Source organism: Somniosus microcephalus, chromosome 12 (assembly GCF_052327205.1).
Source record: "Somniosus microcephalus isolate GS21.2 chromosome 12, FLI_Smic_1.0, whole genome shotgun sequence".
NCBI lineage: Eukaryota > Metazoa > Chordata > Chondrichthyes > Squaliformes > Somniosidae > Somniosus > Somniosus microcephalus.
In genome coordinates, this window is record NC_140998.1 from 123,017,494 (window position 1) to 123,089,582 (window position 72,089).

Sequence of the window (72,089 nt, forward strand, 5' to 3'; positions counted from 1 at the left end):
CAATTTATAATTAATTATTTACAACTAAAACTATGCACAACAAGAATAAAACTGTTCACATGACACAATACTAAGTGAACAACAACAAATAGTAACATTGCACATAAGTATTAAGTATCTCTCAACTAAAACAATATACTATAATATTTCAACAATTTAAAAACATTACTATCAATTTAAAAGTCCATTTTCAATCGGTCGACCGGATATCTTGTTCGTGTCGACCTTCTTAACCTTGGTGAAATTCCTTGCCCTCCCACACCAGAAGGCACAGAAGTATCTTCAGCAGGAAGGCTATCCATATCCCGATTTTCAACGGTTTCCGGATTAGAAATCCCATCAGAAGGTAAACTGGGACGGTCATAAACATCTATCAAGGGCTGACTAATAGAAGTATAATTATCTGCAATCGGATTGGAAATATTCATAGTATCTGTAACAGCATCCACATTATCTGAATCATGACTATTGTTAATATCCTCAGAAGAGGGCTGGCCCCCACAAGGAGCCAAGTCTTTAATTGAAACAGTACTTTCTTTCCCATCTTGGAATCGAATATGAGCATATTGGGAATTTGCCTCCAACAGCTCCACCTCCTCCACCAAAGGATCATATTTTGACAATCTAACATGGCGTCGAAGCAGCACAGGTCCCTGCATAGTAAGCCATGAAGGTACCGAATATCCCGTAGTAGATCTCCGCGGATAGTTAAAGAGCCTTTCATGGGGGGTCACATTAGTAGCCGTTGAAAGCAATGATCTAATGGAATGCAGGGCATCAGGCAGTACCATTTCCCACTGTGTATTCTTAAGGTTCCGGGATGTCAAAGCCAACATAACTGCCTTCCAGATCACCCCATTGTATCATTCGCACTGTCCATTACCCTGGGGATTATACGGGGTAGTTCTACTAGTAGAAATTCCCCGACTCTGAAGGTATTCCTTCAACTGGGAAGACATAAAAGAACTTCCCTGATCCGAATGGATATACGCAGGCATCCCAAAGATGACAAAAAGTTGAGTCAGACGTTTAATAACTGTAGCAGCTGATACATCTGCACAAGGAAAAGCAAAAGGGAACCTTGAAAACTCATCCACAACAGTAAATATATATCGGTTTTGAGTAGTTGAAGGAAGAGGCCCCTTAAAATCGACGCTCAAACGTTCAAAAGGAGAAGTAGCCTTTATAAGATGAGCTCGTTGAGGCTTAAAGAAATTCGGTTTACACCAAGCACAGATAGAACATGATGAAGTCATCCGCTTAACGTGTTCAACAGAAAAAGGCAAGTTCTTACTGCGTACAAAGTGTATCATCCTCGTAACCCCAGGATGACATAAGGCATTGTGAAGATTAATAAGCGTATCTCCGTGAATCACAGAACAATAAACCCTCAACAGTGCATCAGCAGCAAAATTATCCTTCCCCGGACAATAGGAATCTGATGATAAGCACTCTTTAGGTCAATAGTGTTAAGGCTCTTAACAAGCACTAAATCGCCCCTATATACGGTGGCATAGTGGTTAGCACTGTTGCCTCACAGCGCCAGGGACCCGGGTTCGAATCCGGCCTCGGGTGACTGTCTGTGTGGAGTTTGCACATTCTCCCTGTGTTTGCGTGGGTTTCCTCCGGGTGCTCCGGTTTCCTCCCACAGTCCAAAGATGTGCAGGTTAGGTTGATTGGCTATGATAAATTGACCCTTAGTGTTAGGGGGATTAAATACGTTGGTTTACGGGGATAGGGTGGGATATGTGTTGGCGTAGGGGTTACGGGGATCGGGCGGGATATGTGTCGGTGCAGGCTCGATGGGCCGAAATGGCCTCTATCTGCACTGTGGGGTTTCTGTGATTCTGTGATTCTGTGAAACCTTATACTGAGATATTTTGTTGATAAGCTCATCAATCTTAGGCAAAGGGTACGCATCTAATTGAGTATACCTATTAATAGTTTGGGAATAGTCTATCACCATTCGTTTCTTGTGTCTCTCGTTAGTCGTGACAACTACCTGTGCTCGTCAAGGCGAACAACTAGGTTCAATGATTCCTTCCAATAAGAGACGTTGAACTTCAGAATTAATAAATTCTCTATCCTGACTACTATATCTTCTTGACTTGGTAGCAATTGGCTTACAATCTGACATCAAATTGGAAAAAAGTGATAATGGAGAAATAGATAAAGAGGTTAATCCACAAATAGATAAAGGTGGCTTAGTCCCTCCAAATGAAAGACTAAGAGACTCGTGTAACTGAAGCACATCATGTCCAATCAAAATATCCGCACAGAGATTAGGCAAAACAGATAGGCGTATATCAGTATACGTATTACCTAGAAGAATCATTTTCACAAAGCAACAACCAGCTATTTGTGAAGTAAGGGTCGGCTGAGCCATACACACCTGATAAGTAACAGGCGAAATTTTCAAATGCTTCTCCTTCGCAAACTGAAGACTTATAAAACTCTCAGTACTGCCCATATCTATAAGGGCCTTCACTTCCAACCCATTAACTTGAGCCGTAACTATAGCTTTGTTTAGGCCATGAGCAAATGCAGCAGAAATTGATGCAATAAACGCCCTATCTAAAGGCTGAATAGTCACAGAGGAGGTAGTGGAGGAGGGCCCTCCCACACCAGGAGAGGAGAAGGTAATTGAACCTGATGATTTGCACACGCGTGCATAATGACCTCTCTTGCCGCATTTACTACACACAGCCTCCCGAGCAGGACACTTCAGACGAGGGTGCCGGATATTCCCACTAAAATAACACTTCTGAATCCTAGAGGCAACAGCCGCCGAAGTAGAAACTGTTTCAGAATCTAGTAAACCACTCCCATTAAGTCCACATAATTCCTTTTCATCCGAAACTGCCGAAACCATAGTCGCAGGCCGATTAAAAAGAGCATAAGAATCCGAACTTCTCTGAGCCACATCCAATGTAGAAGCTTGCTCAAAAGCACTTTTAAGATCCAAAGTCTTATTTTCTAACAACCGCTGACGAATTGATCTAGACAGTAATCCATTAATAAAAGCATCCCGTACCGATTCTTCCTTATATTCTTCAGCCGTCACGGCCTTATAATTACAGTTAACACTAAGGCACCAAAGTGCTTGTAAATAAGTATCCAAAGATTCTCCCACCTGCTGCCTACGGGCAGATAGAAGGTGACGTGCAAATACCTCATTCTTTGGTTTAACAAAAATCTTTTCCAATGCAGAAATAGCCACTTCATAAGTTTTACAGTCCAAAATATATTTATATACATCCGGAGCAATGTAGTTGATCAGCATATTCAGCTTATTTAGAGACTCTTGATCCAACACGCCCAAAAAGTTTTAAAATGTACAATACCAATGTTTCCATTTATCATCCACTCCAGCAGAATTGGGGTCAGCCTTGAATCGTTCTGGTTGAAGATATCGCTCCATTCTAACATAAAGTTAATAAATTGAAATAAAGAATAGATTTGCCTTCCAAAGCTAGGCTTTATTAACTTTAAAATCTGCAGCACATCTTCCCACATCCAGTCCCAACCAAAGCTGGAAAAGAACTGAATTTAAGGTGGCCACAACACATCATGTGATCATCAACTACCAATGAGATTACAACATATATCCCAAGGCAGTTAACAAACAACCAATCACAATACTTTTACTAAACAAGGAATAATCACCACACTCCCCCACAGGACCATCGAGAGCCCCCGTCCCCACTGTCCAGGAAGAAGAGCCTGAGCTTCCAGACACCTCCGAGGAATCTGCAACCTCTGAGGGCGCAACATCATCAGCAATAAGCGCACCCAGCACCAGCACAGACACTCACACCTCGGTGGGACCTTCGGGACATAGAGTAGAGTTGTCACCTGGTGTATCACAGCTCACAAGTGAACATCAGCAGATTGTGGCGACAGGGACAGCAGTGGAGAGTCCTCGTTGGAGGGTGCAGGACTTTGCCAGCTCGGCTCAGCTGCATGTCGAACCTCTGCCTCTGGGTCCATCCATAAGATCAGAAGTGATGGAACTCCATGCACAGATGCAGGAGTCTCTGGCAGGTTTTGTCTCTAGGGTCGCTGCGAGTGTGGAGCGAATGGAGGAGTCCAAAGCGAACATGAGCAGAGCCTTTGTGGAGTCATTGGTGCATGAACGCAGCACCATGGAAAGGATGGCTACCTACGTGGAAATGATTGCTGCCTCCATGGTAAGGCTGGCTACGGTAGAGGAGAGGATGGCTACGGCCATGAAGGAGCCATGGAGGAGGTTAGTCGCCAGGGTATGGAAAACATGGTGAGTGTTCAGAATAGAATGACATCTCTTGAGGAGCGATGGGCATCTATTGAACATAGAAACCAGACCTTCATGGAAGTCCTTCGGAGTAGGACGGCCATTGCAGATACGGGTCCCCATGGCACCCCTGATGTGCAGCAAAGTGCTCTCCAGCCACTTGCAGGCGCAGAGGGGGAGCTGACCCATGAGAGGGAGGTTGGTGGCAGACCTCAAGGAAGTGGGGGTTCCTCTCCAGGTGCTCACACTTCCATGCCACTGCAGAGCTCTCGGTCAGAGCCCCACCGGAGTCCACACCCAAGTGAGATAGACACCTCAACCCCTGCACAGCCGCAGGAGCAGCAGACTGTTGACAAGCCCTCACAGGCTCGCCACCCCAGAGGACGCCCGCCAAAGGTGTCGAGACAGGAGCAGCAGGAAAGTGAGCAAGAGGCCTCCACATCTGCTGAAGCCACAGGGGAACCACGACGTAGGAGCACGCGTAAGAGGAAAATAAAGCACAAGTAGTCACAAGGGTACTCACTTGGGTGAAATTTTATGTATTGTTAAAAAAAAGCCATCAGATGAATTCTGTCAATAAAAAGTCTGATGGCTACTGCTGTATTTGTGGCGTGTGTCATTTGCGAATGGGATTTTCACATTGATGGCTTAGGATTATTTGCAATTGTCAGTATGCTGGACAAATAACTAGGAATCCGCAGTGTCTTGGCCATTGTCGATGCTCAGGTAAGAAGCTGCGAGGCAAAAGTGCTTGATTGGCTAGGCTAAGCAAATCTGGCCAGGATGAGTGCGCTCCTTGCATCCCGGGCAGCAATGTTCTGGTGTAATGCTGCCGCTGGTTGTTGGTCCTCTGCAGGATGGTCGTTTTCGCCCTCCTCCTCATCATCATCATCTGAGGAGGGTATCTGAGGAGCCACTTGGTCCTCAGGAATCTGCAAGCCACGATGCTGTGCCATGTTGTGAAGTGCACAGCAAACCATGACGATTCTGGATACCCTGGCTGCTGAGTACTGTAGGGCTCCACCTGATCTATCCAGGCATCTGAAGCGTATCTTCAGCAAACCGATGTTTTGCTCGATAATGGATCTGGTGGAAATGTGGCTGGAGTTGTAGTGCTCCTCAGCTTCGTTGGCTGGCCTCCTCAACGGCGTCATTAGCCAAGTCCTCAGGGGATAGCCCTTGTCTCCAAGTAGCCATCCGTGAAGTTAGTCTGGCGGACTTAATAGCGGAGGCACACTAGACTGGCGCAGTATGAAGGAGTCATGGCAACTGCCAGGGTACATGGCACAAACATGCAAAATCTCCTTCTTGTGGTCACAGACCAGCTGAACGTTAAGGGAATGGAAGCCCTTGCGGTTGACAAAAATACCTGGATTGCGATGGGGTGCCTTAAGGGCCACATGTGTGCAGTCAACGATGCCCTGCACCCTTGGAAAGTCTGCCAGATGAGCTAATCCAACTGCTCGCGCCGTCACACTTGTGCGATCCTTGGTGAAATGGATGTGATTGTGCGCGAGGGCAAAGAGGGCATCGGTTACCTGCGTGATGCAAGTGTGTGCGGCCACCTGAGAAATGCCACTGATGTCTGCTGATGATCCCTGGAATGAGCCTGAGGCAAAAAAGTTGATTGCGGTGGTGGCTTTGATGGCCACTGGTAAGGAGTGTCCACCTGGTCCTCTGGGCAGCAGGTCTTGCTGTAGCATTGCGCAGATGTCAGTCATTACCTCTCGCGAAAGTCGGAGCTGCCTTTGGCACTGCTGCTCAGTCATGTTGAGGTAGTTGACCCTGTGTCTGTAGACCCTGTTTGGGGGCTATCTCCTGCGCTGACGGGCTTCCAGGCGCTGGCCCCTTCTGGCCTGTGCTGTCTCAGGTGGGTGAGCAGCAGCCTGTTGCTCCTGCTGCTGCTGCTGTTGCTGGTGCTGCTGTTGTTCCTGGTTCTGCTGCTGCCGTGCCTGTTGCTCGAGCTTCTCTAATTCCCAGATGGGAAGGGAAAAAATGGCTCCCATGCTTCTGGCATATGCCTCCGTTGAGGAAGCGCTGAGTGAAGGTGGCGAGAGGTGTTTCCCAGGAGTTCACACTGGAGATGTGTGTGAGGCTCCAACCTTCCACAGGTGTGGTTAAGCCTGGTAAAAGTTGCCCCAGGCCTGAGACAAAAAATCCTACCACCTGCAAATGATGGCTGATCAAATCTCCTCTTTAATGGTTGACCTGCAGCTGATAGTCAGCAAGCCAATAGTGCTCCCGCCAGGTTTCACAGTCGTGATTCCCACCAGGCGTGTTTTATGTGGGAAAAGGGTTAAAAGTGCAAGGGACTGTTAAAATGGCATTATAGAGGCCATTTAGTGGTGATTAAGTGCCTTAAAGACCAGTCCCGCCTGTTGGATGCGGGACGGATTCGGGACCATCAGACACGCCTGAGTAAAAATGGCTCGGAGTCGGGAACCAGGCGGGGGGGTCCCGACCGCCAGTTTTTGCGATTTTTAACCCCCCGCACGCCTCCAAGCCCGCCTCCATGGCTCAGTTAAAATCGAGGCCTATGCCTCTTAGTTCTAGACTCTCCAGCCAGGGAAAACAACCTCTCAGCATCTACCCTGTCAACCCTCTCAGAATCTTGTATGTTTCAATGAGATCACCTCTCATTCTTCTAAACTCCAGAGAGTATAGGCCCAATCTATTCAATCTCTCCTCATAGGACAACCCACTCATCCCAGAGATCAATCTAGTAAACCATTGTTGCACCGCCTCTAAGGCAAGTATGTCCTTCCTCAGTTAAGGAGACGAAAACTGTGCACAGTTCTCCAAGTGTGGTCTCACCAAAGCTCTGTACAATTGTAGCAAGACTTCCTTACTCTTGTACTCCAATCCCCTTACAATAAAGGCCAACATGCCATTTGTATTCCTAATGCTTGCTGTACCTGCATGCTAACTCCCTATGTTTCCTGTATGGGGACACCTAAATCTCTCTGAACACCAACATTTAATAGTTTCTTACCATTTAAAAAAAATAAATCTATTTTTTTATTTTTCCAACCAAAGTGAATAACCTCACATTTCCCAACATTGTACTCCATCTGCCATCTTACTGCCCACTCACTTAACCTGTCTATATCCCTTTGCAGGCTCTTTGTGTCCTCCTCACAGCTTACTTTCCCACCTGGCTTTGCATTGTTAGCAAACTTGGATAATTGCACTGGATCTTGCAGCACCCTAGTTACAGCCTGCCAACCTGAAAATAACCCGTTTATCCCTACTCTCTATTTTCTGTCCGTTAATCAATCCTCTATCCATGCTAATATATTACCCCCAACCCCATGAGTCCTTATCTTGCATAGCAACCTTTTATGCGGCAGCTGACTGAATGCCTTTTGGAAATCCAAATATACTACATTCCCTGGTTCCTCTTTATCTACAACAACAACAGCAACTTGTATTTATATAGCACCTTTAACATAGTAAAATGTCCCAAGGTGCTTCACAGGAGCTTTAGAAAACTATCCTGTTAGTTACATCCTCAAAAAACACTAATAAAGTTGTCAAACATGATTTCCCTTTCATAAAACCATGTTGAGTCTACCTAATCATATTATGATTTTCTAACTGCCCTGTTACCACTTTCTTAATAATGGATCCCAGCATTTTACCCACGAATGATGTCCGGCTAACTGGCCTATAGTTCGCTGTTTTCTCTCTCCCTCCTTTGTTGAATAGCAGGGTTACATTTGCTACCTTCCAATCTGCTGGGACTGTTCTAGAATCTAGGGAATTTTGGAAGATCACAAGCAATGCATCCACTATCTCTGCAGCGACCTTTTTTAGAACCCTAGGATGTAGGCCATCGGGTCCAAGGGATTTTTCACTTTTTAGTCCCATTAGTTTCTCAAGTACTTTTTCTCTACTGATATTAATTACTTTAAGTTCCTCACTCTCATTAGCCCCTTGGTTCCCCACTATTTTTGGCATATTTTCTGTGTCTTCTACTGTGAAGACAGATACAAGATATTTGTTTAAAGTCTCTGCCGTTTCCTTACTCCCCATTATAATTTCTCCTGTCTCAGCCTCTAAGGGACTAACACTTACTTTTACTACTTTTTTCCTTTTTAGATACTTGTAGAAGCTCTTACAATCTGTTTTCATATTTCTTGCTAGTTTACTCTCATATTCTATTTTCTCCCTTTTTATCAATGTTTTGGTCATCCCTTGCTGGTTTCTAAAGCTCTCCCAGTCATTAGGCTTACTACTATTCTTTGCAACATTATAAGCCTCTTCTTTTAATTTAATACTATCCTTAACTTCTTCAGATAGCCATGGATGGATCACTTTTCCCATGAAGATTTTATTTCTCAATGGAATGTATATTCGTTGAGAATTTTGGAATTTTTCTTTAAATGTTTGCCACTGTTTATCTATCATCATACCTTTTAATCTAATTTCCCAATCTACTTTAGCCAATTCACCCCAGCTTTATTTAAGTTTAAGACGCTAGTTTAGAACTTAAGTATTTCATTCTCAAACTCAATTTGAAATGTTATCATATTATGATCACTCTTCCCCAGAGAATCCTTTACTATGAGATTAATAATTAACCCTGTCTCATTACACAATTTTCTCTGGGAAAGAAAAGACTCAGGGGTGACCTAATAGAGGGTTTCAAAATTATGAAAGGGTTCGATAGGGTAGACATAGAGAAGATGTTTCCCTTGCAGTCAAGACCAGAACTAGGGGCCATAAATATAAGGTAGTCAGTAATAAATCCAATAGGGAAATCAGGAGAAACTTCTTTACCCAGAGAGTGGTTAAAATGTGGAACTCTCTACCACAGGGAGTAGTTGAGGCGAATAGCATAGATTCATTCAAGGGGAAGTTAGATAAGCACATGAGGGAGAAAGGAATAGAGGGATATGTTGATGGGGTTAGATGAAGAAAGGTGGGAGGAGGCTTGTGTGGAGCATAAACATCATCATGGACATGTTGGGCCGAATGGCCTGTTTCTGTGCTGTAAATACTTTGTAGTATTTTGTACTTTGTAATACTTATAATCAAAGTGCCTTTTTTATGAGGAGATTTATGTCTCTACAATGCCAATCAACCTCTCTAGCCTCAAAAAAGAACAATGGCCACGATTTGCCAACACTCAGAGGGCGGGTTTGGAGGCAGGTCAGGTGTTAAATTCAAAATGATTGATAGCGGGTTCTGAACTTGCCTCCATGCCAGTTTCCAAAGTGTCGGGTCTGCACCTTCAGAACAGACCTGACACCAAGCGGCGGGAGAGGCACTTAAGGTCCTTGTTAACTGCTATTTTGCCAGGCTTATTCCATTTTCAGACATTTTCAACATGTTTCACATCGTTCGGCAAACACGCCAGCTGAATGTGTCGGGTCTTCCAACGAGCTGAATAGTTCACAGCTGCAACTGCTGCATAAAACATAACCTCTCACATCAGTTCACTTTCAAATGGCTGAACTTGCTGAATTCATGATTTGGAAGATACCTTTGAGCTGTATTGAGGTTGTAAATGTGTGCTGTGAACTCTATATGCACTGTCACCTCCTCGGAATAAGTTATTTCCCCATTGACTTACTGCTGATAACATCTCATCCTCAACTGTCATATATAACAGCAGAATGGGAACCATTTATATTCTCTCATTCTGATCCTCAGACTCGGAAGAGGATCAGCCGCGGCAGCAGCAGAACCAGGCACACCAGCAGCACCAACAAGAGCACCAACCTTCTCCTCTGCCGCTGGATGTTGCACAGGGCTGCCCTGCGCCACAGGAGATACCCCCAACACATGGTTTACAGGCAGAGGATGAGCTTCCTCAACATGACTGAGCAGCAGTGCCAAAGGAGGCTGAGACATTCGCGAGAGATAGTCGCAGACACCTGCACAATGCTGGACCAAGACTTGTCGCCCAGAGGAGCAGGTGGGCACTCCTTACCAGTGGCTGTCAAAGTCACCACCACCCTCAACCTCTTTGCGTCAGGGTCCTTCCAGGGATCATCAGCAGACATTAGCAGCATCTCTCAGTCGGCTGCCCACAGATGCATCATGCAGGTTACTGATGCCCTCTTTGCCAGGTCCAACAATTACATCCACTTTTCAACTGATGAAGCAAGTTACCACATGGGCGCTAGGCTTTGCCACTCTGGCTGGCTTTGCACGGGTGCAGGGCGTCATCGACTGCACCCATGTGGCCACCAGGGCACCCTATCTCAGCCCAGCAGTATTTGTGAACCGCAAGAGCTTCCACTCCCTTAACGTGCAGCTGGTGTGTAACCACAGGAAGAGCATCATGTATGTGTGCACCAAGTGCCCTGGCAGCTGCCATGACTCTTACATCCTGCGCCAGTTCACTGTGCCTCAGCTCTTCACTCCGCCAAACAAACTTTCCGGCTGGCTCTTTGGAGACAAGGGCTATCCCCTGAAGACGTGGCTAATGACGCTGATGAGGAAGCCATCAGAGGAGCGCTACAATCAGAGCTACATTTCCACCAGAAGTATCATAGAGCAAACAATAGGGTTGCTCAAAATGCGTTTCAGATGCCTGGACAGATCTGGTGGAGCCCTATAGTATGCACCAGCCAGGGTCTCGAGAATCATCGTGTTCTGCTGTGCCTGCACAACATCACACTGTAATGGGGATTAGTGCTGGGGAACAGGTCGCAGAGTGCACAGCCTCTTCAGAGGAGGAGGAGGAAGAGCCGAATGAGGCTGCAGATGAGGAACACCTGGCGGAGGCACTGTCCCAGTGCTACCAGCACGCGACCTAATTGCTGGCCGTCAGGCAAGGGATGGCCTAATCCATGGCAGATTCAACTAACTTTAGGCAGCACAGACATGTGGCTGCCACATGCACATGAAGGTTCACATGACCCCACTTCCACACTATAGAGCATCTCTACAAGGAACTGTGCATTCCGAGCACTTTCATCATCATTGCTACAGATGAAAGGCGTCCTCACCCCTTGCTGTGCCACTTTCAATTGTGAGCACACATAGAACAATGCATTGAAACATTCACATGATATTACTTTAATACAATAAAATAAAAGAACACAAATGTTACATTGATTTATATGAAAGCACCCAAGTGACTACCCTTGTGACTATTTATGTATTAGCTTTCTCTTACGTGTGCTTCTATGTGGTGCTTCCCCTGTGGCTTAAGCAGATGCAGAGGCAGCCTGCTCACTTTCCTGCTGTGCCTGCTTAGATGCCTTTAGCGGTCATCCTCTGGGTCTTGGAGCCTGTGAGGGCCCCACCAAAGTCGGTTCTTCCTACGGCTGTGCAGGGGCAGACTCGGCTATCTCTGTTGGGGGAGGCATCTGGGGCTCTGACCAAGGGGTTGGCAATGGGATGGCAGTGTGTGTGCTTGGAGAGGAGCTCCCACTTCCATGTCCCCTCCCACCACCATTCCTCTTATAGGCCACTCGCACTTCTCTGCTAGCAAGTTGCTGGAGAGCACCTTGCTGCACATCAGTGGGGCCATGAGGACCCATCTCTGTACTGACATTCCTCATAACAAGGACGTCCATGAACCTCTGGTTTCTCTCCTCGATAGATGCCCATCTATCCTGCATAGCTGGCCATCTATTTAGAAGTGTTACCATGTTCTCCTGAGTCTGATGATTTATGTCCTCCATGGAGGTTGCCATCCTTTCCATGGTGGGACCTACATTCGCCATTGCCTGCACCACGGCACTGCTCATATTTGACATGGACTCCTCCATTCTCTGCACACTCACAGTCACCATGGTTGCAAACCCTGTCAGAGCCTTCTGCACTTGTTCCTGAACCTCCAGTACCGCTCTCTTTCTGGCTGTCCCCCGAGGCTCAGCATCTGCATGCATCTCAGCAGAGATAGGAGTGTCCTACGGCCTCCGACGAGGACTCTCCACTGCTGTCCCTGTCTCCACCATCTGCTTTTGCTCACTTGTAAGTTGTCGATCTCGTGTTGGACCCACCGAAGTGTGCGTCTCTGCGCTGGTGCTGGGTGCGCTCATTTCTACTGGCGCTGCTCCCTCAGAGGATGCTGCTTCCTCTGAGGAGTCGTCCTGCTCTTCCTCCTGGACAGTAGGGAGGGGGGCTCTTGATGGTCCTGTGGGAAAGTAAAGACATGATTTAGACATGTGATATGAAGGTTGCAGACACATCCCATTGTGCACATAATTAGCACTCAATTTCTATGAACATCAGATCCCATATGAGTCACTCATGAATGCCAAATCAGATGGTTAGAAAATAATTCTGTCACCAGGTTGTTCAACTGAGCCTGTCTCTCCGTCCCCCACTTCAAGCTCCTCAGCACCTCCAACAATGTCCAGAGCTGCCTCCTCAGCATGGGTAGCTGCACCACGGATGGTGGTCCTCCTCCTGTTCTCTCCCTCTTCCTCTTATTGTGGGATCTCTTTTCCTGCAATGAGTGACAGAAGTGCAGTTTTAGTGAGCCTGGTGGAATGAGTGTAAAGAATGGATAGGATAGATGTTTAGAGGGAGCCTATGATAGAGTGAGGTACCAATACCAATTTCCCTCCTTGTGAGTTGTTAGTTGTTGTCATTGCATAATATTGAGGGTGGGTGTGAGGGGTGCATAATAAGATGGGGAAGTGATTCTATACATAGGGTGAGAGGAATGGGTGACGGTGCAAGGGATATTGGGGTGAGTTAGGATGTGCAGGAGTAGGGCTGGCAATGCAGAGTGATGGGGATGTGAAGACAGGCACAGCAGAATGAAGGTAAGTGTGCTGTTATACTCACTTTTGCTGAACGCAGGAGATCATTGAACCTCTTCCTACACTGGACCCAGGTGTGTGTACAGATAGACCTTGCACTCACCTCCTCAGCTACTTGCAGCCAGGCTGCCTTGGTGTGCTGAGGAGGCTTCCTCCTTCCATCAGAAGGGAACAGTACCTCCTTGCGCCCTCTTACTCCCTCCACAAGAACATGGAGAGAGTCATTGTCAAAATGGGGAGCAGCCTTTGATCTAGGTGCTGTCATATCGGCAACCACCAGCACGCAGGAGCATCAAAATGGAAGTTGAAGCCAAAGGGTACACGGCCCCCTAAATACAGCGGCTTCAAATACATCATCACAGGAGATCAGCAGACCTGCACCCACTGATTGGGCCGGGTAACGCGCACAGCGGGCTTAATAAGCCCAATCTACTCAAAATCATTAGCACAGAGCGACTGTATCCGGGAGCGGGTCTGGAACCCGCCCCAAACCCGCCTCTGGGTGGAAAATCCAGCCCAATTTAAATTGTGGACTGTCAATTGTTGTAAAGAGTTTTCAAATCTTAAATTTAATTTTTTTCTTACTTCTCCTTTCTGTCTCATTATCTCTCTCTCGTAATTCAATCTTGCTTTCATTCTCTTTATTTCTCTTTCTGTATCTGATTTGACTCTAATCCACCCCATTTTTTTCTCTGTTGTTCCTGTTTCTTTGTCAATCCATAAATCTCATTGGTTAAGGAAGATACACTGTCAGTCCCATCATTCAACAAGGTTCCTGATGCCTCGTTGCCCTTGCTGTGCCATTATCAGCTCGCACTTCCAGCAACTTAAAGGGCAAAACATTTTTTGAGCTGAAGCGTGGGGGTAAAAAGTCTAACCATCGCAGCATGCTCCAGCAAAATCTGGGCCAAGGTGTCAGGTCTACTTTACTTTTTTTGTTGTATGACTGGACATGCAATAATTATGTAATACAACAAAACTGTTCCCTAGAAGCAGTATCAGTAACTCAGCCTTTAGGCTTGTATGTTGAAAGATTTCACCTAAGTATAAAAAAAATTATCTGAGAGCATCATCGGAAAACAAAATGCTAAGCCAAGGTCTCTGAGCAACAGAGTGAAAATAAAAATTTCAACAATCCTGAAATTTTGACAACGAAAAGCTATCTGTAATTTTGCCTATTCGCGAGCTGACCAGGGCTTAACTATATGGAGGGTTGATTAATTGGAAAATATTGGCACAATTTGGGTGACTGATCTATTGGTTACTGATGAAATGGCTGAATGGGTTGCGAATTGTTAGAACAAATTTACTTGTGAAAGTGCCGTATGCATGCCCCAGTGACATGAAAAATATATTTTAATATGATGTATTAGGCAAACCTTTTGTCACTCCTTACAAAACCTATCACTGTTTGATGCAGAACTTGAGTATACACTAGAGAATCCCTTTCAATAACAGTAATGTCTAGAAGTGACATGAAATGACATGTCATTAGATGCTATCCACATCAAATCTTTCAGATGAAACAATTCATCTACTCGTCATGATCCATCTACAGGATTGTTTTTAACTTTTTTACGATTATCCAACAGGATTATTTATTTCTATTTAATTTAACAAGAACAGTATCCAGCTGGAGAATAAATGTAAAAATATATCGCAAAATTATGGCTACTTGTTTTCATTGAAGAAAAAGATATTGAGAGAGAACAAGATTATTTGTGGGCTACATAGTATCGATTGTAATGTTAAATTAAGATCTTGTGAGAGTTTTTGCTCAATTATTTTAATAAGTCTCAGAACTTTTGGAGAACTTTATTGTCTTGGAAGCTTTAAGGTTTCAGGGCCTAAAAATTTGGTTGCTGGGCACTAACGGGACACAAAGCAACTAGCGCTTGGGCGCGGCACTGCCAACGCATCACGCGAAATTCAGCGGGAGGTTAGCGGCGGCGGTAACCGTTATAGCCTCGCGGAGCTGCGCCACCGGCGATGACGTCATCGCCGTGCACAGCGCCCCGCTCGTGCCCCGGCCGCGATCTTCAGTAGCGCCCCCTGACTTACCGCTGGACGCTATGTCCGACAGGGGTCAGAGCGGCCTACCTGTCTGGGGCAGCGCAAATTAAAGGCAAGGTGCGGGTGGCCATTTTTGTTGCTGGCCGCCTGGCAGCACCTGCCCCTGTTGCCATCCCCGGCCTCCTCTACAGCCCCCCCACGGGGTGCCAGCTGCTCTCCGTGAGCCCGGCACTTCCCTTGAGCTCTTTTGCCGGCACTCCGATCCCTGGTGGCCCAGCTGGGCCCCGGGTTGCGCTGCGCTAGGCCACTCCCCTTTAATAAAGGGAGGAAGGCCTGCAGTACTGCGGCACATAGTGCCACGATATTGGCTCGCAGCGCCCCAAGAGGGAGGTGGGGCACTACCGGTGAATTTCGGCTGCGGGGGGTGCTAATATTTTCGGGGCGCTAGAAGTAGCGCTGCGGCGAAGTTAGCGCCCCAAAGGGGGCGCAACCCAATTTTCCCCCCCAGGTTTCTCCCCATCATTCTTGAAGGTGTTGACTTATGCTGGGGTGCAGTTCCATTGGTACTTTGCTGCAAGTGGCAGCAGGCTACTCAATGATGAGTGGAATCTTGCTCTGCTACTGACCTCCTCTCCTGATTCTGCTGGAGTATCAGGAATCAAGGTGGGGTCATCTTTTTAGGATATTTTTGGCAGCTACCTGTGCCAATATGGGTGTTTCTGGCTACCAGCTGATTTCCTCCCCGCTATCTCTCCAGTCGCACTCGTGGCTGATTTATGCCAGGATTGCAGCCAGGCCCCAAAGTCAACTTGCGCATAGCAAAAAGAAAACTAGAACCATTAATAATTCAAAATGAACAAAAACAACAAGGGCTGGAGCTAATCAACCAAACCAGCTAAAACAAATTTACAGCCATTTTAAAATGAATCACTTTTTGATTCCACACTGTTTACCTGCTAGTTTCCTATGGATGTCATTCCCTTAGACAACAGCAATTCCAATTAATAATGTGACTGACAGCGCAGCACCATATTACTGGTTATTTTCATTGTCAGTCACAGAATTCCCGTGGAAAAGGGAAGTATAAACCAATAAAGTAGCCTCAACTCTGAACTGAGCTGGAATTTGGCTTTGGAGAATCGATTGTATGGAATATAGCCAATTCCACAACCGTTTGTTTGGTCCAAGAGCCAATGAAAATTTCAGGTCCAGCCAAAATTATCTCAGCGGCTCCAGTTTTCCCACCTCGGAATAAGTTCTGAAAGACATCTAAAACATTGGCTCTGGCCCCAAAAGAAAGTTAAGATGATGTACCTTTGCGTCTGCACAAAAATATTGGTCAAAGTAAGAAATAATAATGAACCTAAATGAACCTAAAGGAACACAGTGCAGTATAAATAACTCCCTGTCCCACAAAAGCAATGCATAAAATTGAGTTTTTAAAGTCTCCAATATGATTTATAACATTACCAGTGAATTTGTAGATTATTAGACTGATTATCTAAAAATAAAAATATATATATATATATTTTGGCATTTTAATGAAGTCTGGTCTATATTTAACTATAATTACGTGTTTGGAAAAAAGTCTCATAAGGTTTTATTTTATAATTTCAATACTGTTTGAAGTACAGCAGAGCCTGCTGAGATCGTATGGAAAGGCAAGGCAAAATCTAACAAATTCAGTAGCACAATTTGGTTAACTTTTTACATTATAAAGAACTAATGATATAAAATCTGATCCTTTTTATTCAGGAATATCACTTCATTTTACAATTTACCTTTCAAAGGTGCTACTTTTGATCTCTTCCATCTAGTTTGCTGCTCTTACTCTTTCTCTCGTGTCACAAACTTTTTTTCTCCATCTTTCTAATGAATACTATTTTCCTTTAAGTTTTTCGCATTTGTTCAGACAAAGGGTGAGCAACACATGAGCTTCAGGATAAAGTAGTGGAGATGAAAAAACCTGAAAACATTTAAGGACCAATTAGGGGAGATATTCGAGTTATTCTGCATGGATGAACTAAGATAGACCAAAGGAATTACTCATTCGGAAGTATCTTCTGATCGTGTGGCTCCACATCAATAGTGGTTTGTGACAAAGAATTCTACATTCTAACCATCCTCTGTGGAGTTATGGTCGAGAAACCCATCGTGTGAAATTTTTTCCCCCAATTTCCCTGCCTGAAAGCCAGCCTGATTGATCGGCTTAGCTGCCTGTTGGGTGAGTAAGGCTCCAGAAAAGGCCACAGCCGAGGAGCAGGTAAGTTTAGTGGTGGTGTGGGGAAGAGATTGTTGGGGGGTGGGGTTGTGTAGAGTGTGGTTTGGAGGATCAGGGGTCAGGGTTAATCGTGGAGGGGGGTCAGTGGGAGATGGGAGGGTGGGGTCGGTGATCACGGGGAGACGGTGATTGCAGGAAGACCAGGGGGGATAGTGGAGGTTCTGGGGGTGGTGGTTTACAGGATTAGCTTGTTGAGCCTGGAGGAAACACTCCTGCTCCTCTTGGCCCATAAGCAGTGCTGTAAAGACACTTAACTTATGGATCCAGCCCTTCTTGTATGTTGGCCTTCGTAGCAAGAGGGTTCGAGTACAGGAACAAGGATGTCTTGCTACAGTTGTGCAGGGCCTTGGTGAGACCGCACCTTGAGTATTGTGTGCAGTTTTGGTCACCTTACATGAGGAAGGACGTTCTTGCCATGGAGGGAGTGCAGCGAAGATTCACCAGGCTGATACCTGGGGTGGCAGGAATGACGTATGAGGAGAGATTGTGTCGATTGGGCTTATACTCACTGGAGTTTAGAAGATTGAGAGGGGATCTCATCGAAACCTATAAAATTCTGTCAGGTCTGGACAGACTAGATGCAGGAAGGATGTTTATGATGGCCGGGGAGTCCAGAACCAGGGGTCATAGTCTAAGGATAAGGGGTAAGCCATTTAGGACTGAAATGAGGAGGAACTTCTTCACCCAGAGAGTGGTGAACCTGTGGAATTCTCTGCCACAGAGGGCGGTGGAGGCCAGTTCATTAAATATATTCAAGAAAGAGTTGGATATATTTCTTGAGGCTAAAGGGATCAAGGGATATGGGGAGAAGGCAGGGACAGGGTACTGAATTTGGATGATCAGCCATGATCTCATTGAATGGCGGAGCAGGCTCGAAGGGCCGAATGGCCTACTCCTGCTCCTATCTTCTATGTTTCTATGTTTACCTGTCGGGTTTCCAGAGGCTAGGGAAACCTGGGCGGCAGCAGTAAAAAATACAAACCTTGTTAAAATGAAGGCACACAGCCTCCTTAAAAGGATTCAACGACTGACCCGCCTTCTGAGAGAGGATTGGTCGCCCACCCCTCATCCCGCCTCTGTTAAAACCAGAAGTGAGAGGGTTCAAGGCGGGTTGGGTTCTTGTTTGAAATTTTAACATTTTAACTTCCCACCCGACACAAACCGACCCGTTTTAGGGGGTTAAAATTACCCCAAATGTTTCGGTGGCTTTTTAAAACCAGGGTGGATTCACTTTGTTTTAAAATAAAACACTTAAAATGTAATTCATTCCTAAATCCTGTCCATGAAAAAAAATGTTAAATCTTGAACTGTGACAATAACCCTTCATAATCTTGAAGACCTTCATCAGATCACCCCATTAACCTTCTCGGCTTCACTCCTTTTCATAGGTGAAGCCGATCTAGAAGGCTTACAGAGCAGTTTCATCTAAGGAGTCAGGTTAAGAAGCAGCACCATACTAACAAACTCAAAGGCAAGCTTCATGGAACATTGCAAATTGGTGACCGATTCAACTCTCCAGACAAAAAAAATCGGCAGATGTTCATGGAATTCCTGAGGCGTTGTCGATACTATTTTAGCAGACAACAATCATAAAACAACTATTTATTTGGTTGAATTTCAATAATCTGCACCAGGAGCCTTTTAAAGAAGATTTATGCCTCATCCCAATTGCGTTTCCACTGTTTTTAATTTATGGTGCAGGCTGTTTTATTGTGTAGCTGCTCTGATTGTGTAATTTTTTGATGACATCAGTTCTGGGTACCCAACTTCACAGTCACAGTGCATCCAAGCAATGCAGAAGTAAAATTATCAACAAAGCTGTTAATTAATGACAGTGCATGCTATTCAATGACATGCACTTTTATTTATTAATTGATGGTGATTAATTCATTTTATACTGCACAAGGAAGGAGGTGCCTTTCATAGACATACAGGATAGCTCATTCAGTTTTGGCCTATTTCTGCCCCCTGCTCCTTGTGATTGTAAATGTATTAAAAAAAAAGTGTTCATGAGTTTGGCACACATCGTGACCAAAGCTGTTGTTTTCCTGTGGTGTCCATCGGTACACTTTCAGCAGATGGTAAATAAGCAGCAATCAGGAGCAGGAATCCTGGTTCATTTCTTTTTCCCCTTAGTCCTGGGCCACCGAGGCTAAACGCAGAGCCCTTCCTGGCGTGATGGCTGTGACTGACTAACTCATCACAGACCAAGGTTTAAACATTGGTATTCGGAAGCCTGATCTGATCAAATTTCTCACAAAAGTAAAAGGGAGATTCAATATGAAGAGGTTATAATAAGACAGGATCAGCTGGTAATTATTGCCAGGGAATTGCTCTTCCATGCAATGTTTTCCCTCAAAATAGGGAATTAACCTTTCACTCATCAACACAGATTGAGGAGTCAATCTGGTATCTTCCTGGTCTTCCACGTTTTCATCTCAATTGGTGAATTTACAGACTAAAAACTTTCAGCCTGAATCATTTTCACATAACTAGCTTTGTTCTGCTGAATGTCTGGTAAGTAACCAGTCTTGCTACTCTGCATTCCACCAGCAGGTGAAGGTAGAGTTTACAACACCGACTGACTGAGCGCTGTTTTACCCAGAACTAGTCTGCATGGAGTACATCCAGCCACTATAATAAAGCTTTAAACAACATGTTTGGCATAGACTAAAGCTTTATAAACTTCCGTTTACATTGAAAGGATTAGAGGGATCAACTACTGTCACTTGTCCTATGGTTAAAAAATGGACTAATTATTTTGACATTTTGAATTGATTTCAGCGTAAGCTACATGTTACCCTTTATACCATTCTGCAACTTTTTACTAAGTCAGTGTGACACTACAACCAAATTGTATGTTGCACAAATGGGAGTATGTTATCAATCAGTGATTTATGGACAATACACCAAATGTATCCTGGCCAACTTAGCTGAGAGAGAGATTACTAATGATGTGGCCAGTGTCACTCACTGAAGTTATGCCACTGGTATCTTACGTTTATTTTCAACACCTTTCTTATAAAGTTATTATTGGCTCCAAACCCGTTCATGTTGCACTGTATATGAGTTTATATAGGATGGTAATTGTAGTTTTATTTTGTCACAGGAGAATTGTTTGAAATTTCAATTTCCGTTTTATTTATGATTGACTGAATATGTTTTGAGAGAGGACAAGGAGGGAGAGAAATAAAGAAGGAAACATAGAACAAGTCACCATAAGCTGCTCACTGACATCTCCTAGCAAAAACTTGAGGGGCCTTGGCAAGATTTTGGATTGCTTACCTGAGCTGCCCTGTGAGGGAGTGGGGTGTGGCACAGGGAGAACTGAAGGTGTGGAGCTAAACATGATAGGATGTAGCCTCAGGGTCTTGAGGTATTGGAAAATAATTGTAAGTCATTTGAATTTTGGTAGTGTCATGACTGAGTGTAAGGTGCAGTAATTAGATCAAAATCTAATGCAAACTATAATGGTTTCACTCCTGTGAAGTGCCTTGGGACGTTACTACGTTAAAGGCGCTATATAAATACAAGTTGTTGTTGTTAATAAAATACTATTAGGCATATAAACTTGCTATTATTTTGCCATTATTTAGCTTGTGTTACTTTGGCAGAAATAAGTATTTTTTTTCCACTTAAGGTGAAGTATTCTATTTCTGATGATTTGCTTGTCAGTATCATTTGGATTGTCCCATTCACATATCATCTCTTTACTGCTTATAGCTCACGCATTAGATGAGAATCCTCCTTCTTTATAATGTACCCCATGCCACATCACACTTTCTGTCTGATTCCTACAGACATCATTGAAACTATCTTCAACTGCTCAGAATAAGCACCAAATAATCTATGTTCAGACCAGTTTAGCAGACAGGTCACAGCACTATAACACCAAGAACATTTAAATAATCACAGATATTCAAAGTGCTGACAATGTTCTGTTATATGTTACAGATTTCAAATGGCAAGAATGGTGTGATGTGAGCTTCATCCTTCACCCTTATGATTTCATATCATGGAATGCACTTGTTGTGAAACCTTTCTATTTATCTGTTCTGAAATCCATGTTTTCAATTTTTGGCTTGTGGCAAACTGTAAGTCACTGCATTCTTCCGATTAATATCCTTCTCAGATGGAATGAGAGTCTCACCACAATCACCACAATCACCAAGTTCATCATGTTACGGAATCAGTACTTTCTTATAAAAAAAGGCCTATTCCTAACTGCATGCTCACCACACTTCAATACCAAATAGAAACTTTGTTATTAACCAGACTATGCCAAGAAACACTGTTGACCACAGTCATCACAACATACGAGACACCGTCACAAACCTAACTGCATCAATCAAGCTCACCATGACAAGGAAGGGGCTTTGTTCCAACCTAATTTGCAATAACAAGAATGGTCATCGCTACATACAGCACTTTGCTGAAGAGCAAACTGTGATGGAAAACAGTCCTTACATCACTACCCTTACCATGTTCCTACTATGAAACCGATACTCTTATAAACTGTGATACCTGTCTTGCTCACCACATTTACCATGTTCACCACAACACAGATTCCTGGTTGTTGTGTATGTACCTTTAAGAGAATAACTGGTCTCAGACTGCAGTACCGGCAGTGACCACCCCTGTATAAAAGGCGCTAGTAAGCCTCTGTAGTTTCAGTTTCCCGATTGACTCCTTTCAGTAAAGACTTGTTTTGTTCAACTCCTGCTGTCCGTGTCTCAATCATACACGGACATAACACTGGCGACGAGCAGATACGAACTTACCTACAGTCTGCACCACCTCCTGGGATCCATTCCTGCAGCGAAGTGAGCAGAGGTCGAGGCCAGAAGGAAGAAAGCAGTAGAAACGGGCGTCGACCATGGGCATCCGCCCCTGTGTTAGCGGAGTTGAAGATTGATGGAGAAGCTGTCAAAAGCGGGGCCTGGTTCCTGTCGACGGTGCTTCAGCTAATCGGGCTGGTGGCAGGTAGTACACTGATCCTTCTTGGGCTGCGGCGGTCGCGAACTCGAGCGGGTGGCTTGCAACGGGGCCGAGCAGCGTTGTCGGGAAGAGGAGAGAGAGAGGGTGGAGCACACAGGGCGCGGCCGGTGCTACGAAGCCGGGCTGCGTCTAGACCCGAGAAGTGGGAGGCAAGAGTCCCACAGGGTTGTTCCACGATGGGAAAATAATAAAAAAAAGAAATATTAAATGCGCAGGAAACCGCGAGGAGCTGCAGGTTGCAACGGAAACCGCGGAAAGCAGCGCTAGCAACAGCGGGGAAGAAGGCAAAAGCGCGGGAGGCGCCATCTTAGTCAGCGGGGGAAGAAGGCAAAGCGCGGGAGGCGCCATTTTAGATTTTCAAGATGCCGAAGACTGGCTGTATCACTGCCTTTGATAATACAATAGAGGACTGGACCACGTATGTGGAAAGAGTCGAGGTATATTGCGAGGCAAACGAAATAGCCGATGAGAAAAAGGCATCGGTATTGCTAAACTTAATTGGCGCTAGAACGTACGGCCTATTGCGGGACCTGATTACTCCAGCCAAACCAAAGGCGAAGAGTTTTAACGAAATTGTTGCTGTCCTACAGGAACGCCTAAATCCTGCGCTGTTGATAGCCGAAAGATTTAAATTCCACAGGAGAACTCAGCATAAAGATGAGAGCAATGCTGAGTACCTTACGGAACTACGCAAGCTATCAAAGCACTGCCAGTTCGGAGCAGGACTGGCAGACACACTACGGGACAAATTTGTCTGTGGACTCCTGAGTGAAGGAACACAGAAGAAGTTACTCTCAGAGAAAGAGCTGACGCTAGATAAGGCTTTCAGCATGGCAGTATCGTACGAAGCAGCAGCCAGGGGAGCTGTGGAAATTCAACAAAAGCCACAGGAATACGGCACCCACGAAATGACACGGGGATTTGCAAAATGTTATCGCTGCGGCAGAACTAACCATGACCAGAAGGACTGCTGGTCCAAGGACAAAATATGCAGGCAATGCGGAAAGATGGGACACATTGCACGAGTTTGCAGGTCTGGGAAGAAGACCAGCGACAACAAAAAGGCTACTAAGGAACCGTACAAAAAAGTACAAAAGATGACGGACAGTAGTTCCGAAGACCAGATGAGTGATAGTGAATCAGGGAACAGGAGACTAAGCTGTCTCAAACTTCACAATGTAATCGCAAAAGAGGATCACCGAACCATTTGGGTCACCCTCACGATAGCAGGGTCCCAAGTTAAAATGGAATTGGATACAGGATCAGCGCTAACCGTCATGAATCGACGAGACTACGAGCAGCTATTCTCACACATACCCTTGAGAGAGACATCCATCGTCTTGACGACGTATACGGGGCAAAAAGTGTACCCCAGAGGAAAAATAAGGGTGCCTGTCGAATACAACGGCAAGAAAATATGGAAATTATATCTCTACATACTGCAAAATGGTGGACCACCGTTATTGGGACGTGAATGGATCAGGAAGATAAGCTTAGATTGGCACTCCATTCATGCAATGACGGTGGACGGTAAAAAAGATGAAGACGTCACTCCTGGACGATTGTCAACAATCTTAGCTAACACCAAAGAGGTATTTCAACAAGAACTGGGCACTCTTAAAGGCGTAACCGCCTCGATAAAAATAGAAGAGAATGCAAGTCCCAAGTTTTTCAAAGCAAGACCGGTACCATATGCAATTCGCCCAGCCGTCGAAGCAGAGCTGGAGAATCTGGAGAAGGCAGGCGTGTTGTCTAAGGTCGACTGGAGCGAGTGGGCGACACCCATCGTTCCTGTCATGAAGAAAACATTAAGCAATAAGTCTGAGGAGCCAAGGAAGGTTCGCATCTGTGGGGATTTCAAGGTGACGATGAACCCTGTCCTTCACACAGTACAATATCCTCTTCCAAGGATAGAAGACATCTTCGCCTCACTGTCTGGAGGGAAGCGTTTTACAAAAATTGACCTAGCACAAGCATATTTGCAGATGGAGGTTGAAGAATCCTCTAGGAAGTATCTCACGATTAACACTCACAAAGGTCTTTACCAGTATCATCGATTGGTATTCGGAGTAGCATCGGCTCCGGCGATATGGCAAAGAGCGATGGAACAAGTCCTGCAAGGGATTCCGGGGACTCAGTGTTACTTGGACGACATCCTTGTGACAGGTGAAGATGACAGTGAACACCTTAACAACCTAGAACAGGTGCTCACTAGACTACGGGAACATGGGCTACGAGCCAACTGCCCCAAGTGTGAGTTTTTTAAGAAACAGATATCGTATTGTGGCCACGTGATTGATGAAGAGGGGTTACATAAGTCCCCTGACAAAATTGAAGCAGTTGTTAAGGCCCGAGCGCCTGAAAATGTGTCGCAACTGAGGTCATTCCTCGGATTGGTGAATTACTACCATAAGTTTTTGCCGAATTTGTCGACAATCCTGCACCCACTGAACGCCCTGCTACGAACGGGAGTAGCATGGAAATGGAGCAATGACTGTAAGCGGGCCTTTCAGAAGAGTAAGGTCTTAATCACTTCAAGAGAAGTATTGGCTCACTACAACCCAGCACTGCCGATCAGACTGGCGTGTGATGCGTCTCCCTATGGCATTGGGGCGGTACTGTCACATAAATTCCTTGATGGTTTAGAGAGGCCGATAGCTTTTGCGTCACACTCGTTAACTTCTGCCGAGCGTAACTACGCCCAGATTGACAGAGAGGCCCTCAGCCTAGTGTGGGGGGTGAAGAAGTTCAATCACTACCTGCACGGTCAAAAATGTACTCTACTAACCGATCATCAACCTCTTGTCTCCATGTTCAACCCTCAGAAGTGCTCACCGATAATGACAGCGCAACGGCTGCAGAGGTGGTCCCTTTTCCTGGGGCACACCAATATGACATCGAGTACAAAGGAACTAAACAGCATGGGAATGCTGATGGATTGTCACGCCTACCGTTGCCGACGGTGGAAGAAAAAGATCTTGCAGTGGATCCAATGGAGTTATTCCCCTCGACCATAGTCGAATGTCTACCTGTGACGAATGCAAACATAGAAAAGGAAACACAGAATGACCCGACACTATCACGGGTCTATGATTTAACGGTGAAGGGATGGCCAGCACATGGCGAACCACTGCTGCCAGCATTCTCCCCGAGAAGAGAACAGCTGTCAGTGTGCAGAGGAACCTTGATGTGTGGATCCAGAGTAGTAATTCCACCTAAGTTGATGGATAGAGTGCTCAATGAGCTTCATGAGGGTCATCTGGGTGGGGTAAAAATGAAGAACTTAGCCAGAGCGTTTGTGTGGTGGCCGGGAATCGATAGAGAAATCGAAGAGATGACCAAGAGCTGTGCAGGATGCCAAAAGGTCCAAAACGCCCCACCACAAGCTCCTCTACATCCATGGGAGTGGCCCTCATCTCCATTGGAAAGGGTACATATCGACTTTGCTGGTCCATTTATGGACTCAATGTTCTTAATCACGGTGGATGCACACTCCAAGTGGCCGGAGGTAATAAAGATGTCCACCACCACCACGGAAAAAACCATCACAGTATTAAGGACCATATTCGCCAGGAATGGGCTGCCTGAACAGATCTGTTCTGATAATGGACCGCAATTTGTATCCGAAGAATTCAGGAAGTTCTTAAAAAACAATGGGGTTAAGCACTACACGTCCGCCCCATACCATCCCGCCACCAATTGATTAGCTGAAAGGTTTGTCCAGACCTTTACCCATGGCCTTTATGGCCTTCTTGATGAAGACATAAATCTACAACATAAGGTAGATAACTTCTTGTTTGCGTACAGGAATGCAACACTTGTGGTTACTAACCAAACCCCCGCCATGATGTTTTTCAATAGAAGACTAAGATGCCGGCTGGATTTGGTCAAGCCAAACGTCAGAAGGGACGTAGAGAACCGGCAATTTCAAAGCATGAATGAAAGGCCAACTAGAACCTTCCAGATAGGTCAACCAGTTTTGGCCCGGGACTACCGTACCGAGAAATGGCAGCCTGGAACTATTTGCACACGACTAGGACCGCTGATGTATACCGTGGTCATTGGAGAAAGCATAATAAGGCGCCATGCTGACCAGATCATAGAGTCATCCGAAAAAGGACAACCTACACCACAACTCTATACGCCTAGTGATGAAGCAGAGATACCCATAGTATCTACCTCCGATCCGGTGATACTGGAACCAGATGAACCCGACACTGGCATGGAAGCCGAATCGACCTTGCCAAAAGAACCTACTACACCACCGAGGCGTTATCCGGACCGAGTCAGGAAGCCTCCAGAGAGACTGAATTTGTAATTGATTAACTTCAGCAAATGTGTAGATTATTTTTCTTGTAAAAATGTTATGTACTATTTATCTAAAAGGGGAGGAATTGTAGTGTATGTACCTTTAAGAGGAACTGTGTTTTTGAAGCCCCTGTATACTGTAGTACCAGTAGTGACCACTCGGGTATATAAGCCTGTGTAGCGTCTTGTGTAGTTAGTTCACCTCCAGACTTTGTTCAGTAAACACTTGTTAAATCAACTCCTGCATTCCGTGTCTCCATTAACACACGGATCTAACAGATCTGTCAATCAAATACTTAGGATGAAGTCAGATACAGAATCATCAAAGGCCCCCTGGGCCGCATTCTTTTCAACAGATGTCGCCTTCCAGGGTGGCCTTTGCAGACAGCTCTTTATGTATCAATACAAACACCTTCAACTTTACAGATTACCTAACCATCATGAAGCTGTCACACTTCTCTTGTGCTGCTGTGAAGTTAAGAGATGAATAATTTATAAGATGGTGTTCGGTCTACATACCTACAACCACTCAAGATCTTGTTACAGGGTCTGTCCATATTAGAGGGAAAATCAAACTGCTAGTGCGATCAGTTCCAATTGAAAAGTCACTGAATTAATATAAAGAGAAATCAATTGCAGTCCCATTTGATTAACCCTTTCCTAACACCATCACATGGAAGGAAGGGCTAGGACATTAAGTAATTATCGACAACCCATAATACTACACAGCAAAAGTAACATGCACCTAATTTTCTGTCAAGAATTACCTAGAAAATTGATTCAGATTTCTGTGTATAATTAAATTCTTATTTAAATACATCCAGTAAAAATAATGATCAAACTGTTTTGTTTCTGTAGTCTAATGATATATTCCTCAGAGACCTTAACACCTTGATATAATTCTGGAACTGACTGCAAGGAGTGCAATTGAAACAGTTAAATCACATGCTCCCTCCTAATCAATGCAATACACACACAAACCCACAGACATCCTCCTCTCCCCCACAGAGAGTCAGAATACCAACCAGTCAACAGACTCAACCATAGCAAGCACCCACTACTCTGTGTAAAACCATAAAAAAGAGCTTCTGTTGTTTCATTTTCTTCCTTTAAGATACACTTAAAAATAGACCACGTTAATCATTCTTCATATATGCAGAATTGTGACACATTGTGGACTTGACCAGACAGAAACACTTGTGGTTTTACCACTCATGCAGCATTCTGTAGCTTTCACTCATTGAACAAATATTGTATGCACTGGGCTATGAAGTGTCCTTTATATATCAAACTGTATCGTTCATATCATTGTATAAACATTTCTTGGTAATTTAACAAGTAAAAACATCAACACTCCAGATGCTATGATACCATAGATGATTATCCTATACCATAACCTTTTGGCCCTGCTGTTATTATTAGATTTAGCCGACTGAGTTTTTAGCAATAATCATAAAACTGTACATATCTGCAACAAAATTAAAGCGTGTTGCACATTCCTTGTTAATACTAAATCATGAGATAAGAGCTGGAGGGACCCGTTAAATTATGATAATCGACTTTCAGCTCCTGTGCCATTAATCTGTGTTATTATTTTCTTACCTCATATCAACTCCAATGCAGTTAGCATCCTCAGAGCACAATGTTTCAAGGGGGCATATTTTGCTCTAAATTTTGCTACTAAACAGCGGAAGTTTATACTGACAGTTTAGTAAACTACATTTTTCCGCAAGCTTTATACACAGAGGATGTATACCCCAAAAGTCAAAGATAAACATTAGAAAACTAATACAGACTACACATTAATAAGGACTAAAATCAGTTGAGCCAGCATAAGGCAGTAATTCAATGTCCAGGTTCTGCTGACGCTCACGAACTACTCAAGTTTCACTCAAGTGGTTTATGACCTTATCTGAAGCGTTCAGATGAATCATTGCCTTGTAACTTGCTGCCAGCCATTGACTATCTTTGATTTATCATATGTTACAATCAAACAATTCTAGACAAGAATCAACTATGGCATCAAACACAAGTGATAGCTTCAAGGCTAGCAATTAGAAATCAAGCAATATTAAATTTATCTTTGAACTTATTATTCTCATCATACTCCTGTGCCCATCAACCTGCCAGCTTTGGCACGACTATACTGTAAACAATCTGGTAACATAGGTTCTCCTGTTAAAGCACTTTTAATAAATCAATGCAGAGTTACAGTTGACTTAATCGCTGTTTCATTTTGAGTGGAAGTTTATTAAATATACCCGTTTAGATTTACCTAAATTACTGTCAAGAGATTTTAAAAAATCTCTCTTCTCCTAAAGGTACTGATTACCTGCTGAGGTAGAGTACCACAGGCTCCAGCCACCATTCAGTACCTCGCCAAGTGAGAACTCTTCATCTGCAAGTCTAGTCGGTGAGTATCAGCAGTTTACTTTGCCATGGAAAGCATCATAGCCAAGCCAATACTGTCCCCTACTGACATCCTCACAGGTGCACTTTTCAGCGGTGGGTGGGGGGGGTGTCATTGGATAGTATTCGGGAGTGGAAACCTTGGTGGAGTTTCCTCCTCACTACTGCACGCTCACTGAGACCAGCTGTGGAGCTCCTACTGCCAGTTCTGCTAATAGACCAGGGATCGAACCTGGGGCATTCCTGATATCTGTATGGGTGCTGCATTCACGCATTCAAGACACTTAAAAAAACCAAAAGCAGGCTGCTTGTTGATAATAATTTAATTCTGCTTTGGATTTACTCATCACCATCTGTTGCCTCAACATCAACTGCACTTGCGGCTACTGGACAGGATTATGGAAAAAGTCAATTATTAGACTGCAATGATCTCTCATTTCACTGAAAATCTGACCTGCTGAGCCAAATTGTGTTGACTGGGATAAGGTGGAGAAACAAAACCAGCTGTGGTTATCAGGCTGTTGACTATCTCTGTTGATTGAAGGGTCGAGTGTATGTGGTGAAAATTCTTCTTACCTGCAATTTTCCTATGAACCTCAACAAGGTGCTTGCACATTATAATGAAGCTCCCTCTGCCTGGTTGTCTAAAATGGTAAAAGATAAACTGGCTGAATAATTATCGTTAACCACAATAAGATTTTGTGTATTTTGCTGTCAGCCAGTGTGATGGATACTCGTTGCAGGGCTGAATCCCACCACTGTCCAAATGGGTACAAGTGCCTCAGCTCTAAGGGTGCTGCTGCAGTTTCATTATTCACAAATGTTAAAAATAGGAATCCTGAAGCAATATTTACAGTTTCTAAAGCAACTGCAGTTTTGTACCTTATTTAGAGTGGCAAAATTGATAGATTGTAGAGGATCATAAAATATTTTTGAGCCAATTAACTTCTAAGACTTTTGCTTTTTGGTAATACACAACAGTACAACCAACCCAATAATGACCTAAAGGAGTGCTAATCTCTGAAGTGAAATCCCTTCGGTTTAACATGAAAACACTTTCCATGATGTGAGAGGACTCACCCATACTGCCAAATCCTGTTAACGGTACACAATGAATATAAGCAGATTTGATAGCGGCAAACCAAATTTTATTACCTGACAGTAAACCTCACTGGCTATCATTCACATTACATGTCAGATTGAGTTTGAAATGAAAGCACTACTGAATAAAGAACAGAAATTAAAGCAAAGCGATGTTTCTGTGATGAACTGTTTGGTGTAACCTTATCCTGTGCCTTTAGTGAAATGTAGTGACCTTATAAAGCACAGTGCTGCAATATGATTTTCCTTTGTATAAATCATTGTAGTGCTCCAGAAAAAATTAGAAAAATGATTTAATTAAATAACGATTTGTCTGTCAATTCAGCAACAGGAACCCAGACAATAATGATATTAAGTTTCTAATCAATCAAATTACTATATATTTTTGAAGGTATATAACATTCTATATGCTTTTTTGCAAGCTTCCATGGGGCACATACCTTATCTACAAGAGGGTGGGCAGATGTTGGGTTCACAGGTCAATGCTACTACAGCTCCTGACTGATCAGCGGTAGCCATCCAATGAGGATTACCCTTTCACTTCCCCTCACTCCCTTCCTTCAGGGATACGTTACGCTACTGCTCAGAACCAGCCTGTTCTGTGAAGCCAAGACTAAGATCAAACCTCCAGTACGTGGCATTTCCTGAGTTTTCCGCCACAATGCCTCAACACAAAGTCATGGAGTTTCCTCTAGGGGCGCAATCGACAAAATACGACCAGAATGCACTAGACATTGCGCCGGATTTGCCGAGGGGCAGCCACGCTCAAGTTTCCTTATTTGTAAACGCATTAACTCAAACTCATTAGCATAAACATGAGCATAAAATCTCCCATGAATCAGCACAATCAAGCAGCGTAATCGATCGCAAGCGATTGGTGACTGGAACAGCTTGACAAAGAGGAGTGGGATTACCAGGAAATGAGCCAATCTTCAACTGACTGATTCAATACGCCCGGTCTTTCTTTTTAATTGACTGCTTTGATCTGCTCTTGGTCCATAAGACCTGTGACCAACAGTCAATTGACCAAATTTAGACTAATTTAAAATGAATTTAAAGTAATTGCAGCAGCGGGACAAACACAGCTGGGTCAGGCTTCAATTGACTGCTGGTCACTGCAGGTACAGGTGATGAACACTGGGTTACTGTGACCACAGGCGCCTGAGAATTCTGGGGGTAATGGGATGAATACTCTCAGAGGTACAATCAGTGGAAACCCACCATTCCGACTTGGAGGTGTGCCCAGCTTTGTGGGCAGGGACTGCTTTGGGGGGAATGGACTTTTGAACCAGCGTGAAAGATGGTGAATACTCAGGCGTAAAGTAGGTATGGGTGCAAATAACATGCTTGAAATGCCACGATCTTTAGCGCTATTTAATTCAATTTCGTCCAGATTACACGGCTATCTGGGCGGAAATCATGTGGAAACTCCAGGCAAAAATGTTTCAAATGCACTTCATATAAAATATTAGGATGAAAGCCTGCGTCCATGATTTTACACATGGTGAACCGCTGATCTCAGATGATCCCTCGGAGTGAGAAAGTGTTTCCAGAATATTGGGAAAGAAAACTGGGTGGTTGAGTCACCCTGGGCCTTTCTTCCACATTTCTCAGTGACTGAGTCAAGAAAGAGATTGGCAGGTGCCTAGCAGCTAGCCTGTCTGCCCTCAAAGCCAGGGATTGACACAAATGCGAGAGAATATGCCCCTTAATATCTGTATATGAGCAGAATATAATTGTGCCATGGGAATATGACTAACTCTTTGCCTACCCATCCTTCTTTATTTGGTTATGCTAGTTCTAAGTCGTTTAAAGCAGTGTTTCAAAATAAAGCATGAAGTCTGCTTTTTGAGATTTCAAATCCATAGGGTGGAAAAATTCAGTTGGTTTGCGCCTCCCGTTAGCGCCTTATGGTGGCGCTAATGGGGTGCAAAGCAACTAGCGCCTGGGTGCGGCGATGTTTACGAAATTGACCAGACATTTTGCGGCAGCGCTAAACACTACCACCACGATCTCCTGTGCCCGCAGATCGTGATGTCAGTCGAGCATGCAACGCCCCGGACCAGATATTGAGTGGAGCCCCCTGCCTTACCACCTGCCGCTAGCAAGGACAGGTTGAGGGGAGCATTTTACAGTTGGGAAGGGACTGGGCGACCGCTTCCTGCCTTTTTTTGTCGGCGACATTTTTGCACCACGCATTCTGAGTGAGAGAGACTTCTGGAGATATTCAAAGCTGTGTTGAAGAGTTTTGGGTACTGAGCAGCACTTTGCAGGTTCATTTTGATTTGACCTCCCTTGCATCGATTTAGAAGAGACTATGGGGGCTGCACCCTGAGCTCTTTCCCTGGGCCTCTCCATTGTTCTTTCGAGCAGATTTGATGTACAGGTCTCTCCAGGCCGAGATTCAATGCTGCAATGAGCAGGATGTGGATGGAGAGCAAGATCGACCCTCCCCTTTAAGAACTGGCCGGCGCCAGTGTGTCTATGTTCCATTGCTGACTGACATCACATGATCTTCGCCAGCGCATGAGGTAGCACCTCGCTCCTCGGCATTAGTGCCTTAAGAGAGGTGTGTAGTGCCTGATTTAGTGCTCCAATCACCTCCAGGGGCGATAGAAGCCAAGTTTGCAGTCGGAAAATTAGCGCCAGGCGCTAAACTTTGCACCCAGCCGATAATTGCGCCCCAAACGGGGTGATACCGAATTTCTCCCCCATAGATTTCAGGAACTACAAATGCAAAGTTTATTTGATTTGTCCTATTACTTATGTAGTAACATAATAACAGTGTCAGGCAGGACAAGACCTTTAGTCCATCTAACCCACCTATTCCCATGGTGCACGTCTAATAACCCTGAATCCCAATAATTAACTACAGGTTTTCTCTGAATACATGTGTGGTGATAAGTATCTGGACCGGAAATCTCCCTTTCAACAGAAAATGAGAGAATGCTTATTCTTCTATGTAATTATTAACACAAAAGATCTTTACTTTTATGAGTAGAAGGCCATCAATCATTAAGTTGGAGATATTCTCTGCTGTCTGCTCCACTATCCAGACAGCTTCACAGCTGCAGCCCCTTCAGTTAATTACAAAAAAAAGGCATGGCCAAATTTAATATCCACACTTTTAAAAGACAGTTATTCACTACTAAAAGGTTAGAAGTATCATGTCTCCTGTGACTGTAAATCACAAACTCTTCAGTTTAACAGTCTGGAAGCAATCATCAGATATAAATTCCACAAAGAGTTTGCACTTAGCTCTGTGAAAGCCAACAATCTCCACACTCAGCATTGTGCACTGGAATGAGATACATTGCACGGGATATTCATTTTTCATGTTGTAAATTGCACGCGTGTTTTTTTTTTGTCCCTTTCCGGACTCGAGCACATAATATAGGCTGACACCTCAGTGTTTTCAGGGAGCGAGTGGGGGATTACTGAAGTTTGATGTCTGCCTCTTCAAGTGGACATTAAATGCCACGATTCAAAGAAGAACATCCTATAACCACATTTAAAAAGTACTTGGATGTGCACTTGGGATGCTGTAACCTGCAGGGCTATGGACCAAGAGCTGGGAAGTGGGATTAGGCTGGATAGCTTTTTGTTGGCCGGCGCGGACACGATGGGTCAAAATGGCCTCCTTCCGTGCTGTAACTTTCTATGATTCTATGACTCATTCTTCCCTCTACCAAAAACAGGCCAACTGGTTATTCATTTCAATGTTGTTTGTGGGAACTTGTGTGCAAAATGGCTGCTACATTTGCCTACATTCCTGTACTTCAAAGTAACTCATTGTTTGTGAAGCTCTTTGGGATGTTTGTGAGAGATGTGATCAGGCATAATATAAATGTAAGCCTTTCTTTCACGTAAAAAACAAAATAAACTTACAAAAAATCCAAATGCTGTCAGCGGATGACATAGAACCCGAAAATGTAGTAAACTGTAAGGTGGATAGTAACAGACTTCAGGAGGACATAGACAGACAGTGAAATGGGTAGATACATGGCAGGTGAAATTTAACTCAGAGAAGTGTAAAGTGATTGATTTTTGTAGGAAAAATGAGGAGAGGCAATATAAACTAAATGGTACAATTTTAAAGGGGGTGCAGGAACAGAGAGACCTGGGGGTGTACGTACACAAATCTTTGAAGGTGGCAGGACAAGTTAAGAAGTCTGTTAAAAAGACATATGGGATCCTTGGCTTTATAAATAGAGGCTTTAGAGTACAAAAGCAAGGAAGTTATGCTAAACCTTTATAAAACACTGGTTAGGCTTCAGCTCGAGTATTGTGTTCAATTCTGGGCACCGCACTTTAGGAAGGATGTCAAGGCCTTAGAGAGGGTGCAGAGGAGATTTACTAGAATGTTACCAGGAAAGACTTCAGTTATGTAGAGAGATTGGAGAAGCTGGGGTTGTTCTCCTTAGAGCAGAGAAGGTTAAGGGGAGATTTGATAGAGATGTTCAAAATCATGATGGGTTTTGACAGAGTAAATAAAGAGAAACTGTTTGCAGTGAGTTGTTGTGATCTGGAATGCACTGCCTAAAAGAGTGATGGAAGCAGATTCAATAGTAACTTTCAAAAGGGAATTGGATAAATACTTGAAAAGGAAATATTTGCCGGTCTATGGGGAAAGAGCAGGGGAGTGAGACTAATTGTATAGCTCTACCAAAGAGCTGGCACAGGCACGATGGGCTGAATGGCTGTACTGTATCATTCGGTGAGTCTATAATTCATTGTCAGCACACAGAAGATATAATTGCTGCAGGAAAAATAGTTTGAAAAGAAACAAAATCTTTCAATACATGATGTGAAATAGCAAAAATCTCCAGAACACCCTATCCTTACACAAAGAGCAGCTGGGATATTATTACACATAATTCACTTTGAATCAACCCCTGCAGTTTTTTCTGGCTGCTAATAGTCGTGCTTACTCAGGGGAACAAGCACTGTTTGATTCATAACTGTCATTATATCACTGCACATGAGCAGAGTATAATTATGTAATGGGAATATGACCAGCTCTTTGCCGAACCTACCCTTCTTTATTCAGTTATGTTAGCTGTATGTTGTTTAAGGAGCAGTGTATTAACAAAAACATGAAGCTTGCTTTTTGAGATTTCAGTTTGGAGAATCTGTTTATTGAAGATACTCCCAATACTAAGTTTGTTTAATTTGTCCTATTAGTCCCCAGTAATTACCTATAGATTACAGGGTAGAATTTTCAGTGTTCTCCCAATCTCCCACCAGAACCTTCAATGGAAACCATGGAGAAATGGTGTAAACATGGCTGTTTACACCATTTCTCCAGAGTCTTCTGCTGATCTTCTGCCGACATTGTGGCAGGAAATTGGGCGAACTCATGCAGAAATTCCAAGCAGATAACTCAATAATAGTGTAATGAGTAGTACATGGATCTGAAATCCCTCTTTCAGCAAAGAATGAGAGCATGTCTGTTCCACTCTATAACTCTTTGATCTACTAACGAAACTTCATTTTCAGAAATCGTACAAAGCAACATAAACTTTTCCCTGTGATTTTGTTCACAGGATTTTAATGCCTAACTTGAATTCAAATGCAGGAGTAACAAGTTATCACAAGTTACCTTTGAATATGTCGTGTAGTGCATGTTTACTTAAGAGCAATTATCAACTCAAGCATGACCACCTCATACTGCATTAATCCTGGATATTTTGAAATAGAACTTCAGAAACAAAGAAGTTGCTGAACAATTTGAATTCACACCACTCGGCTGTGCAGAAGTGCCTCATGAGTTTATTTGATTCTCTGACCTACTGTCTGAAGTTCACAGGGTCGATTTTATCTCCGGTGCGGGGAATTGGCGGGTTCCCCGAATTTAGTGATTCCCACACGATTCTAAATGGGTCTATGAGATTGATGCAATTTTAACTCAATTGGCCAATTGATTTCCAGCGTGTGGGAAGCCTTGGCAATTGAGTATTTCCAGTCAGAAAGTCGCAGAATATGACGTCATCATTGCTGCTGCTTTTAAGGTCCACAGCAAGCCTTGCTTCCTCTGCAGGCTCCCAAACTTTACCATTAAGATGGCACAGGAGCCTGCAGGAGCAACGGCCAGCGGGAGGGCCAGATCTGCCCCCAAATTTGATGAGGCTTCACTGCAGGCATTACTGGATGGTGCTAGGGCCCACAGGGAGGTCCTGTTCCCTTCTTCAGGGAGGAAGAGGCCTCCCAGTCAGACCAAGGCTGTGTGGTTAAGGGTGGCAGGTCAAGTCAACTGTTTGGGGCTCGCACGAAGAACGTGGTTGCAGTGCAGGAAAAGATTCCATGACCTTCTTCGCACTGGAGAGGTAAGTACTGTATGATGTTTCCATCACCCTCAATTTGATCCCCATTGCCTTTCCTCACCAGCACTCAGCTTTAGCAATCTCTTCCTGCACATCCCACTAGACACTCACATCCATGCACCCTTACCCATTCCCTCTCTCTCTATGCTCACATTCACAGAACTATGCCACCATGCAGCCCTCACACTCCCTCTCACTCTGATGCTTTGAACACAACTGACAACACACAGGGAGGGCCCTTGGTATTGCAACCTCACTCCATCTTTGTCTCCTTCTAAGTATCTATGCTATGCAATCTCTGCACTCACTCCTTCATTCTCACTCAACCTCCACTTGTCTCCCGCATTGCAGGAAAAGAGAGCTCACAACAGGAGAGAGCGAGCCAGGACAGGAGGAGGGCCGCCCTCATTAGCCTAGCTCACCCTCTGGGAGGAAGGCGTCCTGGAGATTGCCAGGGCTGACCGAGATGTGGACATTGGGGAAGGACAGGCAGGAGCATCCCCGCAAGCCGGTGACAGAATAGTTTTCCATCTCTCTCATTGGCATTGCATGAGTCGCTGATAATGATTCTGAAGCTACATCATATGGACTTATGACCATCTGCAAAATGCAATGTGCATGTAACCTTGGCATCACATCTCTAACTTTTTCCTTGACTCCCCCACAGGACCATCGAGAGCCCCCGTCCCCACTGTGCAGGAGGAGGAGCCTGAGCATCCAGACTCCTCAGAGGAATCTGCAACCTCTGAGGGCGCAGCATCATCAGCAATAAGCGCACCCAGCACCAGCGCAGACACTCACACCTTGGTGGGAACTTCGAGACATAGAGTAGAGTTGTCACCTGGTGTATCACAGCTCACAAGTGAGCATCAGCAGATTGTGGAGACAGGGACAGCACTGGAGAGTCCTCATCGGAGGGCGCAGGACTCTGCCAGCTTGGCTCAGCTGCATGTCGACCCTCTGCCTCTGGGTCCATCCGTAAGATCAGAGGTGATGGAACTCCAGGCACAGATGCAGGAGTCTCTGGCAGGTTTTGTCTCCAGGGTCGCTGCGAGTGTGGAGCGAATGGAGGTGTCCATAGCGAACATGAGCAGAGCTTTTGTGGAGTCATTGGCGCATGAACACGGAAAGGATGGCTACCTACTTGGAAATGATTGCTGCCTCCATGGTAAGGCTGGCTACGGTAGAGGAGAGGAGGGCTACGGCCATGGAGGAGGTTAGTCGCCAGGGTATGGAAAACATGGCGAGTGTTCAGAATAGAATGACATCTCTTGAGGAGCGATGGGCATCTATTGAACAGAGAAACCAGACCTTCATGGAAGTCCTTCTGAGTAGGACTGCCATTGTAGATACGGGTCCCCATGGCACCCCTGATGTGCAGCAAGGTGCTCTGAAGCCACTTGCAGGCACTGAGGGAGACCTGACCCACGAGAGGGAGGTTGGTGGCAAACCTCAAGGAAGTGGGAGCTCCTCTCCAAGCACTCACACTTCCATGCCACTGCAAAGCCCTCGGTCAGAGCCCTGCCGGAGTACACACCCAACGGAGATAGAGGTCTCAACCCCTGCACAGCCGCAGGAGCAGCAGACTGCTGGCGAGCCCTCACAGGTTCGCCACCCCAGAGGACGCCCGCCAAAGGTGTCGAGACAGGAGCAGCAGGAAAGTGAGCAAGAGGCCTCAACATCTGCTGAAGCCACAGGGGAACCACTACGTAGGAGCACACGTAAGAGGAAAATAAAGCACAAATAGTCACAAGGGTAGTCACTTGGGTGAAATGCTGTGTATTTTGTAAAAATGCCATCAGTTGTGTGTTTTTCATAAAAATTCTGATGGCAACTTCTGCAGTTGTGGCGTGTGTCATTTCGCGAATGGGGCTGGAAGTCCTCTAATGCCAAGAGGGGAAGGAAAAAAAGGCCTCCCATGCTTCTGGTAGGTGTCTCAGTTGAGGAAGCGCTGAGTGAGGGTGGCGAGAGGGGTCTCGCAGGAGGTCACACTGGAGAAGTGTGTGAGGCTCCAACCTTCCACAGGTGTGGTTAGGCCTGGTAAAAGTTGCCCCAGACCTGAGACAACAAAGTCCTGCCACCTGCAAACGATGGCTGATCAAATATCCTCTTTAATGTTGGACCTGCAGCTGATAGTCAGCAAGCCAATAGTGTTCACGCCAGGTTTCACAGGCGTGAACCCCACCAGGCGCGGTTTACGTGGGAAAAGTGTTAAACAGGCAAGGGCCTGTTAAAATGGGATTAAAAAGGCCAATCAGTGCTGTTTAAGGGCCCTAAAGACCAGTCCCGCCTGTTGCAGGTGGGACTGATTCGGGTCAATCAGACACACCTAGGTTAAAATGACGTGGAGGCGGGAACCAGGTGGGGGGTGTCCCGACCCCAGGTTTTGTGATTTTAACCCCCCGCACGCCTAAAACCCGCCTGTCGGCTGCGTTAAAATCGATCCCCCCATCTCTCTTCCTGCTGCGTGTCACCTTCCACTTTACCCCTCTCTGTTGTAAATCACTTCATCACTCCCAGTTCCTCTTTGCTGTTCACTTCCCTCATTTGGTTCCCTTTTTCTTGTTTTTGCTCCTTCTTGTATATCTCAATTTGACCTCCGAGTAAAAAAACATGTTGGATGCTATTGTTTTCAATTGGAAGCTTAACTTGCTCTTGCTGGGAGTTTAAAATGTCATATGTCACTTGCTACCACTTTCATCCAATGGCTTCTTGAGACCAAGGGGGAAAAATTTGGTTGCTTTGCGCCTCCCGTTAGCGCCGTCTTAGGGCGCAAAGCAACTAGCGGCCGGGCGCAGCGCTGCCAATGCCTCCCGCGAAATTCAGCGGGAGTTTAACGGCAGCGGTAACCATTAGCGCGCTGTTGTGCCGTCGCCAATTACATCATCGGCATGCGCAGCGCCCCGCTCATGCCCAGGCCGCGATCTTCGGTAGCGTCCCCTGACTTACCGCTGTTCGCTATGTCCAACAGGGTCAGGGGGGCCTACCTGCAGCCAGGGCAGCGCTAATTAAAGGCGAGGTGCTGAGCGGCCATTTTTGTTGCTGGCCGTCTGCCAGCACCTGCCCCCGTTGTCGTCCCTGGCCTCCTGAGCAGCTCCCCCGCAGAGTGTCAGCTGCGCTCCATGTGCCTGGCACGCCTCTTGAGCTCTTTTGCCGATACTCCGATCCCTGGTGGCCCAGCTGGGCCCCGGGTCGCGCTGCGCAAGGCCCCTCCCCTTTAAGAAGGGGAGGAAGGCCTGCAGTACCACGGCACGTAGCGCCGCGATATTTCCTCGCAGCGCCCCAAGAGGGAGGCGGGGCACTTCCAGTAGAGCCCTGCTTCCCTCTTGGGGCGCGACTGATGAATTTCAGCTGCGGGGACGCTAATTATTTTGGGGCGCTAAAAGTAGTGCCCCGGCAAAGTTAGCGCCCCAAAGGGGGCGCGACTCAATTTTTTCCCCCAAGAGCCTATGGTGGGAGTTACAGCCTGTGACATCCTTAGTAATGAATGATTGAAAGCTGCTCTACCTCACAGCTCACACATAGGGCTGGGCTTTGCCAGTGCTCAGAGGACGGGTTTGTAGGTGGCTCTGCTGTCAAAATTTAAAAGATTGACAGTGGGGCGGTATCTCGCTCTGAACCCGCCTCCTTGTAAGTTTCCCAAGTGCTGGGTATGCCTGCGCTTTACAGACCCGGCACTAAGCGATGGGTCAGCCAATTGAAATACTTAAGAGGGTCTTTAAAGGTATTTAAGCAGCATTTTACCAGTTACTAACCATTTTTCCAATTTTTTCACGGGGTTCACATTGCTCGGGTATCACGTCAGGTAAGTATGTCGGTTTTCAACAAATCTCCATTGCTGTGAATAGGTGACAACTGCAAAAGTGTTATAAAAGCTACCATTTCACAGTTGTTCACTTTCCAATCTCGGAAGCTGGAGCCTTCAGTATTTGGAAGAGACTTTTCAGCTTTATGCAGTTTGCAAGTGTTTGGAGTAAACTCTCTATTCACTATCACCTTCTTGGAACAAACTATCTCACCATTGACAGATTGCTTCTGTCATCTCAGAATGGGCACAATTTATGCTCTTTTACCCTGGTCCTCAGAATCTGATGACAATCAGCTGCAGCAGCAGCAGCAGAACCAGCCACACTAACAGCAGCAACAACAAGAGCACCAACCTTCTCCTGAACTACCTGATGCTGCACAGGACAGAGGGCATCAGCGCAGGGTTGCACCACGCCGGAGGAGATACCCACAACACAGGGTACACAGGCAGAGGATGAGCTTCCTCAACATGACTGAGCAGCAGTGCCAAAGGAGGCTCAGGCTATCGTGCCAGGTCATTGCCGACATTTGCACTTTACTGGTGCAAGACCTGCAGTCTAGAGGAAGGGGTGGACGCTGTTGCATTTGCAAGGATAATCCAGAGGCCGTAAGCAGAGCTCAGTTCATGTTGCTTTTAATGGCTGATCCAAACACACTCTACAGGCAAAAGCAATCGAATACCTATATCCAATGTCAGACACAATACAATGATAATAGCACTATCAAGCTCCATGTGCTCAGGCCAAGGCAATTGAGTACCTATCACCAATGTCAGACATAACATTTCCTCCCCCCTCACAGAATTTCAAACATGAAATGTAGTGACAAAGTCCTGTAGGTGGCCAGGGCGAGAACGTGTACGAACAGGCCGAGGTGCGGACTGGTGAAGAGCAGGCCGAAGTGGGGACTGGTGAGGAGCAGGCTGAGGCACAATATCTGCTTGAGGGTTGGCTGGCTGAGCCACATGTGCATCCCGCCACTCTGGGGGTAAGGCTTGGGGATTAGGTTCGTATAACCCCGCATCAGGGGCTGCTGGCACCTTCCGAAGGCGGCTGGCATGCCACCGAGAGCCGTCAGTGAGGCAGAAAGTGGCTGGTCCAAGTTGGCGGCTGATTTGGAGAGGGGAGGACCAGAATGAGGCCATCTTATTGTTGCGGTGAGGCCTGCGGACTCTGACCCAATTGGAGACTGAGATGTTGGGTGCCTTGGCCCTCTTCGACTAGTCGAAGCGGAGTTTCATCTTCTCCTGCTGTCTAGTGACTGTGGCTTGAGCCGGTGGAGCAGGGCTCTGAGCTAGCGAGGGGCGGAGCCTGCCAAGGGGCAGCATGAGCTCATGGCCTAGCATGAGGGATGCGGGTGAGACCCCTGTAGTGGAATGCTGGGAGGCTTTGTAGTGCAGCAGTGTGTGGAGTAGGGCCTTGTCAAATGCATACCCCTGGGATAGGTGTGCTCTGAGGCCATGTTTCAGTGTCTGGTTAAAACGCTCCACCCCCCCATTTGACTCGGGGTGGTAGTATGTGACGGATGCCCTTGCTCTCAAGGTAAGAGGAGAGTTCCGAAGAGACCATTTGGGGGCCATTGCCTGTGGTGATGGCCTTTGGATGCCCCCAGCAGGAGAAGAGGGACTCAAGGATATCGATGATGACCCGAGAGGTGACGGAGCCCACGGCAGTGACCTCTGGCCATTTTGAGTGCAGTTCATAGGTCACCACTAGGAACCATTGATGGTGGGGGACACCATGGATCTCCCCGCAGACGTCCAGCTGCAGTTGCTCCCAGGGCTGAGAGGGCCAGGCAAGGGGTCACAGGGGTGGAGGAGCTTGGTGGCCAGTCTTGACACTTACAAGGCAGGCTGCACAGTCCTTGACAAGGGCCTCGATTTCCCTGTCGATACCCAGCCACCACACCATGTCTCGGCATCGTTGTTTGAGCTTCACTATGCCCAAGTGGCCCTCATGCGCCATGGATAAAACACGCGCACGAAGGGCACTTGGGACCACAGTGCAGAGCCCACGTGCAACACAGGAGTCATTCCAGCAGGAGAGCTCCTCTTTAACTCTGGAGTAGGCAGACAGTTCCTCAGGCACCTTGCGAGGCCAGCCATATCTGATGAAGGTGCACAGCTGGGAGAGGGCTGGATCCTGTTCAGAGGCCTCTTTGAGCTTCTGGAGAGAGACTGTGGTTTGGAGAGGCATGTGCAGCATCTGGACGATATCCTGTTCCACATGTTCAGACCCGACGAGTGGGGCTGGGGCAGAGACAGTGCGGGAGAGCAGATTTGCAACAACATTGTCACATCCTGGTGTGAACTGGAGACTGAAATTGTATTGGTGGAGGCGGTCAGACCAGCAGTGTAGACGCAGTGGTCTGTGGCCCGTGCCGGATGTCGACAGCAGGACAGTGAGAGCCTGGTGATCGGTTCACAGGGTGAAGGCACGGCCATACGTGTACAGGTGCCACCGCTCACATGCCCAGACGCACGCCAGCGCCTCACGCTCGCCTACTGAGTACTTCTGTTCAGTGGGGCTGAGGGCTCGGGAGGCAAAGGTGATTGGTTTCTCCACTCCATTCTGTATCTGTAATAACACCGCACCCACAGCTGCAGCGGACGCGTCGCAGGTGACGAAGGTGGGGCTGGCAACGTCAAAGTGAGCCAACACTGGAGGCGACGTGAGCTGCGATTTGAGGAGGCGAACAGCTTCTGTACAGGCTTGTGACCACACCCAGGGCTCATCCTTTCGCAGGAACTGGCGCAGTGGGGCTGTGGTGGCTGAGTACTGGGGCAAAAACTTCAGGTAGTACCCAGTCATGCCAAGGAAGGAGGCAACCTGTGCTGCAGAGCTGGGTTCTGGGATGCTGTGAATGGCATCCACGTTTGACTGGAGTGGGGATATACCATCAGCCGACAACTGAAACCCCACAATTCGATCTCTGAAACAGCAAAGACACACTTTTCGCCATTCAGTGTGAGCTTGTGTTTTGCTAGAGCCGTGAAAACTCTGTGAAGGCGATCGTCATGAGTGGAGGTCGAGGGCCCATGCACGACGATGTCATCCAGGTAGATGGCCACCCCAGGAATGCCCGCGAGCACAGAGGACATCACCTTTTGGAAGCAGCTGGGTGCAGAGCTAAGTCCAAATGGCATCCTGGTGTACCGAAAGACGCCAGCATGTGTCACAAAAGCAGTGAGGTCCCTGCTGCTGGGGTGGAGGGGAACCTGTAGATAGCCCTGTCGAAGGTCCAGTTTCGAGAACAGGATGGAACCATAGAACTGCGCTGTGAGTTCCTCTGACGTGGGCAGTGGATATTTGTCGGGGATTACGGCCTTATTCACTGCTCGAAGATCGACACAGACGCGTAGACCACCTGACTTTTTCATTGCGACCACCAGGTTGGAGACCCATGGGGAGGCATCAACTGGTTCAATGATGCCAGCTTCCAGTAGCTGCTTTAGTTCAGCTGTGACCCCGTCACGGAGAGCAAGCGGGATGCGGCGCAGTGGCTGATCGACAGGGGTAATGGTGGAGTCAACCATGGGCTGGTGGGTGAAGGCAGTCAGGCAGCCCAGACCCTCGAAGAGTGCTGGCCATGTTTGGCGCCACGGTGAGGCGACGTGCAGAATCGTAGACCCGCCGGTGTCCAAGAGAGAAAAACCCAGGTCAGTGAAAAGAACCAGTCCCATCAGGTTAGCTCCTTGGCGTGCCACATGAAAACAAAAATCTGGCAAAACTTTTGTTCCATAGCGTACAGTGAGGTTGACTGAGCCCACTAGTCCAATTTTCAAATTACCATACCCACAAAGGGCAGTGGAGGGCGCAGAGAGTGGCAGAGAGCTGAAAAAGCATTTGAATGTGTCCACGTTCAGCAGTGAGACGCTGGCACCGGTATCCAACAACAGCGGGATGCACACATCATTCAGGTTAATTGTGCATGACTTGAAAGCTACTAATGGCCCAGAGCTCACGTTGTGAATTATAATGCTTGAGGACTGAGAGTGTTCATTTGTAGCAACCGGGGCAGAGCGGCAGACATTGGCAAAGTGATTTTGTTTTCCACAATTGCGACAGGCTTAGCCGCACGCGGGGCAATTCTACGCTCTGGTAGCATGTGAACGAGATCCGCAGTTTCCACACTGTTGCCGCGGTAGCACGCGTTGCTGCCGTCGCGCGAGCATTACCGTGTCAGAGCTGTCGGGGCCGAGGGCGCTGTCATTGGGTGTGTGCTAGTTTCGCTGCACATTCGGCTGCAGACTCCACTTGAAAGGCAATGTTGACTGCCTGTGACAACGTTGGACTCGAGTAACAGTCTTTCACGCACTCTCACGTTGTTGGTGTGCTCTATCAGTTGATCACGCGCCATCTCATCTTGTAGTGCACCGAACTTGCACGAGCTAGCTAACCCCCTCAAATTAGCCACGTATTGATGCACCGACTCGCCGGGGAGTTGGTGACGCTGTCTAAAAATGAATCGCCGCAGGAGGGCACTTTGTGGGGCAGAGAAGTGTGTGCTTAACAGAGCCACAGCCTCATCATATGTTTGAATTGAGTCTGCTGTGCATAATGTCCCAAGAACACGCTGGCCCTCCGCTCCCAAGCAATGGGATAACAGTGCCTTTTTCCATGATGTACTCACATTTTCTAGTCCAAGAGCAATGAGGTAGGTTTCAAAGGACTGTAACCAGCGAACCCATGGGATCGGCGGCTCACCGGGTAGTGCAAGGAAGGGAGGAGGTGGTGGAAGAGAGATTTCAGCCATCCTCATCGCCAAATGTTGCATTTGCAAGGATAATCCAGAGGCCGTAAGCAGAGCTCAGTTCATGTTGCTTTTAATGGCTGATCCAAACACACTCTACAGGCAAAAGCAATCGAATACGTATATCCAATGTCAGGCACAATACAACGATAATAGCACTATCAAACTCCATGTGCTCAGGCCAAGGGAATCGAGTACCTATCACCAATGTCAGACATAACAGACGCTCCTTACCAGTGGCTGTAAAACTCACCCTTGCCCTCAACTTCTTCGCCTCAGGCTCCTTCCAGGCATCTGCAGCAGACATTTGCGGCACCTTGCAGTCGGCTGCCCACAGATGCATCACCCAGGTTACCGATACCCTCTTTAACACGTCCACCAATTATATCCATTTTGCCACTGATTAAGCCATTGTCAATGAATGTGCGCTTGGCTTTACCACTCTAACTGGCTTCCCATGGATGCAGGGCATCATTGACTGCACACATGTGGCCATCAGGGCACTCCATCACAACCCAGTAGCATTTGTTAACCTCAAGTGCTTCCACTCCCTCAACTTGCAGTTGGTTTGCAACCATAGGAAGATTATCATCCATGTGTGCGCCAAGTTCCCTGGCAGCTGCCATGACTCATACATCCTGCGCCACTCCACCGTCCCTCAGCTCTTCGCACCGCTAAACAGTCTTTCCGGCTGGCTGCTTAGAGACAAGGGCTATCCTCTGAAGACGTGGCTCATGATGTCTTTGAGGAGGCCGAGGGACGATATAATCAAAGCCACATCTCCACGAGAAGTGTCATAGAACAAACAATAGGCTTGCTGAAAATGAGTTTCAGATGCCTCGACTGATCTGGAGGAGCCCTTCAGTATGCACCAGCTAGGGTCTCCAGAATAGTCGTGGTCTGCTGCACCCTGCACAACATAGCACAGCAGCGATGGTTAGCACTGGATGAGGAAGATGGTGCAGAGCGCACAGCCTCATCGGAGGAGGAGGAGGCACACCATGAGGTTGAAAACTAGGATGACGAAGACCTGGAGGAGACTACTTTTGTGTTGTTAGTTGCTGTCATTGCATTATGATGAGGCTGAGTGTGAGGGGTGCATAGTAAGATGGCGACATGATAATGTAGATCGAGAGAGAGGGATGGATGAAGGTCCAAGGGATGTTGGGTGAGTAACGTTGTGCAGGAATAGTGTTGGCAATGCAGAGTGGTGTGGATGTGGTGACAGGCACAGCAGCATCAAGGTAATTGTGGCTTTATACTCACTTTTTCTGACCTGAGAAGATCATTGAACCTCTTCCAGCACTGCACCCAGGTGCGAACCACCACTGACATTCCCGTTACCTCCTGCGATATCTTTAGCCACGCTGCCTTTGTCTGCTGGGGAGGCCTCCACAAGATGATGGAGGGAGTCATCAGTAAAGCAAGGTGCTGCTCTTTGGCGCTCAGAGCTCATACTTCAGACCTGCACACACTGCCAGCACTGAATTGTCTGAAATTGCAAGTGGCAGCAAATGGGGCCATGGCCGTTTAAATATACTGGCAAGAATCGCGTCATCCGGTGATGTCACCAGACCCGCACCTGGGAAACGCGCGGGGCGGGCCTAACAAGGCCCATTAGGGGAAGATCTTTTTAGCTGGGATCAATGCAGTTGCGGGGTTGTCCCCCACCGCTGCACTCTCCCAATCGTGCTGCCCAAGTAGGCAAAATCACGGCCATAATCAGCAATATAGATAAAGAAACCCAGAAGGAAAAATGAAATTCTTGGCATCATATTTTGTGCTGATAGTCAAAATCTATTTTAAGTAACATGATCAGGAATACACATGATATGCACAAAGTGGAGAACTTTGCTTCTCATCCAGGATCCAATAAATCTCAGGGCAACAGTGGTGAGCCACAGTGGTGAGGAGCACAGGCATCAAGAGAGACCCTAAGTAGCAAGTGGCGACAAGTCCTTATTTGTAGAGGCTACAGCAGCCAAAGGCCACAATGGTTGTGCTAGAGCTTCTTTCATACTTTGTAATAATCTTATTTTTATTACAGATATATCTCTTGAGTTTATTGTGAAACGCTTTTTCAGTTTATGTCAATGTTATATAATGTTAAATGTTAATGTTCTATATTTTTGTTCATTTTCTTGTTAACCTGTTTAATATCCATGAGAGAGCAAGCCTTAGTGATTATCTTCTGACTCGGAGGCGGGAATGTTCAGGGTTCGAATCCCGCTCCAGATCATTCCGGCAAGTGGAGATTGGAGCTCTGACTCGGAATTCTGGGTTGCCATCCAGCAGGTAACTCATGTCCAGTGGGTGCAGGTGGCCCCATCCTCATCATATAGATTGTGGGAGCCCATAAATCCCTCCCCCGGTATAAAACTAACCACTGGTATAAAGATGGTTACAGCCATGGGGAGAGCATTCATGTTGCAACCTGAGAGACTGTTAGTCAGCCTACAAATCCTTCTACTATTTCACACGAATCTCCAAGGGAAGAGTGTGATGTTACGAAAACAACAACATCGCCGTGATATCTTAGCTAACGCATCCGAAAGACATCTATATGGACACCATCATTACCTCTCTAAGGTTCCTGTCTGGCACCAGTTTTCCTTCTCATGGATAACCTGTCCAAGTCTGATGAAACTTACTCTTTAGAAGGAAGCATTAGTATAAATGTTAAATAAAAACAGAAAATGCTGGAGAAACTCAGCAGGTCAGGCAGCATCTGTGAAGAGAGAAACAGAGTTAACATTTCAGGTCAATGACCTTTCATCAGAACTGGAAAAAAGCAGGAAATGGAACAGATTAATAAATGTTAGTTGAGACTGGGGTCTAAACTTGTAAAGAAAAATCCAATGCATACACCTTGTACCTAGTGGCGTACAAGCAGCCCAAACTCTGCAAACACTGCTGAACAGATTAGGATAGTGGGCAGATTATGAACTTTGCCAAATGTCAGAGTTTGACATGTAAATTGCTATTCACCACACAGAAGATCCTGTTCAACTTAGAACTAGTTCAAACATGTACTTGAATATTTTACGTAAAAGCAACAGAAACATATCAGTAGTAAATGAACCTGTCTCACGAAGGGCTCAACTTATAAGAACAACCCCTACATTGAGGGGATTGTGAGACTAGACGTGCACATAAATACTTCTCCACTACTTCAAAAGATTGTGGGCATTGGGTTTCTTCCTAAATAACAGAATGTCTATGAAACTCTTTCCCAGAAGTCGGACAGCAGTTTATTTTCTCTTGGTGTATAACCCTGGGGATAAACATTCCAGGACCATGCTTTTTGACCGCATGACATGTGACCCACATGCAACTTCTGCAGAAGAGCGCCTGTTTGTGAGTGCTACTGACTCAATGCTAAAAGCAAATAGTTTAAGATAAGACAGATGGTTGGTACCTAACAGAAATGTACAATTGGTCTTTAAATTAGAAAGGAACTGTACAGGCAGACCTTTGAGCACTAGTTTAAAAATAACAAACCAAAGGAAATCACGCAGTAAGTCAAATACAAAAAATTGCAGGGTACCAGGGATGAGAGTGAAATCGGGCAAGGAAAATGTGACGTGCTTAAAGCATAATAAAATAAACTAGTGGAACGGAGGTGATGCAGTGAAAGAGTGAACTGCAACAATAGCAGTGATGTGCTTGAAGCCTGAGAATAGGCCAGTGCGGCACATTGCTGATTATTAGGTGCTTGGGCAGGACCAAGGCAAATAAGTTGGAGAATAGAGTAGCAACGTGTATCCCACAAGATATGATAACTGCAGGAAGCCGGAACTTATCCAACATAGCTAAACTGAAGAAATGATCTGGCAGGTGCTGCGACAGCATTACAAAAATAATGATAGGTTTATAGTTAGGTTACTGCTGTCAGCCGCCAGCATGAGATCAACAGGTTGATGTAGAACTGTCTGAGCAAAGAAGGCTGGTTACAGCAAAAGAATGAGTAATAACATTAGATTTTACGTGTACAGAAGTAAACTAGGAACACCTTGTGGTGTATGTAACCTGTTCCACCTTAAGAGAACTTAAGCCTGTTCCACCTTAAGAGATGTACTACTTTCTCTGGTTGCTGTATACGTAATACCGGTGGTGACCACCGGTATATAAGTACTGTGTGATGTGCCTCAATAAATCCGAGACTCAATGTTAGCGGAACAAAACAAGGCTTTTATTAACTTAGAAGGTAACACACAGTGGAGAGGTATCTTCCATTCAGAGGTCTGCTGTACTGGATGTGAGGCAGGCTGGGCCTGCTTACATAGGGGCCAGGTATGGGCGGAGCCCTACACACAATACAATACAATGGTGAGGAAACGGAACTGAGGTAAGGGAAATGAAACTGAATCCAAACCACAGTCACAGGCAGAGAATACCGATGAGTGATGAATGGCATATTTCATCACACTGTGTAGTGATATTGTATTTAGTATAGTCCTGACCTCCAACTAGTAAAGACCTGTTGAACTTTATTCTTGTAGTCTGTGTCAGTAATTAATCTTAATATAACTGGAACACACAGACTTAACACACCTGATTTCCAGAATAGGAGGGTTGGGTGCGGTGAAGGGAGGAAACCAAATTCATACATTACCCCCACTCCTCTCCTGAAGGTACCGATTCATGTTGGGGTATGTGTCTACAAGCTTCAGCAAAACTTCCAATGCCTCATCCAAGTTCTAACCATTATTCAAGTTTGAGCCGACAATAGTGGAAGATGTCAGCCTAATTTGAACCGTAAAGTTGAGCTGCACAGTACCTTGTTAGGATTATATTCACGATAGGCACTTTGTAGGTGGATGGAAGTCAATTGCATTTTTACAGTGCATGTGGTGAAGGTACCCCCACAGTGCTGTTAGGTAGGGAGTTCCAGGATTTTGACCCAGCGACGATGAAGGATCGGCGATATACTTCTAAGTCAGGATGGTGTGTGACTTGGAGGGGAACTTGGAGATGCTGGTGTTCCCAAGTGCCTGCTGCCCTTGTCCTTCTAGGTGGAAGGGGTCGCAGGTTTGGGAGGTGCTGCCAAAGAAACCTTGGCAAGTTGCTGCAGTGCATCTTGTAGATGGTAGACACTGCAGCCATGGTACGCCGGTGGTGGAGGGAGTGAATGTTTAAGGTGGTGGATGGGGCGCCACTCAAGCGGGCTACTTTGTCCTGGATGGTGTCAAGCTTCTTGAGTGTTGTTGAAGCTCATCCAAGCAAGTGGAGAGTATCCCATCACACTCCTTACTTGTGCCTTGTAGATGGTGGAAAGGTTTTGGGGAGTCAGGAGGTGAGACACTCACCGCAGAATACCTAGCCTCTGACCTGCTCTTGTTGCCACAGTATTTATGTGGCTGGTCCAGTTAAGTTTCTGCTCAATGGTGACCCCCAGGATGTTGATGGTGGGGGATTTGGCGATGGTAATACCGTTGAATGTCAAGAGGAGGTGGTTAGACTCTTGCTTGTTGGAGATAGTCATTGCCTGGCACTTCTGTGGCACGAATGTTACCTGCCACTTATCAGTCCAAGCCTGAACGTCGTCCAGGTCTTGTTGCATGCAGTTATGGACTGCTTCATTACCTGAGGAGTTGTGAATGGTGCTGAACACTTTGCAGTCATCAGCGAACATCCCCATTTCTGACCTTATGTTGGAGGGAAGGTCATTGATGAAGCAGCTGAAGATTGTTGGGCCTAGGAGACTGCCCTGAGGAACTCCTGCAGCGATGTCCTGAGGCTGTGATGATTGACCTTCAACCACCACAACCATCTTCCTTTGTGCCAGGTATGGCTCCAGCCAGTGGAGCATTTTCCCCCAGATTCCCATTGACTTCAGCTTTACTAGGGTTCATTGATGCCACACTTGGTCAAATGCTGCCTTGATGTCAAGGACAGTCACTCTCACCTCACCTCTGGAATTCAGCTCCTTTGTCCATGTTTGGACCAAGACTGTAATGAGGTTGGGAGCTGAGTGGTCTTGGCGGAATCCAAACTGGGCATCCGTGAGCAGGTTATTGGTGAGTAAGTGCCACTTGATAGCACTTTCGATGACACCTTGCATCACTTTTCTGATGATTGAGAGTAGACTGACGGGGCGGTAATTGGCCGGGTTGGATTTGTCCTGCTTTTTGTGGACAGGACATACCTGGGCAGTTAACCACATTGTTGGATAGATGCCAGTGTTGTAGCTGTACTGGAACAGCTTGGCTAGAGGTGCAGCTAGTTCTGGAGCACAAGTCTTCAGCACGATAGCCGGGATGTTGTCGAGGCCCATAGCCTTTGCTGTATCCATTGCGCTCAGCCGTTTCTTGATATCACGTGGAGTGAATCAAATTGGCTGAAGACTGGCTTCTGTGATGGTGGGGACCTCATGAGTAGTTCGATATGGATCATTCACTCGGCATTTCTGGCTGAAGATGGTTGCAAACACTTAGGCCTTGTCTTTTGCACTCTCGTGCAGGGCTCCACCATCATTGAGGATGGGGATATTCATGGAGCTTCCTCCTCCCGCTAGTTGTTTAATGGTCCACCACCATTCACGACTGGTGTGGCAGGACTGCAGAGCTTTGATCTGATCCGTTGATTGTGGGATCACTTAGCCCTGTCTATAGCATGCTGCTTCCACTTTTTAGTATGCATGTAGTCCTGTGTTGCAGCTTCCCCAGGTTAGCACCTCATTTTTATGTACGCCTGGTGCATGCTCTTCTACACTCCTTATTGAACCAGGGTTGGTCCCCTAGTGTGATGGTAATGGGAGAGTGAGGGATATGCCAGGCCATGAGGTTACAGATTGTAGTGGAATGCAATTCTGCTGCTGCTGATGGCCCATAGCTCCTCATGGATGCCCAGTTTTGAGCTGCTAGATCTGTTCTGAATCTATTCCATTTAGCTCGGTGGTAGTGCCACACAACACGATGGAGGGTGTCCTCAGTGTGAAGAGGGGACTTCATCTCCACAATGACTGTATGGTGGTCAATGCTACCAATACTGTCATGGACAGATGCATCTGCGACAGGAAGGTTGGTGAGGATGAGGTCAAGTAGGTTTTTCCCTCATGTTGGTTCTCTCACCACTTGTCGCAGGCCCAGACTGGCAGTTATTTCCTTCAGGACTCGTCCATCTTGGTCAGTAGTGGTGCTACCGAGCCATTCTTGGTGCTGGACATTGAAGTCCCCCACCCAGACTACATTCTGTGCCCTTGCTACTCTCAGTGCTTCTTCCAAGCGGTGTTCAACATGGAGGAGTACTGATTCATCAGCTGAGGGAGGGCGGTATGTGGTAATCAGCAGGAGGTTTCCTTGCCCATGCTTGACCTGAAGCCATGAGACTTCATGGGGTCTGGAATCAATGTTGATGTAGTGTACATGGATTTCCAAAAGGCGTTCGACAAAGTGCCACATAATCGGCTTGCCAGCAAGGTTGAAACCCATGGAATAAAAGGGACAGTGACAGCATGGATACGGAATTGGCTAAGTGATAGGAAACAGAGAGCAGTGGTGAACGGTTGTTTTTCGGAATGGAGGAAGGTATACAGTGGTGTTCCCCAGGGGACGGTTCTAGGACCACTGCTTTTCTTGATATATATTAATGACTTTGACATAGGTGTACAGGGCACAATTTCAAAATTTGCAGATGACACAAAGTATAGTGAACAGTGAGGAGGAGAGTGATAGACTTCAGGAAGACATAGACAGGCTGGTGAAATGGGTGGACACGTGACAGATGAAATTAACGCAGAAAAGTGTGAAGTGATACATTTTGGTAGAAAGAATGAGGAAAGGAAATATAAACTAAAGGGTACAATCCTGAAGTGGGCCGCCATTAAAAGGGAAATTAAAGAAGCGTGCAATAAGGGCACAGCAGTCATCATGGGAGACTTTAACCTACATATAGATTGGGCTAACCAATTTAGTAACAATACTGTGGAGGAGGAATTCCTGGAGTGTTTACGGGATGGTTTCCTGGACCAATATGTCGAGGAACCAACCAGAGATCAGGCCATCTTAGACTGGGTATTATGTAACGAGAAAGGATTAATTAGCAATCATGTTGTACGAGGCCCCTTGGGTCAGAGCGATCATAATATGATCGAATTCTTCATTAAGATGGAGAATGAAGTAGTTGACTCAGAGACTAGGGTCCTAAATTTAAATAAAGGAAACTACGATGGTCTGAGGAGCGAGTTGGGTAGGATTGATTGTGGAATGTCACTCAAAGGGTTGATGGTGGATAGGCAATGGCAAACATTCAAAGACCGAATGGATGAACTACAGAATTTGTTCATCCCAGTTTGACATAAAAATAAAACAAAAAAGGTGACTCAACCATGGCTAACAAGGGAAATTAGGGATAGCATAAGATCCAAGGAGAGGACATATAAATTGGCCAGAAAAAGCAATAATCCTGAGGATTGGGTGCAGTTTAGGATTCAACAAAGGAGGACAAATGGATTAATTAAGAAGTGGAAAATAGCATATGAGAGTAAGCTTGCAGAGAACATAAAAACTGACTGTAAAAGCTTTTATAGATATGTGAAGAGAAAAAGATTGGTGAAGTCAAGCGTAGGTCCCTTGCAGTCAGAATCAGGGGAATTTATAATGGGGAACAAAGAAATGGCTGACCAACTAAATACATATTTTGGTTCTGTCTTCACAAAGGAGGACACAAATAACCTCCCAGAGATGCCGGGGAACATAGGGTCTGATGAAAGGGTGGAACGGAAAGAAATCAGTATTTGTAGGGAAATGGTGTTAGGGAAATTGATGGGACTGAAGGCCGATAAATCCCCAGGGCCTGATAATCTACATCCTAGGGTACTTAAGGAAGTGGCCCTAGAAATAGTAGATGCATTGCAGGTCATCTTCCAGAACTTGATAGACTCTGGAACAGTACCCATGGATTGGAGGGTAGCTAATGTTACCCCACTATTCAAAAAAGGTGGTAGAGAAAAAGCGGGGAATTATAGACCGGTAAGCCTGACATCGGTAGTGGGGAAAATGCTGGAGTCCATTATAAAAGATGTAATAGCAGAGCACTTGGAAAACAGTGACAGGATCGGACAAAGTCAACATGGATTTACAAAAGGTAAATCGTGCTTGACTAAACTATTGGAATTTTTTGAGGATGTAACTGGTAAAATAGATAAGGGAGAACCAGTGGATGTGGTGTATTTGGATTTTCAGAAAGCTTTCGATACGGTCCCGCATAAGAGATTAGCGTGCAAAATTAAGGCACATGGGATTGGGGGCAAGGTATTGACTTGGATAGAGGACTGGTTGGCGGATAGAAAGCAAAGAGTTGGAATAAACGGGTCGTTTTCCGAGTGGCAGGCAGTGACTAGTGGGGTACCGCAAGGATCGGTCCTAGGACCCCAGCTATACACAATATATATTAATGATCTGGACGAGGGAATTGGATGTAATATCTCCAAATTTGCAGACGACACAAAGCTGGGTGAGAGGGTATGCTGTGAGGAGGATGTCGTGAAACTCCAGTACGATTTGGACAGGTTGGGTGATTGGGCAGGTGCATGGCAGATGCAGTATAATGTGGATAAATGTGAGGTTATCCACATTGGTGGCAAAAACAGGAAGGCAGATTATTATTTGAATGGCAATAGATTGGGAGAAGGGGAAGTGCAAAGAGACCTGGCTGTTCTTGTGCACCAGTCGCTGAAGGTAAGCATGCAGGTGCAGCAGGCGGTTAAGAAGGCAAATGGTATGTTGGCCTTCGTAGTAAGAGGGTTCGAGTACAGGAACAAGGATGTCTTGCTGCAGCTGTACAGGGCCTTGGTCAGACCGCACCTTGAGTATTGTGTGCAGTTTTGGTCGCCTTATCTGAGGAAGGACGTTCTTGCCATGGAAGGAGTGCAGCGAAGATTCACCAGGCTGATACCTGGGATGGCAGGAATGACGTATGAGGAGAGATTGTGTCGATTGGGCTTATACTCACTGGAGTTTAGAAGATTGAGAGGGGATCTCATCGAAACATATAAAATTCTGTCAGGCCTGGACAGACTAGATGCAGGAAGGATGTTTCCGATGGCCGGCGTTGTCCAGAACCGGGGGTCATAGTCTAAGGATAAGGGGTAAGCCATTTAGGACTGAAATGAGGAGGAATTTCTTCACCCAGAGAGTGGTGAACCTGTGGAATTCTCTGCCACAGAGGGCGGTGGAGGCCAGTTCATTAAATATATTCAAGAAGGAGTTGGATATATTTCTTAAGGCTAAAGGGATCAAGGGATATGGGGAGAAGGCAGGGACAGGGTACTGAATTTGGATGATCAGCCATGATCTCATTGAATGGCGGAGCAGGCTCGAAGGGCCGAGTGGCCTACTCCTGCTCCTATCTTCTATATTTCTATGTTTACCAGCAGAGAGACCTAGGGGTATTTGTACACAAATCGTTGAAGGTGGCAGAGCAGGTTGAGAAAGCAGTTAAAAAGGCTTACGGGATCCTGGGCTTCATGAATAGAGGTATAGAGTATAAATGTGTAGAAATTATGATGAACCTGTATTAAACACTGGTTCGGCCCCAACTGGAGTACTGTGTCCTATTCTGGGCACCACACTTTAAGAAGGATGTGAAGGCATTTAGAGAGGGTGCAGAAAAGATTTACGAGAATTATTCCAGGAATGAGGGACTTCAGTTACAGGGATACACTGGAGAAGCTGGGTCGTTCTCTTTGGAGCAGAGAAGATTGAGAGGAGATTTGATAGAGGTGTTCAAAATCATGAGGAGTCTGGACAGAGTAGATAGAGGGAAACTGTTCCCATTGGCAGAAGGGTCGAGAACCAGAGGACACAGATTTAAGGTGATTGGCAAAAGAACCAAAGGCGACATAAGAAAAAATTGCAGCAAGTGGTTAAGACCTGGAATGCACTGGCTGAAAGGGTGGTGGAGGCAGATTCAATCACTGCTTTCAAAGGGAAGTTAGATAAGTATCTGAAGGAAAGAAATTTGCAGGGCTATGGGGAAAGGGCGGGGGAGTGGGGCAGGCTGAAGTGCTCTTGCAGAGAGCTGACATGGGCTCAACGGGCCGAATGGCCTTCTTCCGTACTGTAACCATTCTATAATTCTATGAATGTAATTCTTCCAGCAATTAAGTTAGTTTTTGTTCTTTATAATTAACTATGTAGGGAGATTTAGTTGGTTAAGCCTTGTTGTTTAAATGGTAATTTTATGATTAAAAAAAGTTAAAAGTACACAATTAGGACTGTAGCATACACTTCTGATATTCCAAGAGAATGGTCGATTCTCAACTGTTGACCAGATTGAGGGATGAAGTGTTCATATTTGAGTGACTCAGGAATCTAGCAAATAAGAATTTTGTTTCACATCACCATGGTAGCCAATTTGAGCCCCTGAGCCTCAAAAGCATGAATTTACCTGTTGTCATGTGGGCAACTGCAGTGCCACAAGGGAGTTCCGATTTGATTCCAGAGGAAGGACGGATCTTGTACCTGATGCTGGTAGGACATTGATCCTGTTGATGTTGGCGGTCGCCCTTTCTAACTGGAATGTTTGATATTGCAGGAAGCGATGCTGAATTGAAGTGGGAGGGTGAGGCCTCACTTGGACCCTTGGTCATTCTGGACACTGATGTGACAAACCTGGCAACGGAGTCCCTTAATGAGGTTGAGCAACAGATGCAGGAGAGTTCTCCAGGTGGTGCCGAGTCTGAGGCGATCCTGATGGTGGCCCTGACTGTGACTGCTGTCTCTCTGATCTTTGCTTCATTGATAGCCTTGTTCCTGTACAGGAAACACAAGCAAACCCTGTGCAGCTAGTTACTAAATGATCAATAAAGCAGTGACTACTTGTATCTTAAAAAAAAAGCATGAATTCTCAGAGAATGAAGTATAAGAACATAAGAACATAAGAAGTAGGAGCAGGAGTAGGCCATACGGCCCCTCGGGCCTGCTCCGCCATTCAATAGGATCATGGCTGATCCGAACCTAGACTCATGTCCACTTCCCTGCCCGCTCCCCGTAACCCCGTATCAGCTAGGAAACTGTCTATCTCTGTTTTAAATTAATTTAGTGTCGCAGCTTCCACAGCTCTCTGAGGTAGCAAATTCCATAGATTTACTACCCTCTGAGTGAAGAAGTTTCTCCTCATCTCAGTTTTGAAAGGGCAGCCCCTTATTCTAAGATTATGCCCCCTAGTTCAAGTCTCACCCATCAGTGGAAACATCCTCACCGCATCCACCCGATCAAGCCGCCTCACAATCTTATATGTTTCGATAAGATCGCCTCCCATTCTTCTGAATTCCAATGAGTAGAGGCCCAACCTACTCAACCTTTCCTCATAAGTCAACCCCCTCATCTCTGGAATCAACCGAGTGAACCTTCTCTGAACTGCCTCGAGAGCAAGTATATCTTTTCTTAAATATGGAAACCAAAACTGTACGCAATATTCCAGGTGTGGCCTCACCAGTACCCTGTATAACTGCAGCAAGACTTTCCTGCTTTTATACTCCAGCCCCCTTGCAATAAAAGCCAAGATTCCATTGGCCTTCCTGATCACCTGCTGTACCTGCATACTAACCTTCTGTGTTTCATGCACCAGGACCCCAGATCCCTTTGTACTGTGGCACTTTGCAGTTTCTTTCCATTTAGATAATAACTTGCTCTTTGATTTTTTCTGCCAAAGTGCATAACCTCACACTTTCCAACATTATATTCCATCTGCCAAATTTCTGCCCACTCACTTAGCCTGTCTATGTCCTTTTGCAGGTTTTTTATGTCGTCCTCACTTACTGCTTTCCCTCTCATCTTTGTATCGTCGGCAAACTTGGATACGTTGCACTCGGTCCCTTCCTCCAAATCGTTAATATAGATTGTAAAGAGTTGGGGTCCCAGCACTGACCCCTGTGGAACACCACCAGTCACTGATTGCCAACCCGAGAATGAACCATTTATCCCAACTCTCTGTTTTCTGTTAGATGGCCAATCTTCCACCCATGCCAGTATATCACCCCCAATCCCATGATTTTTTATCTTGTGCAGTAATCTTTTGTGTGGCACCTTGTCAAATGCCTTTTGGAAGTCCAAATACACCACTTCCACTGGTTCCCCTTTATCCACCCTGTTTGTTACGTCCTCAAAGAATTCGAGCAAATTTGTCAAACATGACTTCCCCTTCATAAAACCATGTTGACTCTGTCTGATTAAATTATGCTTATCCAAATGCCCTGTTACTGCTTCCTTAATGATGGACTCCAACATTTTACCAACCACAGATGTTAGGCTAACTGGGCTATAGTTTCCAGCCTTTTGTCTACTTCCCTTTTTAAATAAGGGCGTTACATTAGCGGTTTTCCAATCTGCTGGGACCTTTCCTGAATCCGGGGAGTTTTGGATAATTACCACTAATGCATCCACAATCCCTACCGCTACTTCTCTCAAGACCCTAGGATGTAAGCCATCAGGTCCAGGGGATTTATCTGTTTTTAGTCCCATTATCTTACTGAGTACCACCTCCTTAGTGATTTTAATTGTGTTTAACTCCTCCCCCCCATAGCCCCCTGTTTGTCCAGTGTTGGGATATGTTTAGTGTCCTCTACTGTAAAGACTGATACAAAATATTTGTTCAGCGTTTTTGCCATCTCCATGTTCCCCACCACTAATTTCCCGGTCTCGTCCTCTAAGGGACCAACATTCACTTTAGCCACCCTTTTTCTTTTTATGTAACTGTAGAAACTCTTGCTATCTGTTTTTATATTTCTTGCTAGTTTACTTTCATAATCTATCTTCCCTTTCTTAATTAATCTTTTAGTTATTCTTTGCTGTCTTTTAAATGCTTCCTAATCTTCTATCCTCCCACTAGATTTGGCTACTTTATATGCCCTTGTTTTCAGTCGGATGCTATCCTTTATTACTTTACTTAGCCACGGATGGCTGTCTTTTCTTTTACGCCCCTTTTTCCTCAGTGGAATATATATTTTTTGAAAGTTGTGAAATATCTCCTTGAATGTACACCACTGCTCATGTACCGTCTTACACTTTAATCTATTTTCCCAGTCCACTTTAGACAACTCTGCTCTCATACCTTCATAGTCTCCTTTATTTAAGCTTAGTACGCTGGTTTGAGATCCAACTCTCTCACCCTCCAACTGAATGTGGAATTCAACCATGTTATGGTCACTCATTCCAAGGGGGTCCTTTACTAGGGCATTTTTTATTAATCCTGTCTCATTACACAGGACCAGATCGTAGATTGTCTTAGTATCTCTCCTTTGGGGGGAAAACTTGGTACTACACTTCATTTGTCCTAGCCTGTGCCAAGCACAACTTTCAGTTAGCTAAGTTCTGTGGCAGAGATACCAGATTTGAAGGAGGCCATCGTTAATTCCTCTATAATTATAGTCAAAGTATACTATATAGAGATGAACAGTCAATCAAACTATAGTGAAAAGACAATCCTCAGATACTTTTCATGCTTACTATGCACATCACAGGGGAAAAATTCAGTTGCTTTGTGCCTCCCATTAGCGCCCTAACAGGGCATTAACGGGGCGCAAAGCAACTAGCACCCGGGTGCGTCGCCGCCAACGTCTCCCGCGAAATTCAGTGGGAGGTTAGTGACGACGGTAACCATTAGCACCCACGGCACTGCGCCACTGGCAACTGCGCCACTGGCGATAACGCCCCACTCACACCCCAGCCGCAATCTTCAGTCGCGCCCCCTGACTTATCGCCGGACGCTATGCCTGACGGGGTCAGGGGGGCCTACCTGCGGCCGGGGCGGCGTTATTTAAAGGTGAGGTGGCGGGCGCCCATTTTTGTTGCTGGTTGCCTGCCAGCACCTGGCTGTGCTCCCGTCCCTGGCCTCCTGACCGCCCCCCCCCCCCCCCCCGCGGATTGCCGGCTGCTCTCCGTGAGCCCGGCACTTCTCTTGAGTGCTGGGCTCTTTTGCTGGCACTCCCGATCCCCGGTGGCCCAGTTGGGCCCCGGGTCGCGCTGCGCAAGACCCCTCCCCTTTAAGAAGGGGAGAAAGGCCTGCAATACCGCGGCACGTAGCGAAGCGATATTCCCTGGCAGCGCCCCAAGAGGGAGGCAGGGCACTTCCAGTAGCACCCTGCTTCCCTCTTGGAGCGCTACCACTCAATTTCGGCCGCAGTGGCGCTAATTTTCCCGGTGAAGTTAGCGCTTCAAAAGGGGCCCGACTCCATTTTTCCCCCCACATTTCTTGGTTCCAAGATTTACTATAATTACTTTGGTTTGATCGAGGGTAGGACAAAACTATAGCCACTCCTAAGCCTAGGTCAGTTGTAAATACTTAGAAAAAGTTAGGGGTGAGGGGTTAGATGGTGGAGTAAGTACACTATTTTGAATCCAACACAGGGGCCGTGATTTTCCGATTGGAGGTGGGTTGGCATCGGGAGTGGTAGTCGGCGGATTCCGGTCCCACTCCCGGCTCCAGCTGGCCTGCTGACACAATTTTTCATTAATTGGGTGAGTTAAGCCCGCCGTGTGCATTACTTGCCCTGATCACAAGGTGCGGGACTGCTGAGCTGCTCTGCTGACGCGTTTGCAGCCAGTGTATTTAAGGGGACCATTTCACTATTAGATCTCATGTTGTTTCTGATGCTCTTGACTGCTGGTGATCTCCACGATGTCTGCAGAGAAACCAAATGCAGCTCCCCGCTTCAACAAGGACACCCTCCATGCTCTTGTGGAGGGAGTCAGAGGACGTCAGGAGGTCCTATACCCAGCTTATGGAAGAAGGAAACCTCTCAGCAGACAAAGCGAGCCTGGCTGCCAATAGCTGAGGAGGTCAATGGCAGGTCCATGGTCAGACACACCTGGGTCCAATGCAGGAAAAGGTTCAATGATCTTCTGCACTCTGGAAAAGTGAGTATAAAAGATCACTTAACTTAATTCTGCTGTGCCTGTTATCACATCCCCACCACTCTGCATTGCCAGCCCTACTCCTGCACATCCTAACTCACTCCAACATCCTTTGCACCATCACCCATCCCTCTCTCCCTATGTACAGAACCACTTCCCCATCGTACTATGCACCCCTCACACCCACCCTCAAGGTTATGCAATGACGACTAGCAACTCAAAAGGAGGGAACTTGGTAATTGGAGCCTACTCCATCACAGTCTCCCTCTAAGCATCTATCATATCCATTCTTTACACTCATTCCATCAGTCTCACTGAAACTCCATTTCTTTCCCTCATTGCAGGCAAAGAGAACCCACAATAAGAGGGAGAGGGAGTGAACAGGAGGAGGACCACCATCCTTTTCATAGCTCACCCATGCTGAGGAGGCCGCTCTTGACATAGCTTGAAGTGGGAAGATGGAGGGATTAGCTCAGTAGAACAAGCGGGTGACAGAATGCTTCTCCATCTATCTTATTTGGCTTTCATGAGTGATACATATGGGATCTGATGTAAATAGAAATTGAATGCTCATCATGTGGGAGGACTCGTAAAAATCAACATTTCATTGTGCAGTACACACGTCTGCTGCATATATGACAAATAAAATTGAATTGAATTAAAATTGAATTGTCTACAATCTACATATCACATGTCTAACCCATGTCTTTACTCTCCCAAAGGTGCAGCAAGAGTCCCCCTCCCTACTGCCCAGGAGGAAGAGCAGGGGGACTCCTCAGAGGAATCTGCAACCTCTGAGGGTGCAGTGTCAGCACAAATGAGCGCAGCCAGCACCAGCGCAGAGACGCACACCTCAGTGGGTCATTTCCGAGATAGAGTAGTGTTGACACCTGGTGTCTCACAACTCACGAGTGAGCAAGATGATATGGTGGAGATGGGGACAGCAGTGGAGAGTCCTTATCAGAGGCTGCAGGATGCTCCTAGCTCTGCTCAGCTGCATGTAGATGTTGAGCCTCGGGGGCCATCCAGAAAGAGAGCGGTGCTGGAGCTTCAGGAACAAGTGCAGGAGCCTCTGACTGGGTTTGCAACCACGGTGACTGTGAGTGTGCAGAGAATGGAGGAGTCCGTGTCAAATATGAGTAATGCCGCGGTGCACGCAATGGTGAATGTAGGTGCCACCAGGAAAAGGATGGCAACCTCCATGGAGGACATAAAACACCAGACTCAAAACAACATGGTGACTCTTCTAAATAGATGGTCAGCTATTGAGGATAGATGGGCATCTATCATGGAGAGGAACCAGAGGTTCATTGGCATCCTCAGTATGAGGACTGTCAGTACAGAGATGGGTCCTCATGGCCCTACTGATGTGCAGCAAGGTGCCCTCCAGCTCCTTGCTAGCAGTGATGTGCGGGTGGCCCATGAGAGGGATGATGGTGGGAGGTGACATGCAAGTGGGGGCACTTCTCCAAGCATTCATACTTCCATCCACTTACCAACCCCTCGGTCAGAGCCCAGATGACTACCCGAGCAGGGATGGCCGAATCTGCCCCTGTGCAGCCACAGGAGGAGCAGACTTTGGCAGGGCCCTCACAGGCTCCAAAACCCAGAGGATGACCACCAAAGGCATCTAAGCAGGCGCAGCACGGAAGTGAGCAGGCTGTCTCTACATCTGCTGAAGCCACAGAGGTAGCACCACGTACAAGCACGCATAAGAGAAAGCTAACACATAAATAATCACAAGGGTTCTCACTTCGGTGTTCTACTAGAATTCAATGTTAAGCTTACATAGAAACATAGAAGATAGGAGCAGGAGTAGGCCATTCGGCCCCTCGAGCCTGTTCTGCCATTTAATGAGATCATGTCTGATCATCCAAATTCAGTACCCTGTCCCTGCTTTCTCCCCATATCCCTTGATCCCTTTAGCCTTAAGAAACATATCTAACTCCTTCTTGAATATATTTAATGAATTGGCCTCAACTGCCTTTTGTGGTAGAGAATTCCACAGGTTCACCACTCTCTGTGTGAAGAAATTTCTCCTCATCTCAGTCCTAAATGGCTTACCCCTTATCCTTAGACTGTGACCCCTGGTTCTGGACTCCCCTGCCATCGGGAACATCCTTCCTGTATCTAGTCTGTCTAGTCCTGTTAGAATTTTATAAGTTTCAATGAGATCCCCTCTCATTCTTCTAAACCCAATCTCTCTTCATACATCATTCCTGCCATCCCAGTTTTTAGTCTGGTGAATCTTCGATGCACTCCCTCCATGGCAAGAACGTCCTTCCTCAGATAAGGCGACCAAAACTGCACACAATACTCAAGGTGCGGTCTGACCAAGGCCCTGTACAGCTGCAGCAAGACATCCTTGTTCCTGTACTCAAACCCTCTTGCTACGAAGGCCAACATACCATTTGCCTTATTAACCGCCTGCTGCACCTGCATGCTTACCTTCAGCGGCTGGTGCACAAGGACACCCAGGTTTCGTTGCACTTCCCCTTTTCCCAATCTATTGCCGTTCAGATAATAATCTGTCTTCTTGTTTTTGCCACCAAAGTGGATAACCTCGCATTTATCCACATTATACTGCATCTGCCATGCACCTGCCCAATCACCCAAACTGTCCAAATCATACTGGAGTTTCTCTGCATCCTCCTCACAGCACACACATCCACCCAGCTTTGTGTCGTCTGCAAATTTGGAGATATTACATCTAGTTCCCTCGTCTAGATCATTAATATATATTGTGAATAGCTGGGGTCCTAGGACCGATCCCTGCTGTACCCCACTTGTCACTGCCTGCCACTCGGAAAAAGACCTGTTTATTCCAACTCTTTGCTTCCTGTCTGCCAACCAGTGCTCTATCCAAGTCAGTGCCTTACCCCCAATCCCATGTGCTTTAATTTTGCACGCTAATCTCTTATGCGGGACCTTATCGAAAGCCTTCTGAAAGTTCAAATACACCACATCCACTGGTTCTCCCTTATCTATTCTACCAGTTATATCCTCAAAAAATTCCAGTAGATTAGTCAAGCATGATTTAGCTTTTGTAAATCCATGTTGACTTTGTCCGATCCTGTCACTGTTTTCCAAGTGCTCTGCTGTTACATCTTTTATAACGGACTCTAGCATTTTCCCCACTACCGATGTCAGGCTTACCAGTCTATAATTCCCCGTTTTCTCTCTACCACCTTTTTAAAATAGTGGGGTTACATTTGCTACCCTCCAATCCATGGGGACTGTTCCAGAGTCTATAGAACTTTGGAAGATGACCAGCAATGCATCTACTATTTCTAGGGCCACTTCCTTAAGTACCCTAGGATGTAGATTATCAGGCCCTGAGAATTTATCGGCCTTCAATCCTGTCAATTTCCCTAACACCATTTCCCTACAAATACTGATTTCATTCATTCCTCCCTCTCATTAGACCTTATGTTCCCTGACATCTCTGGGAGGTTATTTGTGTCCTCCTTTGTGAAGACAGAACCAAAGTATGTATTTAATTGGTCTGCCATTTCTTTGTTCCCCATAATAAATTCCCCTGATTCTGACTGCAAGGTACCTACGCATGACTTCACCAATCTTTTTCTCTTCACATATCTATAGAAGCTTTTACAGTCAGTTTTTATGTTCCCTGAAAGCTTACTCTCATACTCTATTTTCCTCCTCTTAATTAATCCCTTGGTCCCCCTTTGCTGAATCTTAAACTGCTCCCAATCTTCAGGTTTGCTGCTTTTTCTAGCCAATTTACATGTCCTCTCCTTGGATCTTGTTAGCCATGGTTGAGTCACCATTTATGTTTTATTTTTATGCCAAATAGGGATGAACAAATGCTGTAGTTCATCCATGCGACCTTTAAATGTTTGCCATTGCCTATCCACCGTCAACCCTTTAAGTAACGTTCCCCAATCCATCCTAGCCAACTAGCGCCTCATACCATCGTAGTTTCCTTTATTTAAATTCAGGACCCTAGTCTCTGAGTCAACTACTTCACTCTCCATCTTAATGAAGAATTCTATCATATTATGATCGCTCCTTCCCAAGGGGCCTCATGCAACAAGATTGCTAATTAATCCTTTCTCATTACATAATACCCAGTCTAAGATGGGCTGATCTCTAGTTGGTTCCTCGACATATTGGTCCAGGAACTCTAGGAATTCCTCCTCCACGGTATTGTTACTAATTTGGTTAGCCCAATCTATATGTAGATTAAAGTCACCCATGATAACTGCAGTGCCTTTATTGCACGCATCTCTAATTTCCCGTTTAATGCCATCCCCAACCTCAGCATTACTGTTTGGGGGTCTGTATACAACTCCCACTAATGTTTTCTGCTCCATGGTATTTCTCAGCTCTACCCATACAGATTCCACATCATCAGAGCTAATATCCTTCCTTACTATTGTGTTAATCTCCTCTTTAACCAGCAATGCTACCCCACCTGCTTTTCCTTTTTGCTTGTCCTTCCTGAATATTGAATACCCCTGGAAGTTGAATTCCCAGCCTTGGTTAGCCTGGAGCCATGTCTCCGTAATCCCAATTATATCATATCCGTTTACATCTATTTGTGCAGGTAATTCATCCACCTTATTACGAATGCTCCTTGCATTAAGACACAAAGCCTTCAGGCTTGTTTTTTTAACACGCTTAGTACTTTTAGAATTATTATTTACTGTAACCCTGTTTGATTTACAACCTTGATTTCTCTGCCTTCCACTTTTGGTTTTTTCCTTCCTGTCTTTTGTTTCAATCCTTGCTTCCCTTTCCTCTGTCTCCCTGCACAGGTTCCCAACCCCCTGCTATTTTAGTTTAAACCCTCCCCAACAGCACTAGCAAACACTCCCCCTAGGACATTGGTCCCGGTCCTGCCCAGGTGCAAACTGTCCAGTTTGTACTGGTCCCACCTCCCCCAGAACCGGTTCCAATGTCCCAGAAATTTGAATCCCTCCCCCTTGCACCATTTCTCTAGCCATGTATTCATCTGAAATATCCTTCTATTTCTACTCTGACTAGCACGTGGCACTGGTAGCAATCCTGGGATTACTACCTTTGAGGTCTTATTTTTTAATTTACCTCCTAACTCCCTATATTTAGATTTTAGGACCTCATCCCATTTTTTACCTATATCATTGGTACCTATGTGCATCACGACAACTGGCTGTTCACCCTCCCCCTCCAGAATTCCCTGCAGCCGCCCCGAGACATTCTTGGCCCTTGCACCAGGGAGGCAACATACCATCCTGGAGACTCGTTTGCAGCCGCAGAAACACCTATCTATTCTGCTTACAATAGAATCCCCTATCACTATAGCTCTCCCACTCTTTCCCCTCCCTTCGTATGCAGCAGAATCACCCATGGTGCCAGGATGTTGGCTGCTGCTGCTTTCGCCCGATAAGCCATCTCCCCCACCAATATCCAAAGCGGTATATCTGTTTGAGATGGGGATGGCCACAGGGGCCCCCTGCACTATCTGCCTGCACCTACTACTCTGCTTGGCAGTCACCCATTCCCTTCCTGCCTGTGCAGCTTTTACCTGCGGTGTGACCAACTCATTAAACATGCTATCCACGACGTCCTCAGCATTGCAAATGCTCCAGTATGTATCCATTCGCAGTTCCAGCGCCACAATGTGGTCTGCCAGTGGCTGCAGCTGGATACACTTCCCGCACACACGGTTGTCAGGGACACAGGAAGTCCCTGATTTCCCACATAGTGCAGGAGGAGCATGCCACGGGGCCGAGCTGTGCTGCCATGACTTACACTTTAATTAATTTAAATTAAATTAAATCAAATCAATACCACTAATTACACTACAATTAAATGATATACTCAGGGGCCCTTGTTTGCTGTCACTCCCCACTACACAACAGAGACCTTAGAAACTATAACCACAAAAATTAAGACCGTCTAAACTTTATAAACTATTAACCTTAACTGTCAAACTATGGAGTAGTATAAGTACTTGTAGGAATCGCAAAATTGAACTTTATATTATAAAGGGTCAAATGGCAGAAGAGTCCATGATTTTTAAAGACTGTTTTAAAAGAAGCTCAGAAAAAGGGGCATACAAAATGACCACCATACCATGTGACCGGCTTATTGGGACATTTTAAAATCGTTCCTGCGAGTCCTCAGACAGCTTTGTGGATTCAACCCACAGTAAGTTCTGGAAGCCGTTTCTGAGAGAACGAAACCAGACCCCCACATATACATATGGATTAGATGCAGATCCAGTCAAGATTGGCCTGGAGACAGAGGCCATCTAAATGTTGACCCAGACAAAAGGGGACAATTTCATATTCATGAGAACAGCACCAAGGACTAGATAACGAGATCAGCAGGACATTAAAAACAATGAAGGTCATTCCAGACCAGAGATGGGTCTTCACCGACCATCTAAAATATTTTAAAATATAATAACTACCCCGCTGTGCTCCCAGCCCGCCAAAAGTTAAACAAAGACTAACCTGATTTTGGGCGGGAAGTGGAAGCTTCTGAAGGAAAAGTATAATTGGAGGAGTTGAAGTGGAATTCGGACAGTTGTCATTGGAGAGTTGAACTCGGGGAGGAATTCAGTCAGTTGGTTGGCTTTCCAGCTTTCCAGTTTGCAGGCCTGCCCAGCTTTTGAGCTGGGTGAAGAGGAGTCGCTTCGGGAGAAGATCAGCGGGACTCCTCTCCATCGACGGAGAGGAAGGAGAAGAAGACCAAACCGCCATCAAGAAGACCGTTCGAGCCGGCGTCCCGCCCCGGGGTCAAACATCGGGAGATCATCGACCAACCCCGGGCCGTTGACGAAAACGAGAGGCCCTCTCCCAACTCGGGAGAAGAGACAAAAATAAACTGAAGAAACCTATATCAAGGCCAGCCCAAGGCTCCTCTGACCAGGGTCAAGCCGACGATCCTCGACCCCGCCGACATCCAGAACCAGCCGGTGTCCAACCGCCCCCGACCCCCACCTCAGGAGAGGTGTGGCGCAGCTCGCTGGGGCTCCACGATCCACGTGGAGACGGAACGCCTGAAAGGATCAAACGCAGACTGGTTGAAAACCTTGCACTTCCTAGTTGGATTGGTGAGCATGTTTCTGGCCCTTCACAATCAGATCTAGATAGGTTTAAGGGGGTAGACTTAAGGGTACAATTAACATGAGTTGTTGTCCCTCGATGTTCTGTGTGTTTCCTTATTTCATGATGATCTTTGTAGAGTATAATATGCCTGTATTTGCCTTAGTTAGTATTGTGTCGTTGTGATTTGTTTGTGTTTTTCTCTCCCATGTACTCTCTTATCTGCTTGCATTTGATTTGTTTGTCCATATACAATAAAATTTCATTTGGTCTACAAGAGTTTTCTCTACATTGTAGTTCCTGCCCCAAAGTCCAGAGTATAGAATCTAAGGGGCGAGTGGGTCGAACCACTCAAGGTTTTACTGTGCAAGAGAGAGAGGCCTCTAGAGAGAGAAACCTCTGCGATCTAAAACCCCTTACATACTCACCCAATCCAATCAGCTGCTTCCTCTTGCCCGCATCACTTTTTGAATCGTGACATGGCTCTGGATCGCTGCCGCCGGTCTGCGAGATTGGTGAGCCTCTGAAAAAAAGCCAGCGAAACTGAGTTTAAATATTCACTGTACTCTCCTGCTGCTTCCGACACCGGCCTCTGAGGAAAAAAGCCCGCAAAAGTGAGTTTAAATACTTACTGTACTCTCCTGCTGCTTCCGACACCGGCCTCTGAGGAAAAAAGCCCGCGAAAGTGAGTTTAAATACTTACTGTACTCTCCTGCTGCTCCCGACACCAGCCTCTGAGGAAAAAAGCCCGCGAAAGTGAGTTTAAATACTCACTGTACTCTCCTTCTGCTCCCGACACCGGCCTCTGTTTCTGTTCTTTTATTCTGTTGGAATAAATTAATATTTTATGAATGTTTGACATCGTTGCCATAACTGTGCTCACAATTTGAGGTGGTACAGTGAAGGGTGAGGGTGCCTTATATGTCCAGTACAATGCAGGTGACAGTGGATATCGAGTTAACACCACACACTTACAACCTGAAGACAGAATGGGGGCGATTTTGCCAGCCCTGTTGAGCAGGTAAGGAGGCGGGACTGCCGGGAAAATGCCAGAATCTGGGGGCGGGTACCCATCCCGCCACCAACCTGCCTCCGTGCCATCTTTCCAGGAGGCGGGTACCCAACCCGCGCCGGGTCCCATCTCCTCGAGGCGGGAAGAGAATAAGTGCCAATTAACTGCCTGTTAACAGATAGTTAACAGGCAGTTTTTTTGAGAATCCCTATTTTCAGCCCTGAAGTGTGGGCTTCCTGCCGGCTCCGAACCTCGCCAGGGTCTGTGAGGCGGGCCGTCAGTCTGCAGGGGTCGGAGGGGCCGAGATGTCCGATGTGCAGGTGAGTGATGAGTACAAGTGTAGAGAGGTAAGTGTGTGAGGTGTGTGTAAAGTGTTTTAATAAGTTTTACTTACCTTTACTTCTTCCTGCAGGCTTCCTCCCTTCAGGTCTTGGGAGTCCCTCTGCTCACCGGCACAGAAAGCAGAATGGCCGCTGAACTGTCAAAAGCTGCAGCCTTCTGCTTTCTGCTCAGGAGAGATCTCTAACTGAGCCTGTGTGGAAGGACTCAACTTAGAGGACAGATTGTGAGTGTTTGACAGCTTCACAGAGCCGTCAAATGCTGACATTTCATCTGTCAAAAGCTGACGTCTCCTGTAACCAGCTTTCCCTTAATTGGCCTGCTAAACCCGCTGGGCGGGCTTAACAAGTTCAATCAAGGGAAAATGGCGTGGGTTGGCCACAAGTCGATGGAGGTGGGACTAAAACCCGACAATTGGGAGTCCCGCCTCCAAAAGCTCCCCATTGATAAAATCCAGCCCAATGTGTCTCCCAAGTCATTAACTCAGCAACCTCTGACATTTGAAATTGAGCAGCTTTTAGACTGCAGATGCAGCTGTAAAGTATCCAGCTCGTTGGTCCTCCCGACATACTTACCTGGCATGAGCTCCAAACATCATGAAACCCATTTAAAATGTTGGAAAATAGCAAAAGGCTGTCAAAATAGCAGTTAACAAGCATTTAACAAGGAGTTAAGTGCCTTAAATTCCTCACCCACCACTTGGTGTCGGGTATGCTGTGAAATCGCAGAGCCGACACGCTTGAAACTCACATGGAGGTGGGTTCACGGCGGGTTTCCAACCTGCCGTCAATCATTCCGACTTTAACAGCTGACCCACCTCCGAACCTGCCCTCTGAGTGCCGGCAAAATCGCTGCCAAGATGATTTGGTTGACTGTCCCCTCTGCTGTCAAAAGTAAGGGTCTGAAGTGAAATAAGTTTGGACAGTCTCAGTCTTGTACAATTCCTGTTGGGCATTAGTCTACAGCACAAAATTATACTGTAACTGGTATTAAATTGGAAATCTGATTCCAAAGGAACTTAAGTACAGTTGGTGTGGGAAATGGAGTATTTCACATTGGCAGAAGGGGTAGACTTCAAATATTGAACAAAAGCATATTTTCTGGGGCAGAGCACAAGGCCATTTATTTTGTATTTCTCTTGTACTGGAGTTACCCAGTGCTGGCAATGGAGATAAAAAAAGTGGAAAGAAGCTCAAAGCCCCAGCCTGGATGAGCATAACAATTAAGCAAAAATATCTAGTTTATTAAAAGTTTTGTGTCTGCAAGGCATGTATCAGTTTATGTCCCTTCAGCCAATGAGATTCCAGAACTATGCAACCAGGGACCATTCAGATCTCAGAACCATATATCTGTAGTATTACTTCTAATTGGTATTTCTTGACAGCACCAACACTGAGATAAATTCCTGTTGTGCCTCACTCCAGCTGTGGCGATCTCTTTCCTCCCTGGTGTACTTTGTGGATACAGACCCCACTCCTGCCATTCTCTGTGGATCCAGGCTCCACGTCCCACAACCCACAATGTTTTCAGGCTCCATCCCATGCTCCCCACTAGCTCCTGGACCCGGGCTTCACTGTTGCCACATCATGCCTATGATCTTTGGTAGTGCCACTGCCTCCTGGCATTGACTTTGTTGCCACTGTAGGTGATGGTGGGGAGGTTGGCACTGGAAGGTGCTGGCGAAGTTTGACTTATATTAAGAATACTGAGTGAAGCCTAAAAATTGGTATTATACCATCGTCAAAATTATAACAGTAATATACTTCAAAAAAAGCCCTACTGTATAACATATAATTCTATAAATGTTATACTGGGGCTTCACTCCATGTTTATATGGAGTGAGCCCATGTTTCACCACTGCCTCCTGGCCGAGCACTGCCTCTGCCTCCTGGTACCAGACAGGTCCCAGATTCCTCACTTGCTCCCCTGGCCCCAGAAAACTTCAACCTCCCTCTTTGCCATCTCCCCACCTATTCTCTTCCAGTTCCCAGCCAGTCTCCAACATTCCCATTTGCTTGTTCCTAGCTAAGGCCTTAGCCCTTGCTACCTTCCAATTTCACAGAGCCCCAGCCTACCTGCTCACTCTCTATCTTGCATCCTCGCTCCCACTCATTCCCTCCTGGCGCTCCTCCTTGCTCCCTCTTGGACCCAGCCTCCCTATGCTTTCAGACAGTCTGTTCAATCAATCATTTCATCCCTAGTCTTCCTCCTCTCTCCCAACCCTTCCACCCTGAAGAGAATGGAAAGGGAAAGAAGCAGGAGCGGATTTGACTTTTTACTTCAGTTTAGTGGGGGATGAGGTTAGAGGGTCACAGTCTGGGGCTTTGACTTGTATGTAAATAGAGAAAAGGACATATATGTTGCCTCCACTTCCAGGGAGAGGACTCTGTGTTTCATGGGAAAACAGCAATAGATGAAACTAAGAAACATAGAGAAAGGCAGAGAGAGAGAGATGAGAGAAAAATAGGAATATGGATACAATATTTTTGTTAATGAAATATATTTCCAAAGAAAGTAATCAGCTTTTGAAAAAAAAACAATTCCAGTTTGGTATGTTTTTTCTAAACTACAATTACAGTTTTGGACACAGTGCCCTCTGCTCCATTTCAGTATGGCTTTGTTTGAACATTTTTATTTTCTTTTGCCATTCATTTCTTCTTGCAGTGTTAAGCACTTTCCATCATTATCATAATAAACTTAAACCAATAAAATTTGATGGCCCAGTAATTCGGGTCCCAACGCGTGAGTAAGCACCGTGTACTCACGCGTGGGACCGATGGAATTGCCGGTTTTCTGCATGCACAGCGCATGCGCGGGAAACCGGCA

The 72,089-nt window shown here is 46.1% G+C and overlaps 2 long non-coding RNA genes across 2 annotated transcripts; one reads left to right on the top strand and one right to left on the bottom strand.

Moving 5' to 3' along the window:
• Positions 1–29,319: 29,319 nt before the first annotated feature.
• LOC147109500 (uncharacterized) lies at positions 29,320–30,879 on the bottom strand. Its single transcript, XR_015080431.1, has 2 exons — positions 30,556–30,879; positions 29,320–29,658 (listed from the first exon to the last, which is right to left on the bottom strand). It is a non-coding gene; the product is annotated as an uncharacterized LOC147109500 (long non-coding RNA).
• A 264-nt stretch (positions 30,880–31,143) lies between these two features.
• LOC147109501 (uncharacterized) lies at positions 31,144–56,837 on the top strand. Its single transcript, XR_015080432.1, has 2 exons — positions 31,144–31,437; positions 56,536–56,837. It is a non-coding gene; the product is annotated as an uncharacterized LOC147109501 (long non-coding RNA).
• Positions 56,838–72,089: the final 15,252 nt, after the last annotated feature.